We start from the raw sequence: 60948 nt of genomic DNA, 5'->3' as shown, positions 1-60948 counted from the left end.
CTTGCATCCCATGGACCCTTCTTCTATGGCCACATGTCTCTCTGGCTCTTTCCTTCCCCTTCTCTTCCACTGTTAAGGACTCATGTGCTTACTTATTCCTGAATGGAGACACCGTCATCATCCACATGAGCCCACTGTCCTAATCCATACAGGCTGCTGGAAGGAAATGCATTAGACCGGGTAGCTTATAAATAACAGAACTTTGTTTCTCACAGTCCTGGAGGCTGAGAAGTGCAAGATCAAGGTGCTGGCAGTTTTGGTGTCTGGTGAAGGCCTGCTTTCTCATAGAGGCTTCCTTCTTGCTGTGTCTTCACATGGTGAGAGGAACAAACAAGCTCCCTTGTGCCTTTAATAAGGGCGCTAATCTCAGTCATGAGGGCAGAATCTCCCGTAAGGCTTAACCTCCTAATACCATCACCTTGAGGGTTAGGATTTTAACACATGAACATTGACGGAACACAACGTTCATTCCAAAGCACCAGGGTAGTCTCCTCATGTCAAGGTCTTTACCTGAATCACATGCGTGATGTACCGTTTTCATGTAAGATTCTAGGAATCTGTGGACATCTTTGGGGGGCCATTATTTTACTGACCACATATTACATATATTTTAATGTTCTAGACTAGTATGAAAACAATGCCACTTCCATTGCTTTATATATGTATATATATACACATTGTTTAATGCTATAATTTAAAAAAAAGTTGTAGACACAAATATACCCATTTAAAAAAAAATTTTTTTTTGCTATTTTACTTCATACTGCCAACTCCCTTTTCCTGAAACTGCTTCAACTCTGGAATTCTTTTTTGCTATTAGTTTTATTTTATTGAAATATTCATGAATGAGCATACACTTGTATATGGGTTTAAAATTCACAGTAATGTTCTCATGAATTCATCTGTGAATAACATTTTATAGACAAAATGTCTGCACTAGGACAAGAGAAAGATGTATAATTTCCTTGTTCTAAGGTACCGCCATTCATTGTTATTATTTTAAAATACAAGTGTTGACTGATGTCAAAACACAAAATGGGGCCGGGAGTGGTGGCTCCTGCCTGTAATCCCAACACTTTGGGAGACTGAGGTGGGTGGATCACCTGAGGTCAGGAGTTTGAGACCAGCCTGGCCAATGTGGTAAAACCCCGTCTCTACTAAAAATACAAAAATTAGCTGGGCATGTGTTGCACGCCCATAATCTTAGCTACCCGGGAGACTGAGTCAGGAGAATCGCTGGAACCTGGGAGGCGGAGGCTGTAGTGAGCTGAGATCACACCAGTGCACTCCAGCCTGGGTGACAGAGAGAGACTCTGTTCTTCCCCCCACCCCAAAAAAAAAAACACAAAAAGGGATAATTGGCCGGGCTTGGTGGCTCACGCCTGTAATCCCAGCATTTTGGGAGGCCGAGGTGGATGGATCACCTGAGACCAAGAGTTCGAGACTAGCCTGACCAACATGGAGAAACCCCGTCTCTACTAAAAATGCAAAAATTAGCAGGGCATGGTGGCACATGCCTGTAATCCCAGCTACTCAGGAGGCTGAGGCAGGAGAATTGCTTGACTCTGGGAGGTGGAGGTTGCTGTGAACCAAGATCGCACCATTGCACTCCAGCCTGGGCAACAACAGCAAAACTCCGTCTCAAAAAAAAAAAAAAAAGATTTATAACTGGGCAGTAGAATTGAAAATCATTTTTAAAAATATCCAAAATACCTAAGGAACTTGTATAAATAAATAGGAAAAAAAAAAGAGAAAAACATCAAGAAGCCCACAAAAAAGCAGATTTGTAAATGGGCAATGGATTTGAATAGACATTTAGCCAAAGAAGACGTCCAGTTGGTGAAAAGGCATATGGAAAGGTGCTCAACATCACTGACTATCAGGAAAATGAAAATCAAAACCGCCACGAGTGGTTTAGATCACAGCGGCATGCATGAAAGTTTTCAGGCCTCCAGGTGTTTGGAGTGGCTGAGGAGAGTAGAGAGCTTTTGTCTGAGGTGGAAGAGTGGAGTCTCAACAAGAACCAGTGTATTCTGGACATGTGTGGGCCCTGGAGTGTGCATGGCTGGATGCCTTGTCTACCTGTGCCTCACAGAGTGACACCACTGTGGTGTGGTTGATCAGAGGGCCAGGTGGCTTTCAGAGGGAGTGGGAAGTGGTGGGGGTTGGTTTGTTTGCCCATGGATGATAGCAAAAGTGAGTTGGCTTCCCAAGAACTTTTACCAGTAGCCTGTTTTGCTACAATTCTAGACCCAGACTGGGGTCCCAAGGCATCGTAGCCCACAGCTTCTTAGCAAGTACATGTTCAGTTGGATCCCCCAGCTCAGCCTGGGTCGTCCCCACCTTCTGCCTCTTGGGCCATAGCTCAGCTCTACACACTGAGCCATCATCCTATGGTGAGCAAGACCCCATTCTTGGGCTTCAGTCTCTTTCCCTGCAGCAGGCAATCAAGGTGGTGGCTGGAAAGGGCCAAGGAGCCACATGTCACAGTGCCCTGCTGCCTGAACAAGGACCAGAGGCCTGTGGAACACATGGCTCTCAGATTTCTCCCATTTGATGACTCATCAGCTGCCCCCACATGGCTTTCTAGCTCACAGCAGATCTAGCCTTCTCTGAGCAGTGAAGATGGGATGTTTTATGGTCATTTTCCCTGGTGTGCAGAGCCCAAGTGGAGTTCTTCAGCACACCCTAGTCCATCCCCTCACTAACACCCCCACCTGTCCAGTCTTACCTGCCTTCATATCAAAAGCACACAGTAACCCAGAGGGCTTCAGCCCTGCCCTGCCTGACTTTCTAGGAAACCCCCCTCTCCACCCACCCTAATCAGACACTGTCTGAAGGTTCCCCCTCATCATTTTAAAAGGAAGAGAAATTTTTCTGACACAGAGGTTCTGGTGAAGTGTCCAGCTCCCACATCACAGGGTGATGGCAGTTTGGGCTGGACCAGGATCAGACAGTGCTGTCCTGGGGCTGGCCGTCTGATAAGGGGCTCCAGAAAGGGCAGTGGTGGACCCCTGGGAAGCTTTCTGCTCTCCTGATCACAGGTTTTTGGTGAGAGGACCTATTGGCCGCTAGGGTGTCTGCGTGTGTGTGTGTGTGTGTGTGTGTGTGTGTGATGTCTGTTTACTTGGATTGACTTATTTCAGCATGAAGCCCACTGTTTTGCTGAATGTATCTCACTGTTTCCTGAAACTCAGTACATTCAGCTGGCTTAAGGGTCCTGGGGCCTCGCTGTGTCATATTTGCACAAGCCTAGTGTCTGTGCAGACTGTACACTGGAGTTCAGTTGTAAGACCCTTTTGATCCCTTATTCTGTTCCTGTAATAGAAAACCCATTTCACTCAATGGAATAGAAACCCAGATCTAATGGAGAGATGTTCTAATCTGCCATACACTGGGGCAGTGGCCAGTGATTTGGACTTTGTGGCACAGATGGAAATTTCCAGGTTCTCTAGGTGGTAGGCAGAGGCCTCACTTTTTAAGAAACTCCCCCACTCCACCCCTGCCAATGAGGACATTGCTTAGAGATATTTCTATCAGTGTTGAGTAGAAGAGATCATTTCTTGATGTTAAATTTCAGGTAAGGATGCCAGCTTCTGCATATCAGGGTGGTGATGCTTGGGCTGACAGGTCTAGACAGCACTGTCTGAAAGGGGGCTTAAGGAAGTAGCTGTGAAAGGCCCCTGGGATGTTTTCTGCCCCCCTCTCTGCAAATCCCCTGGAGGGAGATCCTGTTAGTCACTACGGGATGTGTGTGTGTGTGTTCTTCACTTGTTGCTTGGGGGTGGGAAGAGACAACAAAAGCCTATAGAATCTATACTTTTCAGTTCATCTCCCATCCTAGTCCAATCATGGCCTACCATCCTTAGCTACCGATCGCAGAGGAGACTCTGCGCATTTGTGTTCATGCGGCCTTGGATGTTGGCAGATTCAGATTGGTGCCCCAGGCATCTGTGCCTGTAACTGCAGTTTCAGCGGGCTCAGGACCAGGCTAAAGGGCCTCCAAGCTGCCTCCAGTTTCCTGGTGCCTGCATGTGCAATATACTCCCCTGGCCTGGCTCTTTCCTGCCTCTTCTTGCCAGTTGGGTCAGAACTAACTTATTAACCAGTGTTTTCTGAGCTTTAATCGAACTGGCTCCAACCATTTGGAGACTTGAAAAGGGCTACATGATAGTTATAGATTTTTAAAGATATATTATTATTTTAGAGTAGTTTTGAGTGTACAGCAAAATGGAGTGCAGAGTCCAGAGATCTCATATGCCCTCAATTCCTGTACACTCTCAGGTCACTCCACCAACAACCTCCTACACCAGAGACACTTTGAAACATTAGAAAATATATTTGAGCATTCAGAAATGTATAAACTAGGCAGCCCCAGACTGCAAGCAGCTCAGAGGTCCAACAGAGAGGCTTAGGGAGGGTGGGGGAAGAATTTTATATGGTGAATGTGGAAGAAAAAGAAAATACTTGATTGGGTAAAGTGGAGCAGTGGCCTCATTTGGAACATTACAGTGGAAAGTTTCTAGTTAGATGTTAGTTGGTGGTTTCTGATTGGTTAAGCTTAAGTTTCCTTTTATTATTTACACTGAGTCAAGTTTTGGTTTATTTAAGGAGGAATTGAGTGCACTGCAGCCACCTCAGCCTCATGGCCACCTGTTTATTTGATTATTGTTAACAGAGAAGATCCTTTTAAAAAATCTGTTGTCCCACCTGGAGTGCAGTGACGTGATGATGGCTCGCTGCAGCCACAACCTTCCAGCTCAGGTGATCCTCCCACCTCAGTGCTCCCCACGCTGAGTAGCTGGGACTACAGGCATGTGCCACCACACCACCATGCTAGGCTAATGGTTTGTATTTGTTTGAGAGATGCAGTTTCCCTAAGTTGCTTAGGCTCCTTTCGAGCTCTTTGACTCAAATAATCTGCCTGCATTGGTCTCCCCAAGTGCTGGAATTACAGGCCATCTAAATCTTTTATCTCAGATTTGCCTTGTGACAAAAGGAGGGGTACTTTTTCTGACATGATGAGGCAGAGAAAGGTGAGGTGGGCGCATCCTGTGCATATTATTTTCTCAGGTGATGGGAATATGGTCGGCTCTTGCCTAATGGGATATATTTTCTCTTTGAATGATTTGGCAAGATATCAGATGAGAGAAGTTGAATAAATGTTAGAAGAACATGGAAAAAATAGGTTATACATGTTGGGTTTCTGAAGAAATGATGTCGTTGGAGAAACAAAACTTTTGTTGATTTCTGGAAACATTTAGGGCCAATTTTTTGTGTAAGTAATTTGAATTTATGATGATATCTCTGACCACTTTTTGATATTTTTTCTGGTTCAGCTGAGTGGTGTCATTGAGCAAACACAGAGTGGGGCTCATCGAGGGATGAGATTTTGCCAGAGAAAGGACGAGCAGCAAGTCAGGGAGCTTAAGGTAATTATGAGAACGTGACTATCTAAAATTGCTTAGGTAGAAGGAGACAGATTGGGTTTTTGTGTGTTTGGTATTTGGGGTAAGAGGGATGTGGGTGTGTATGTGAGATGTGTTGTTTATTCTCTCTCTCTCTCTCTCTTTTTTTTTTTTTTGAGAGGGAGTCTCGCTCTTTTGCCCAGGCTGGAGTGCTGTGGCACAGTCTTGGCTCACTGCAACCTCTGCCTCCCAGGTTCAAGGGATTCTCCTGCCTCAGCCTCCCGAGTAGCTGGGATTACAGGCACCTGCCAGCATGCCCGGCTAATTTTTGTGATTTTTTTTTTTAGTAGAGATGAGGTTTCACTATGTAGGCGAAGCTGGTCTCGAACTCCTGACCTCAGACGATCTGCCCGCCTCGGCCTCCCAAAGTGCTGGGATTTCAGGCATGATCCACCTCGCCTGGCCTGTTTATTCTCTTAAGAGAGAAAATGAGGGGATTTATGGACTGTAGTTCTGGACAAGGTGGAAAATTCTTAAAGTGGATGTATTGGGGCAAGTGCTCTGACAGGCTAGGATGGTGCAGTCAGTCCCTTCACCCAGAAATCCATAGAATGTTAGCAGTTGAGACTCAAACCTTGTGAAAAACAGGTGGTGGAAAGCAAATCCCTCGCAGCAACTGGCACCATAATCAAGACAGAATGTTTGCAGAATAAATGGAGTTACCTGCTTTCAGCCCCGGGTGGTAGCTGTTGTCTGCCCTGATGATATGTGATAATAATTTGTGATCCTGTTGTCTTAAAATGGGGTCACTCATCTCCAGTAGAATTAAGTCCACAGTGAAGTTGTCCTCCCATCCCCAAAGAGATAAACATATATGAATGAACTCACGTGATAACAACTACTGCTGCCTGGGATCATGAGAGACCTGAACCGAACTGATAGGAAGTGAAAAGTGGCTGAGATAATGAGAATAGACCCATCTGCAGAGGATCATAAAACCAGCAAAGACAAGGTCTTGTCTAAGATGCCTTCACAAGCTTTGTCTGTGAGAACTCTAAGGATTTCTCCAGACCTGTTGGCTGCTGCTGTGATCTCTGCCCAAGAGGAGCCTCTGACCAGCATCCAAAAGGCTTCTGGACCCACTGGACTCTTCTGGAGGTACATTGGTCTCCCGAGCCATGGCTGTGGTTTTTTACTCCCTGTATCACTGCCTGTGTGTAGAATGATAATTGCATAATTGATAGTGTGAAGACCTCTTGATAAATGGTAAATCTGAGCATATGTATTTGGCTGACATGTCATTGTGAAACCTCACAGCTTCAGTCAGTGTCAGTGCAGCTAGGGAGCATGTACCTAATGCCCATATCACTGGGCATAGTCTACAGGCACCTAATAACTCAGGTACCTTAACAGTCACTAATGAGTGTATCTCCAAGGACTAAACAATGGAAGACTGTAGAAGATGCCATTCATTAAGATATCTCAAGAAAAGGGAAGACTGTTATTCACTTCTCATGGGACAGGACTTTATAGGGCACCTGAAAAAACTCCCATGAAAAATCACTTTTACAAAATGTCAGGTTATGATATCCAAGATGAAACCAATGAGTCACAACATTCACATAATACACGGTACAACCCTGATCTCTTGACTGTCATCAAATGTTTCTTACCTCTAAACCAAAGTTTCATTTTATAATTTAATTTTTCTCATTGTTTTCTGTTCTCTTAGCTTAAGAAAAGATCATTACAAACTTTTTGTATGTTTTTCATGTATGCTTGCAAAGGGTTGTAAAACTTTATTGTGATTATTCTTGCTTTAAGCTGAAACTTCCCTAATCTTTCTTTAGAGATTGTGGCATAGCATGTTAGTTTCTTTTCCATATCCAATTGTTTTCTGTAATGAATACAGAAATACGGGCACTATTTTGTAACTTTAAATAGACATCATTTCAAGTCTACAAGAATTATCCAAAATGGTATTTAATGACATTTCTAGGTCTTCAGACACTATTAACGCAAATTGTAGCCTCTAGGTCCTGAAGATTTTAGTAGATACTGGTTACTGAAACTGAGCTTTCTTGAATTCTTTTTCCTTCCACTGTGGTTTCCCACATTTCAACATATCACCTATTTTTGTCCTCAAACGTTACTTAAATTTTTTGCACAGAATTAAATTAAATATGAATCATCCCTCCTCTGATTTTTGAAATGACCCTTTGCTTCCTATGATAATCATTCTTCTGGTCTGTTTTGTAGTTGTGTGTTAGAGTTTGTAAATATTCACACATCTTGCAACTGCATATAATTTTCTTATTATTTTTTCCTCTTCTTCTAAAGCTGCTGGTATTTCTTTTAACTTTTTGTGGGAAAAATTAAACCCATCTTTCACTTTGTTGATACACTTATTTATAATTGAACTCCTTGATTTTTGCTCGAATTGCTTTTCAAGTTACCCACTTTTAGGGAAGACATTATTTGGGTTTTGTTTAGTGTATCAGGCTTTTTTTTAGTTAGTTGTATCAAGAAGTGTAGACTTTTCTATACATAATATCCTTTTTCTCACAGTAGTTATTTAAAAAAAAAAAAAAAAAGTCTGTAGCCGAGTGCAGTGGCTCACGCCCGCAATCCCAGCACTCTGCGAGGCCGAGGTGGGCGGATCACGAGGTCAAGAGATCAAGACCATCCTGGCTAACACAAAGAAACCCCGTCTCTACTAAAAATACAAAAAATTAGCCGGACATGGTAAGGGGTGCCTGTAGTCCCAGCTACTCAGGAGGCTGAGGCAGGAGAATGGCGTCAACCCAGGAGGCAGAGGTTGCAGTGAGCTGAGATCGTGCCACTGCACTCCAGCATGGGCGACAGAGCAAGACTCCATCTCAAAAAAAAAAAAAAAAAAAAAAAGTCTGTTAAAATAAAGGTCATCAAAAGATCTTTTCCTAAACCTTTCCTTTACCAGAAATATCTCTAGAGTCACATGGTCCTTTCTCCCTTCTTGCTTTTGTAGGAGTCCAAAGCTAATCTGTCCCTGATCCAGATTGCACGCACCTATGCCTTTTGGGGCCCTTCTGCGTTCGTTCTTCCATCTCTTCTAACCTCAAAAATGTGTTTTCTCTGTTGGCTCTTTTCCTTTAACATAGAAATATACTCACACTTTTGTTGAATCTTGGAAAAAAAGGCTTCCTTTACCACATATCTCCCTTTAATACTACATCTCTCTTCTCAGCCAAATACTTGGGAAGAGAAGCCCTGAGTTTGTGTCATTGTTTTCTCACCTCCAGTTCACTACTTTACCCACTGCCTGACATCCAGCTCGCTCACACAAACACACAAGCCCAAGCCCAATCACTAAGTTGCCATAGCTGATTTGTAGCTTTCCTGTCCTCCTGGCAAAATGTGACTCTGCATTGGGATAACACATGTTGAGTACCTATTGAACAGGCACTGTGCTAGGTGCTGCTGTTATAGATATGAAAAGAAGGCATCATCTCCTTTCTAACAACTCACAGGAGCAGCCATTCCTGATTCATACACAGGTCTCGACTCCCAGTCCTCACTTTTGTAAGCTTCACTTAATGCCGTGTAAATCACCCTATTCTCCAGGTCTTCTTTCTTCCCAGTTCTCCTTACTATACACAACTCTCAAGGCAGTCACCTCCACACCCATGGCTTCAATTGCTTTCTCCATTCTCTGAGAACAATAGAATTTTAAATGCTTTTTTTCATGTATTAGCTTTATTTTATACAAGATGCCTCACTTGCTGTAACCATAGATTCAAAGTTGCTCCATGAAAGTAATAAATGAAAAATGGTGATATTCTTAGCATGTAAATTTTAGGAAATTTCCCCAGTTACTCTTAATGGCTTGATTTAGTATGTGTGTTATTTTTGAAAACATATGTTGGGATGTCACAAATGGACTTAGCCTACAGAGATTTATATTCAACTTTTCACCAGAGAGTTCCATTTTAATGTGACACTGAGAGTAAAAAACTATCTTTTCCTCCTTACCCATTTCTCTTCCTACATTCTCTGCCAGGAAGAAGGCACTGCTACATACCCAGTCTTCCCCAGCAGAGGCTGAGCAGCTCTGTTTTCCCTCTACTTCCCCTCTTCTTTCGGGTCTCATGACCAAGCACTTCCTATTCTGTCTCCCAAATGATCACAGACTTTTTCCTCCACTTTCGTCACTGCCACTGCCCTTAGCATTACTCTGCCTTTAGAGGAAGTCTCTTAATTGGTTTGGTTGCTTCCTTCAGTTCTTCCTTATTATACAGACCACTACACATACATCTGACAGAGACTTTTCACCTTTTTATGGTTCAATGACTGAAATTCCCAGAATAAAATTAAAACCACCCCAGTATCAAATTTGAGGTCAAATAGAGGTGGGTTTGTATCCCAGGTTCATATACTGTCCAGCAGTATGGTCTCAGAAAACTGACCTCCTTAAGCCTTTGTTTGTGTATCTGCCTACACTCATTGAGAGTTGGGACTATTTCACACATACAGTGCCTGGCATGTAGAAGGGACATAATCAATGTTGAAAGAAGGGGAGACATTTTAAAATCCACATCAAAAAAATGTTGTTCTTTTCGGGAGTGGTGGCTCACGCCTGCAATCTCAGCACTTTGGGAGGCCAAGGCAGGCGGATCACCTGAGGTCAGGAGTTCGAGTAGAGATGAAACCCCATCTCTACTAAAAATACAAACATTAGCTGAGCATGGGGGTGGGCTCCTGTAATCCCAGCTACTTGGGAGGCTTAGGCACTTGAATGAGAATCACTTGAACCCAGGACGTGGAGCTTGCAGTGAGCAACGATTGTGCCACTGCCTGGGCAACAGAGTGAGACTCTGTCTCAAAAAAAAAAAAAAAAATTCTTTTAAAAATATACTAATCTGGTTGGGCACGGTGGCTCATGCCTGTAGTCCTAGCACTTTGGGAGGCTGAGGCAGGTGCATCACCAGCCTGACCAACATGGAGAAACCCCTTCTCTACTAAAAATACGAAATTAGCCGGGCATGGTGGTGCATGCCTGCAATCCCAGCTACTTGGGAGGCTGAGGCAGGAGAATCACTTGAGCCCGGGAGGCAGAGGTTGCAGTGAGCCAAGATCGCGCCAGTGCACTCCAGCCTGGGCAACAAGAGTGAAACTCCGTCTCAAAAAGAAAAAAAAAATAGTGTTCAGCAAGGCTGAAGCATAAAATGTTAATAGCCAGAATCATGTATCAATTGTATTTCTATACATCTACAAGACACAATCTGAAAATGAAATTAGAGAAACAATTTCACTGGGCAACAAGAGCAAAACTTCGTCTCAAAATAATAATAATAATCTACAATGTCATTTCCCGTCCAAGCTTGACTTCTACCTTTACTTTCTGATATGGTTTTGCCATGTCCCCACCAAAATCTCATCATGAGTTATAATCCCCATAATCCTGATGTGTCGAGGGAGGGTCCTAGGGGGAGGTGATTGGATCATGGGGGCAGTTTTCCTCATGCTGTTCTTGTGATATTCAGTAAGTCCTCATGAGATCTTACAGGGTTTTGTTTTGTTTTGTTTTGTCTTGTTTTTTGGGATGGAGTCTTGCTCAGTTGTCCAGGCAGGAGTGCCATGGCACGATCTTGGCTCACTGCAGCATCTGCCTCCTGGGTTCCAGTGATTCTCCTGCCTCAGCCTCCTGAGTAGCTGGGATTATAGGCATGCACCACCACACCCAGCTAATTTTTGTATTTTTAGTAGAGACAGGATTTCACTACATTAGCTAGGCTGGTCGCAAACTCCTGACCTCAGTTGATCCACCTGCCTTGGCCTCCCAAAGTGCTAGGGTTACAAGTGTGAGCCACCGTGCCCAGCTGAGATCTGATGGTTTTATACATGTTTGACAGTTGCTCCTTCACATGTTCCCACTCTCTGTGCGGCCACCATGTAAGTCGGACCTGCCCTTCTGCCACGATTGTAAGTTTCCTGAAGGACTTCTCCTGCTGCCATGATTGTAAGTTTCTTGAGGCCTCCCCAGCCATGTGAAACTGAGTCAATTAAACCTCTTTCCTTTAAAAATTACCCAACCTCAGGTATTTCTTTATATCAGTGTGAAAACGGACTGCTATACTTTCTGATAATCATGCTTCAGGAATTGGGGAATTCAGACTACCTGGGATCAAACTATGGCCCCACCCTTAGCAGTCGTGTGACCTTAGGAAGGTTACTTACCTTCTCCGTCTCAACAACTTCTGTAAAATCTGTAACATCAGATTGTTTCTGAGGGTTAAATGAGCATAGCACAGTGGGGACACTGTCAGGCACACACTACTTGCCAGATGTCGAGTATTCATCTTTATTGAACTCATTGTATGGCTCTCGATTTTGTATGACAAAATCATGCTTAGTGCCTTGTTAGTAAAAGAAAGAAAATCTGAAAGTCCCTGCCATGGAAGGAAGAAATAGCGGGGAGAAAAGGGAGTTGGTAAGTTTCAGCATTTCAGAGCTTGGAGGGACAAGTTAGGTTTCTATTTTATGGAGAAGGAGGTGGAGGCAGGATGGGTCCTAAGGTGTCATTCAAGACACACAGCAATAACTCTTTATTGAGAGTAAGCTGGGGCCCCAGGGATTGCTGTGGTCAAGTTGCAGACAAAAATGACCACTCATTGGAAGACAGGAGAGGAGTGTTTAGTTACAAAAGCAGTCAACAATTCAGGTGTATCTATATTCAGTTAGCAAATAAAAGTTGTTCAACTTGGTTGCTAATGGGACCCACTCTACTGAGGCTTTGTATAGAACTCATAGAGGAAGATGGCTTCAAGTAACGAACTACCCTGTACTTTTCTTAGGACTAAAATCTCAGGAAGCTGGTGATGAATGAAAACCTTAGTCCCACTGGCACTGCACAAGGGACCAGGAGAGCAGCAGCATCATAAGCCACAGGGTGGGGCAGCCCAGGCAGGGGCATTCTGAGCTGTGGGGGAGGGGTGGCAGCCAGGATCGGGCATTGTGAGCTGTTGGGGAGGGCATTGTGAAGTGTGGGGTGGGGCATTGTGTGTCACATGCCTGGGCTCCCAACTGGGCCAGTGGGCTTCAGTCTGTAGGTGACTACAGAAGGAGGAGGAGCTCCGTCTGTTCTCTCTTCAGGCAGTTGTTGTGTCTCTCAGCGCTTGTTGGGTTCACAACCTATTAAATAAGCCGGCTGGTCTTCACCCTCCCAGACAAGTCAACTCAGGGGAGGTGGCAGGGTGTGGGCCTTGGCCCACAGCCCTAGCTGGGGCTGGGGCCAGGGCTGGTGCCCGGGGCTGGGCTGTGAGGTGGGCAGGCGAGGAGTGGGAAGACCATCTCTGCAAGTGCAGCACAGCCTTGGCCTAGGACAGCGGGAGTGCGTGGCCAAAGCTGTGAGCAGAGGCACAGGTGGTGGCAGACAGTAGAGGCGCCCCATGGGGAACATACTGACCTGTTGTGTGCACCCCAGCGTCAGCCTCGAGTTTGACCAGCAACAGGGGTCGGTGTGTCCCTCTGAATCTGAGATCTATGAGGCAGGAGCTGGGGACAGGATGGCAGGCAAGCCCATGGCTGCTGCTATACAGCCTGCTGAGGTGACTGTTGAAGTTGGTGAGGACCTTCACATGCACCACATCCGTGACTGGGAGACGCCTGAAGGTAAGGAGGTGATGGGTGCCATCTGCCCTCAGCTTGCCTCTGGCTGCTGCTGTCCCCTAGGTTCCCTTTGAGGCATCCCCCACTTGGAGCTCCTTTCTGCCTGTAGCCAGCTTTCCCAGGGGCTGGCCAGGAACAAAAGCTGGCTCCACCTTGCATTCCTACCCCATAGTCTTTCCCCATCGAATCCAGTCAGTTTCTTTTTGCCTCCTCTCCCAATCGCCCAGTTCTTGCTCTCTCATCTCATTCTCCCAGGCTGGCATGGGACCATTTATTTATGGCTCTTGTTGAATAAGCAGCAGTTGAATAAATGAGTTGATACATTTTTATAAATGATTACATCTTTTTTCTTTTCTCCCTCTATACGTACAGCTTTGGAGCTTAACCTTTCTGCCAATCCAGAGGCAAGCACAATATTCCAGAGGAACTCTCAAACAGATGGTGAGACAACAGTGTCTGTAGCTCTATTTATTATCCTGTGGGACTTTGTTTAGGCTTCTTTGGACTATTCTCTTCCTTTTCTCAATAAAAACTCAAATATCCCAACTTTTCAGTACCCATCTTATTTTTTCTTTGTATCTATCCAGATAGTACCTAAGTGAAGGAACCAGGTAAGTGCCTAATTGTTTCCTTTGTTAAAGTAGCTAAATCTCAGGACAGTTCATATTCAAATATTTGGGGATTTCTTATTTAAAATCAGAATGGAGTTTGCCATGAGAGAGGCTATATGGTATTCTTAATGGGCTGCTTTAAGTCACCTTGATAGAAGCTGCTTAGTTTCTTCTAACTGTAATTTGAACACAGAAGGAAAAAGAAAAAAGGAGAGTGCTTAAAATAATTGTGAAAGGTGTGAAATGTCACAGCCAGGGCTGCAGAAAAATGGTTGTGTGTGTGTTTGGGGTTTCTCAAAGGAGTTTACCTATGAGGCTCTGATTACTTTAAAATTCTTACTTTAATAGAAAATGTGTCTCCAGATTTATTCTGGTGACTTAACAGACTTTATTTACCTCCTTGTTCTAAAAGAGAGGTGGGGATTGGTTCATGGTCAAAACTTTCAAAAGACATGAAACGTCAATATAGACTTTTAATGTGCATATAAAGATTGCAGGTTAAAATGTCAGACCTTCCCTGTAAGAGTGTTTGTTGCCGTGGCTCCCCCTTTGTCCTTTCCCCTCCTGACAATAGCATCTTGTTCAAAGATAAGAAAGCTACAGTTTTGGCTGGGCTTGGTGGCTCACGCCTGTAATCCCAGCACTCTGGGAGGCCGTGCCAGGTGGATCACCTGAGGTCAGGAGTTCGAGACCAGCCTGGCCAACATGGTGAAAAGTTGTCTCTACTAAAAAAAAAAAAAAAAATACAAAAATTAGCTGGGTGTAGTGGCGCATGACTGTAGTTCCAGCTACTCACAAGGCTGAGGCAGGAGAATTGCTTGGACCTGGGAGGTGGAGGTTGCAGTGAGCAGAGATCACACCAATGCACTCCAGCCTGGGTGACAGAGTGAGACTCCGTCTCACAAAAAAAAAAGGAAAGAAAGTTGGAGTTTTTTAGTCTCTACACTGCTGGGAGAGGTGGGGGATGGGAGCTGGTAGAAAAGAGAAAACAATTAGTTGGTTTGCCTCTAAAATTTTGCAAAGAGATGAATCTAAGTAAAAGTAATTCTGGGTAATAATATGGTTCTTGAATAAAAACTGAAAATTTCAAAATAGAAAACATTGCATCATAAACATATTAAATCCAGTTGGCTTATTGGTTTCATTTAAATGCCAGAGAGTTCATTACTGTAGAGGAAATGTCTTATGGCTCTTCTATTTAAACTTTGGTTGGGCTCTTACTTTTTAAAGAGGTAGGATAATTAAGACTTATTATGAGTGTGACTTTGTAACTTGGAAGTACTATCCTCACTTTTCAAGATATTTAAGGATTGCTTTGGAATAAACAAATATATTATGTGAATTAATTGATTATACCTTTATACACAAAGCATGTAAGTACTTGTGTAAACTTATACTCTGCTTGATGTTAGGAAAGCCTGATTGATGTTACACACCAGTTAGTAGATGGGTAGTGTTGGATGAGAGCCCAAAAATGGCTGTTTATTGTCATTCTTTAGGATTCCAACACAGTTTATGTATGTCTCACTTGGCCCTTTCCAATACAAATAAGGCCTGTGTATGTTCTCCCTATGTATTGCTAATGAAGAAATGAAGACTTAGAGATATCACATGATGTTGGAGGACAGCTACTCAACAGAACTAAGGTTCTGTGTCCTCAGAATAACATGGAAGTGACAGATATGCTGAATTTACTTTTTACAAATTTTAAAAACTCTAGAATACATCTTATATTTTGCCTATAAAATAGACCTGTCTTTTAAAACTTACTGCCATCTTGATTTATTTTATGCAAAGTTGATTTTACACAACTCAAAGCCAACATTTACCTCTTCATTTTTTTTTTTTAAATAAAGGAGGGTGTCATTATGTTACTCATGCTGGCCTCAAATTCCTGACCTGGGTTCAAGTGATTTTCCCATCTCAGCCTCCTGAGTAGCTGGGACTACAAGCATGTGCCATCTTGCCTGGCTCTATCTTTTGTCTATACATTCATTTCAATGGATAAGAATAAAAGTAGAGATAGTGAAATAGCCTAAATGCAGCAGTCAAATAAACGAGTTGATAAATTTTTATCAATGATTACATCTTTTTTTCTTTTCTTCCTCTATGCATATAGCTTTGGAGTTTAACCCTTCTGCCAATCCAGAGGCAAGCACAATATTCCAGAGGAACTCTCAAACAGATGGTGAGACAACATTGTTTTTTCCACCAAGAGAAAGAATAAAAGCTCTTGTTTGATCAGGTTATAGAAAGTATTTAGAAAAACTCATAGTGGTTTAAATTTTTCACCTTTTCCCATGTTCACTTGTCTTATTTTAACATGTGATATACTTTCCTTTAGTTGTTATGATGTTAGTGAAAATGTGTAACCTTTTTGTTTATATATTTTGCCATCTTTTTATCAACACAATTAATTTGTCATGTGATGGAGAAGTCATGGATTTCTCTTTATAATTCTTGGATTTATCTTTATTTATAATTAATGGATTTAACTTTATTTATAATCCCTTTTCCCTTGCTCCAAAGAGTACATTTTAAAGATGAATGATAGAACTTAGGCTTCAGCTTGGTTTTCATTTAAACAAATTAAAAAACATAGTTGTTTATCATCAGGGATTGAATCTGTGATTTGGGCCTCCTCTTACACAGTCCTCTGACCATATTCATTTACCACATCCAAGTTTATGCTACTCAAAAGTTTTAGGTTATTAACCTTTTCATTTGATGTAATGTAAATTTAAACATGCCCTACTCCTGCTTATTTCCCTTAATGTTATGTTAAATCCTCATTTATTTGCCAAGAAGCCATACACAGCCAAGTTTTCCAGTTGACTTAAACCGCAAGAATACAAGTGAGGGTTCTATAATAATATACGAAGTAATGCAGCACAGTAAAACACGGGAGTTTGTAACCTTTGTTTTTATAGTTTGAGTAGATGTTGCCCATCTTAAGTCAGTTATTTCTTTTTTGAATTTGTCTTCATTTTTTACATTACTATAAAGAGATACCTAAGGCTGGGTAATTTATAACAAAAAGATGTTTAATTGGCTCAAAGATTTTCGGGCTGTACAAACATGGCTTCAACATCTGCTTCTGGTGAGGGCTTCAGCAAGCTTACAATCATGATAAAAGGCAAAGGGGAAGCAGGTGGTTCCACACGGTGAAAGAGGGAGGAGAGAGGGGAAGGGGGAAGGTACCACACTCTTTTTTTTTTTTTTTTGAAATGGAGTCACACTCTGTTGCCCAGGCTGGAGTGCAATGGCACAATCTTGGCTCACTACAACCTCCACCTCCCAGGTTCAAGCAATTCTCCTGCCTCAGCCTCCCAAGTAGTTGGACTGTAGGCGGGCACCATAACACCTGGCTAATTTCTGTATTTTTGGTAGAGACAGGGTTTCACCATGTTGGCCAGGCTGGTCTGAAACTCCTGACCTCAAGTGATCTGCCCACTTCAGCCTCCCAAACTGCTGGGATTACAGGCTTGAGCCACCCCACCCGGCCTGTACCACAGTCTTTTAAATTACCATAATGAGAATTTGCTTATTACCATGGGGATGGGACCAAGCCATTCATAAGGAATCCACCGCCATTACCCAAACACCTCCCACTAGGCCCTATCTCCAACATTAAGGGTCACATGTTAATATGAGACTTGGAGGGGCAACATATCCAAAACATATCAGAATTGTATTTCCCAGTTCCTTCCAGAGCCATGGGCTTCTCACACCTAGAGAGCATGGAAGCAGTAAAAGAAAAGCTATTCCATGTCCCTCACTCTTCAGTGGTAGGAACTTTTGCCTACAAGGCCCTTCCAGCATCAAAGGCAGAGGCAGTGTAGGAAACAAGGCATGGCCCAAGTCCCTCTTGGGGCTTTTATTATTCTGGGCTTTTTTTAGGGAAAAAAAGTGATTTTTTGTGCTGCAGACACCATGTCCAATTAGGTTTGTGTACTCATTTTAACATTAAAATTTAGTCCAGGCTCTGTGGCTTACGCCTGTAATCCCAGCTCTTTGGGAGGCTGAGGTGGGTGGATCACGAGGTTAGGAGATCAAGACCATCCTGGCTAACACAGTGTAACCCTGTCTCTACTAAAAATACAAAAAAAAATTAGCTAGGCTTGGTGGCACATGCCTGTAGTCCCAGCTAGTCAGGAGGCTAAGGCTGGAGAATCGCTTGAACCTGGGAGGCAGAGGTTGCAGTGAGCTGAGATCCTGCCACTGCACTCGAGCCTAGGTGACAGAGTGAGACTCCATCTCAAAAAAAAAAAAAAAAAAAAATTTAAGATAGGTTACTTTCCAGTTCTGTAAAGACCCTTTTTTAATTTTGTTTTGTTTTTAGTGACATATTAGTAGATAACCACTAAGTGTGGTTCAAGATGCTTACAGGGATTCTGTTGCATCTAGAGCTAGGTGTCTGGTCAGGAAGTAGTTCTTAGAGCTGTTAGCTCTTAGAGTCTGATAATTAAAGTAAACTACGTGTAAATGCAGACTAAGAGAATACTAATGGATCATGGCTCATATATGCAACAGTTAAACTTTTTATTAGCTAAATTTTTCATCTGGCCTAATTTTTTTGCCCTTTTCTTTTGTACATGAGGATTCTTTCATTTGTATGTAATAGAAACAAAAAGTAAACTAAATGAAAAACTAAGTTTTTAGATTTGACTTATGAAATTAATTGTGCCAGATAATTTAAATTATAAATTATTGAAAATTGTTTTTTAAATGGAATTTTGTCTCATTTTACATAGGATTAATCAGTAAGATGTTAACAACTACTTTTATTTATGGTATTTGTATCAGAAGTGACCAGTTTTTTTTCTTATTCTTAGTTGTAGAAATAAGAAGAAGCAACTGTACAAACCATGTAAGTAAACACTCAAATAGTTAAGAAATTGATAGTTTGACATGAAAGGATATCTCTCTTGATTTCTTTAAATTACAATGTGGACCTGGTGGTGGTAGCATGGACCTCTTTTTGTGGATTTTCTAAATCTCTTCTATTTTCCTAAGTATTAAATTTATCCAGAAAAGTCTTTAGCTTAGTGTGTCCACCTCTTAAAGATTTCTGACATTTAAATTAAATTTCAATAGTCTGGTTCAAAAGATCTGCCTTAAGGCTGGGCATGGTGGCTAACGTCTGTAATCACAGCACTTTAGGAGGCCGAGGCGGGCTGATCATCTGAGGTCAGGAGTTTGAGACAACCCTGACCAACATGGTGAAATTCTGTCTCTACTAAAAATACAAAATTAGCCGGGCGTGGTGGCACATGCCTGTAATCTCAGCGACTCAGGAGGCTGAGGCAGGAGAATCACTTGAACCCGGGAGGTGGAGGTTGCAGTGAGCCGAGATCACGCCATTGCACTCCAGCCTGGGCGACACAGCAAAACTCTGTCTCAAAAAAAAAAAAAAAAAAAAAAAGTGCCTTAAATATTTAATCTTATTTTTAATGAAAGAACAAAAATAGAATAGCTAAGTTAATTGCCAGCACTGTCTATTGACTTTCTATCACAGCAGGTAAAAGCATACCTTCCTCGCTACAGCATGATCTTATGTTTCTCCCTGTGTTCCTTCCAATTGTAGCACACTTTGTAATTAAATCAGTAATATTTACATGATTATGACTCTGCAAATATTATTCACTGCTAAGTCATATGGTGTTTTCACTGTGCCTCTGCGTTACATATCCTTCATCCTGTCTCTGAAACAGTTCTGAAATCTGAGCACTTCTGCAATTCTCCTGGATCTTCTCTTTTTTCCTAGCCTATATTAGTTTATCTATCCAAATATTGTAAGTAGCCTCTGGGTGCTCTGTTTGCTTTCACATCTATTATTTTTTAACATGAAGCTAATTTTCTGACTATATTCATTTGCCTATTTTCTAACAGCTGTTTTTCCCTCAAGTATTGTAGCATTTATCACATGCCTTTCAAAGATATTTTCCATCTGCGAAAACACATCTGTTCCTTTTTATGTGTGTGTGGGGGGCAACTTTCTTTGGCCTTTTGTCATCCTAGTTCAATATAGCGTGGGTTTCCCTAGATAGGCTCGATGTCTGCTTTTCTGGGCTAACTCCTTAAAGTCTTTTGGGATCTCATGTAACTGCTGTCTTGTGTGGGATCACCTGAGTCCTAGATTCTGTGTTTCCTTCTGTCCTGTTATCCTCTCTAGTTGTACTTGAACACATTTTCCTGGGTGGAGATGTTTAAAGAGCTGGCCAGTCTTAAAATCCCTCCTCTTTGATAGAGTACACCTCTAGGTTGAATCTAAATTTTATGGTTCTGAAGACGTTTTGCAGTTGTGCTCTCATTACAGTGTTGTTCTTGAATCTACTGCCAGTGTGTGATACATTACTTACAACCAGGTTTTAGATATCTGTGGAAGCTTTTTAAGATCTCTCTCTCTGAGGCTCTGAAATTTTATAACAGCTTGTCGGGGATCTTTTCATTTTATTGAGGCTAGTAAACCTGCAGACTATCTCTTCTTCAGAATTTTTTTTTATTTTCTCTGTTACTTTTTTACTGATAGTCTTGTTATTCAGATGCTAGGCTGCTTAGACCAGTACACCTGCATTGATTTTTAATTTTTCCCCTTCTATTTTTTTCAGTTTGTCTTTTTATTCTAGTTCTGGGATATTCTGTGACTTTATCCTCTACTATTTCTATTGAATTTTATATTTTTTGAGAGTGTTTTAAGATTTTTTTTTAAAGTTTTGCTCCTGATTTTGACTGGTCCTATCAATTCCTTTTTTCTATTGTTTTGATCTCTTTTCTTGGAGGCTTCCCTCCAATGTGTGGTGGTCCTTGGCCTGCTTTATTTGGAAACAGGATTTCTGTTAACTGATAGCACTCAGTGTGAGGCCTTAGAAGCCTCACTAGTTTTCATTTGGGGGACCTCAGTGTATTATCTGGGGATCTTTATTCAAGACATTTCAGTTTCTTCTGAGAAGGATCTCCCAATTTTCTTCCTGGAAAGTAAAAGCATGGCCACTTGCTTTCCAAAAGCAGAGTTAGCGAAGAAAGTTGGAGTTCCATTTTTGGTGTACAGTTTTATTTATATCTCAGGTTTAAGCCATGGTATCTCTGAGCCAGAGATTCTCAGGTTTGATATATCCAGAGAACACACATCTAAGTTTCTTGTCAGATGGAAGGACAGGTGGACTTGGGGCTCTAGTTTAGAGATTTTCAACTGACCTTGCTGGCTTTTTTTTTAAATTTTACCCTACTTCCCAAAGTGCCATTTGCCTGTTAAGTTCACAACCTGCCTTTAGTTCTGCGAGACAAACTGGCTCGCTTCTGTTCCAGTCACTTTCCGTAGGCACCAAAGTTGTGCTTCCGTGTTATTTACCACTACTTTATCTACTTTTTATGTCTCAGCATTGATTAAAAATTATCTCTGTCAACCTTCTCTGCTGGTCATGTGTGTAACCTTTATTTTATGACTAATGAGACTTCTGGAGGGAGAGGAAATAAATTTGTTGTCAATCTATTATATTTAATCCAAATTTAGGACCTATGTTTAAATCAAAGTCTAATTTGAGTATAATTAATGATATTAAGCCAGAGAATTTTTTAAATTAATGTATCTATAATAAGCATATTACACTTTTCTCCTAAGGCCTTGTTTAATATTTTCATTCAAACTTTATCCACTGCCATATACTTCCCATTACTTCACAACATAGATGGAGCTGTTTTCATGAATGCCCAAAGTGTTAGAAATATTTAAGTTAATTAAGATTTGTTCATTTTTAGCCTGGTCAACAGAGTGAGACCTCATGTCTACAAAAAGGTTAAATAACAAATTAGCCAGGCCTGGTGGCATGCGCCTTTCGTTTTACCTACTCGGGAGGCTGAGGCAGAGGATCGCTTGAGCTCAGGAGTTTGAGGCTGCAGTTAACTATAATTGCACCACTGCACTCCAGCCTGGGCAACAAAGGGAGACCCTGTCTCGGAAAAAGGAAAAAAGTTACTAATTCTTTAAAAACATATCTAAAATTTGTCCTGCCCAAAAGGAGAGTGAAAAATGTAAACTTTAGTCTTTGTTTTATTTTATTTATGTTTGCTGAGAAAAATGCTGTACTTTATTTATTTATTTATTATTTCCATAGGTTTTCAGGGGAACAGGTGGCATTTGGTGACATGACTAAGTTCTTTAGTGATGATTTGTGAGATTTTGGTGCACCCATCACCTGAGCAGTATCCACTGAACACAATTTGTAGTCTTTTATCCCTCACCCTCCTCTCAGCCTTTCCCCCAAGTCCCCAAAGTCCATTGTATCATTCTTATGGCTTTGCATCCTCATAGCTTAGCTCCCACGTGTGAAAGAGAACATGATATTTGGTTTTCCATGCTGAGTTACTTCACTTAGAATAATAGTTTTACTTCCATCCAGGTTGCTGGGAATGCCATGAATTTATTCCTTATTATGGCTGAGTGGTATTCCTCATGTATATATGTGTATGTATATCACAGTTTCTTTATCCACTCATTGATTGATGGGCATTTGGGCTGGTTCCATATTTTTGTAATTGTAATTTGTTCGAGTTCCTCATAGATTCTGGGTAATAGCCCTTTGTCAGATGTATAGACTGTGAAGATTTCCTCTCACTCTGTGGTTGTCTGTTTTCTCTGCTGATTGTTCCTTTTCCTGTGCAGAAGCTCTTTAGTTAAGTCTCACCTGTTTTGCTTTCCTGTTCTTGGTTGCATTTGCTTTCGTGTTCTTGGTCATGAAGTCTTTGCCTAAGCCAGTGTCTAGACGGGTTTTTCCAATGTTATCTTCTAGAACTTTTATGGTTTCAGATCATAGATTTATGTCCTTGATCCATCTTGAGTTGCTTTTTGTGTAAGGTGAGAGTTGAGGATCCAGTTTCATTCTCCCACATGTGGCTTGCCAATTATCCCAGCACCATTTGTTGAATAGGGTTTACTTTCTTCACTTTATGTTTTAGTTGGCTTTGTTGAAAATCAGTTGGCTATAGGTATTTGAGTTTATTTCTGGGTTCTCTATTCTGTTCCACTGGTGTATGTGCCTATTTTTATACCAGTACCGTGCTACTTTGGTGACTATGGCCTTATAGTATAGTTTGAAATCAGGTAATGTCATGCCTCCAGATTTGTTGTTTTTGCTTAGTTTTGTTTTGGCTATGCGGGTTCTTGTTTGGTCCATGTAAATTTTAGGATTGTTTTTTCTAGTTCTGCGAAGAGGGATGGTGGTATTTGGATGGGAGTTGCATTGAATTTGTAGATTGCTTTTGGCAGTATGGTCATTTTCACAATATTCATTCTACCCATTCATGAGCATGGGATGTCTTTCCATTTGTTTGTGTCCATGACTTCATTCAGCAATGTTTTGTAGTTCCCAACGGCATATCAAAAAGATAATCCGGCTAGGCACCGTGGCTCACACCTGTAATCCCAGCACTTTGGGAGGCTGAGGTGGGTGGATCATGAGGTCAGGAGTTCGAGACCAGCCTGGCCAACATGGTGAAACCCCATCTCTACTAAAAATACAAAAGTTAGCCGGGCGTGGTGGCACTCACCTGTAATCCCATCTACTCAGGTGGCTGAGGCAGGAGAATCGCTTGAACCTGGGAGGCGGAGGTTGCAGTGAGCCAAGATCACCCCACTGCATACTCCAGCCTGGGCAACAGAGTGAGACTCCATCTCAAAAAAAAAAAAAAAGATAATCCACCCTGATCAAATGGGTTTCATACCAGAGATGCAGGGATGGATTAATGTACACAAGTCAATAAATGTGATACACCACATAAACAGAATTAAAAACAAAAAAATCACATGATCATCTTAACAGATGCAGAAAAAGCATTTGACAAAATGCAGCATCCTTTTATGATTAAAACCCTCAGCAAAATCGGCATACAAAGGTCATAGCTCAATGTATTAAAAGCCATCTATGACAAACCCACAGCCAACATAATACTGAAAGGGGGAAAAGTTGAAAGCATTCCCCCGAGAACTGAAACAAGACAAGGATGCCCACTCTCACCACTTGTATTCAACATACTACTGGAAGGCCTAGCCAGAGCAATCACACAAGAGAAAGCAATAAAAGGCATCCAGATCAGTAAAGAGGAAGTCAAACTGTTGCTGTTTGATGATGATATGATCATATACCTAGGAAACCCTAAAGACTCCTCCAAAAAGCTCCTAGAACTGATAAATGAATTCAGCAAAGTTTCAGGAGACAAAATTAATGTACACAAATCAGTAGCTCTGTTATACCCCAGAAGCGTCCAAGCTTAGAATCAAACCAAGAACTCAACCCCTTTTCTGATAACTGCAAAACTAAACTAAACTAAAATAAAATACTTAGGAATAGACCTAACCAAGGAGGTGAAAGATGTCTACAAGGAAAACAACTTTAGTATTTTTAATGGGTTAAAATGAGAGGCAGCAGGCACAGCAGAAGAAGTCAGTGGGTGGGCATCCGCATCCAACGGGTACTGCACCTTTGATGGTAAGGCTTTGGTTTTGACTTACTAAATTACTAGGTATGATTATTTTCTAGTTTTTGTCATTAAACCTTAAAACTACTAAGTAACCCCTTCCATTTCTTGTTAAATATAGTAAAATTTCATACTCTGATTTACACTGTCTGACATTAGATTATTTGTTTCTATTTTGTGACTACCTTAAATAATACCTATAAACAGTAAACTGTTAGTAGTGTTTTTGCTGTAATTAAATATAGTAAGACTTATCTTCCAAATGATAACTGAATTGTCAAACACTTGTCGAAGTTTTGGATTTACTCAAAATTCTATGCTCAGCAGCTGGAGATAGGAAGAGTAAGGGCCCTCCCTTCCTCTTATGGAGAGGCATACTTTCTCATGAGGGGAATACTCTGCAGGAATTAGCATCCTGTAAGCAGTGGTGAATTCAACTAATTAGTGTACAAAAACACATTTTTTGGTGTGGCTGCCGACAAAGAGATCCAAGAGGGTAGATGGAGTTGAGCTTGCTGAAGCAAGGAAAGAGAAAAGCAGTATTCTAGGCAGAGAGCAGGGGTAGAGCAGGAAAATGGCTAGGTGCAGGTCAGATGATTTATAGAATGAAATTGATCAAGTTTTGAAATGAATGCAAAGTATTCTCTGAGAGTCTCATTTGAGTCATGTCTTGGCAGTCTTATTTAAACATGAAGTGAAAGTTAGATTGTTTAAGTTGTTATTTGTTTTCAGGGTGTGAGAGAATATTTAAGTGATACTCTTTTTATCCTCCACATAAGAAACTAGGACTAGAGAAACCTATGGCTTCCTCACTTGTTGGTGGCCTAGCAGCCCTGGCACACAGAGTCTCTGAATCCGAAACACTTCTTTTGTAACAATATCACCTGAAATAATACATGTAGGATTAGCAATTTAGTAAATGCATTAGTCTTGTATTCACTGCAATAAAATGCTCTTGTAGCAGGATTATTTAATACATTACATTTTATCCTAGTAAATAAATAATAGAAGGGCCGGGCACGGTGGCTCATGCCTGTAATCCCAGTACTTTGGGAGGCCGAGGCAGGCAGATCGCGAGGTGAGGAGATCGAGACCATCCTGGCTAACACGGTGAAACCTCATCTCTACTAAAAATATAAAAAATTAGCCGGGCGTGGTGGTGGGTGCCTGTAGTCCCAGCTACTCAGGAGGCTGAGTCAGGAGAATGTCGTGAACCCAGGAGGCGGAGCTTGCAGTGAGCCGAGATGGCGCCACTGCACTCCGGCCTGGGCGACAGAGCCAGACTCCGTCTCAAAAATAAATAAATTAATTAATTAAATAATAGAAATTCTCGGCTGCTTTATATAGCTGTAGAAAAAAAGAATGAAATCTTATTTTAAACTTTTCTTTTTTTTTTTTTTTTGAGACGGAGTCTCACTTTGTCTCCTGGGCTGGAGTGCAGTGGCGCGAACTTGGCTCACTGCAAGCTCCGCCTCCTGGGTTCACCCCATTCTCCTGTTTCAGCCTCCCGAGTAGCTGGGACTACAGGGTCCTGCTACCACGCCCGGCTAATTTTTTGTATTTTTAGTAGAGATGGGGTTTCAGCATGTTAGCCAGGATGGTCTCGATCTCCTGACCTCGTGATCCGCCCGCCTCCGCCTCCCAAAGTGCTGGGATTACAGGTGTGAGCCACCGCGCCGGGCGAAGCCGACTTTTCTCATTATTTTTAACGGTAATTCATAAAATCCTTGTTAGGTTTGATGACAGGTACCATATTAAGGGCAGCATTTCATAACCGGTATCTTAAACATCATCTCTGGAAGTTGAGAGCCTCCAATAGGTTTTCTATAGAGTGCACATGATACCACTCAGGCAGTTCATGGAGTGTAAGACATATCTTAGTGCTTTGTCATTTGACATTTTAACTGAGAAAAAAATACACTTTGATAAGTTTGACTTATACTTCTCTTCCCCTTCAGGTACCTACTGAGCGTTTCAGTCAACAATACAGCTCGTGTTTGACAATATTCCTTGATGACAGCACAGCCAAACAGCCTTATCTTACAATGACAATAATATCGTGAGTACAACTATACTGCTGAGGGACAGATTCCTTTATTCTAAAATTATTTCAGCCATTTGGTTGTCCCCTTCAGCAATCAGTTTAAGAAATTGGAGTCAACCATATATTGATATCCAGATTCTACATATTAAGTATCAGTTTCTCTTTTAATCTTCGACATCGTGGTGGAAGGAAAAATCAGTTAGCAAAGAAGCAATCCCAGAAACAGTGTATCTTTTTGATGCCTTTATGCCTTAAGACAATGTTGAACACAGTGAGAAGGATAGGTTCCCTTTATTGAATGTTTTTTGTGAAAACTTAGTTTTTCAATGCATTATAGGCCTAAATCAGTGTACACTACTTTGGACATTAGCCTTGGAAGAAGGAACAGCTTTTCTTCTTCTGGCATCACAGTGTATCTGCATTTGAATTTCTCCCATTGTGCATGAGCGCCTCATGGGCCACAAAGATGTGCTTTGAGAGCACCCTGAGATGAAGTTTATTTTAAAAGGAACAACAACCAACACCACCACCAGCTCCATAGGGGCTGTCCAGTGTACATTATTCTCATCTCCTTGGGTTATTGGTCTTGATTTTTAGAACACAGTTTGGAAAGTTCTAATTTAGAATATTAATGTCTTTATCTTTAATTTTACTTTTCATTCTGTAAACATCATTAGCTTATAAACAATTTTGTTTCAAATGCATTAGCCTTTTTAGCTAATTCAATTGTCAATAACTTTTACTTCAATTAAAAGTGGCAAGTTTACACTCATAATAATGTCACTTTCTTCCCTCCCTTTTAACAATAGTTGAGAGGAAATTGGAAATTGTGTTTTGAACAAAAACTGGACTCAAACTCTGTCTCAAGTCCTGAGCTTTGGGACCTATTGAGTAATCACTAAATGTCTGTAGTCAACCAAGTCTCTTAAATCTTTGAGCACACATACGCAAAAATTACTTTGACTAGAGTCCCTGGCTTCTTTTGAGTTCCAAAGATTTTGATATGTTAGCATACAATTCAAAAGCAGCTTTGAAGATTAATTTTGCTCAAACAAATTTTGTGCTTTTTTTCTCATTATTCTACTTTTTAGAAGTCTACTTTTGAAAGTAAAGTAAGCTTTAATTTGCCAACAGCAAGTTTGAGAAATGATCATTTTGTGTATTCACTATAAGTGAAATAAAGGTTTATTGAGCAAATTAATAGGGCAAATTGGCTTCAAGAAAATATTTTGAAAAATGTTTTATCATGGATCAGTAGTGCACTATTGTCAGTGGGACAGGTGGAACTCACTGAGATACTTATGCAAGGTTTTTTTTCAAAATACAGGTCTGCAAACACATGTATCTTCCCATCTCCACTTTCCCTCTATCTCTGGGCACGGAGAAGCCTTTTAGGAAAATAGGGATGGATGTGAGACATCTTTCTGTGAAGAAAAGCATCCCAGAAGATTCTGATTTTCACCCCAGCTCAATCATTCCAAACTTTGCTACACATTGAAATCACCTGGGAAACTTTTACCAACAACCTTGATGCCCAAAGCCATACCCAATACTAATTAAATTAAAATGTCTCATGTTGAAGATGAGGCAGATATTAAAGCTTCTCAGGTGATTTTAATGTGCAGCAAAGTTTGAGAGCCACTGCTTAATTTGAGTTTAGGACGAGAAACTGCTCCTATTTGGTGGGACCTTGGGCAAGTCAGTTTTAAGGTTTGTTTCCCTGATCTGTAAAATGAGTGTTGAATTAAATGTCACATAAGGTCATTGGTCCTTTCCAGCATGTAACTTTAAATTCTGTGATTTTAAAATTATTTCAGAGATGAAAACTACTTGAAGCACTATATACATATCCATCTTACATGCTAATGTTACAGGCTTTTTAAAAAGTGCTAATATTGTGTAGACCTATTACTAAAATTGAGATTTGCCTTCCCTCAGTTGTTTTGAGCCTCACTCTACAAAATTAGCTGGGCGTGGTGGCACATGCCTGTAATCCCAGCCACTTGGGAGGCTAAGGCAGGAGAATCTCTTGAACCCGGGAGGCAGAGGTTGTGGTGAGCCGAGATCACACCATTGCACTCCAGCCTGGGCAACAAGAGCGAAACTCCATCCACTCCCCCGCCAAAAAAAAAACAGTTACCTGGGCGTAGTGGCCCAAACTTGTAGTCCCAGTTTCTTGGGAGGCTGAGGCATGAGAATCGCTTGAACCTGGGTGGTGGAGGTTGTGGGGAGTCAAGATCCCACCACCGCAGTCCAGTCTGAGCAACAGAGACAGACTCTGGGTCAAAAAATAAATACATACATAAAATAAATCACATGGGATGAAAGGTTTTGTGGGTAGAAAAGCATGTAACAGGGAAATCTGTTATGATTTATATATTATAATCACCAAGAGAAACGCATCTTCTAACAGCATATTGCCTCGCATTTTGGTTCTCATATTTTTGTGAAAAATGAAGAAATGAAAACAAAGTGCCTTTATGGTACTGTTCTGAACTAGAAGATTTGAATTTCAGGGCCGCTAGGAGAGTTTCCTCTGCCCCGCTTTTAAAATATGTCTTCAGGTCTAACAAATGATAACATCTATTGTTCTGAATTTTTTTTCCTTCCACAGTGTGACCTTGGAGATACATCATCATATCACACAAAGGTGAGCTTTTTAGAAACCTGTCTTGTTATTCTAGTTAATTACTTTGCAAGATATCAAGCTCAGTGTTAGGTCACAGCTCTAGACATCATAAGCTGTATTGTGCCTACTAAAATATTGAAGCAAATTACTTGTATTTTCTTTGTTCCTTAAGACTCTCTTAATTCTTAAATGATTGAGAATCTCAAAGAGTATGTGTTTATATTGATTATATTGATATTTACTGTGGTAGAATTATACAATTGAAATTTTTTTCAAAATCTCTTTTTAGTTTAGATTTCACAGCCTTACCACTGTTGATATTATGGGTTAGATAGTGCTTTGTTGTGAGGACTGTCTTGTGCATTGCAGAGAGTTTAGCAGTATTCATGGCCTCTACCAACTAGATGTTGGTAGTAACCCATGACCCAGGTTGTAACAACACAAAATATTCCTTGAGAACAGTATTGTTAACAGAAATTTTTCATTGAAAAATAACTTTTCTACAACAAAAAGTTGAGTAAAAAATGTGTCATGTATTTATATTATTTAAAGTCTCTCATGTTGAGCTTAATAGGAGACAAATGGATTCTCTAGAGCTTTCTTTGCAATTTGCTTTAAAGAAGCAATAAGAGGCTGGGCACGGTGGCTCATGCCTGTAATTCCAGGACTTTGGGAGGCTGAGGCGGGCGGATCACAAGGTCAGGAGATCGAGACCATCCCAGCTAACACAGCGAAACCCCGTCTCTACTAAAAATACAAAAACTTAGCTGGGCGTGGTGGCACGTGCCTGTAGTCCCACCTATTCTGGAGGCTGAGGCAGGAGAACTGCTTGAACTTGGGAGGCAGAGGTTGCAGAGAGCTGAGATCGTGCCATTGCACTCCAGCCTGGGTGACAGAGCAAGACTCTGTCTAAACAAACAAAAAAAGCAATAAGCTGGTGGGGCACAGTGGTTCACACCTGTAATCCCAGCATTTTGGGAGGCCGAGGTGGGTGGATCACTTGAGGTCAGGAGTTTGATACCAGCCAGACCAACATGGTGAAACCCGCCTCTACTGAAAGTTCAAAAAATGGCTGGGCGTGGTGGTGCATGCCTGTAGTCCCAGTTACTTGGGAGGCTGAGGCAGGAGAATCGCTTGAACCTGGGAGGTGGAGGTTGCAGTGAGCCGAGATCTCGCCATTGCACCCCACGCAGCCTGGGTGACAGAGGGAGACTCTGTCTCAAAAAAAGAAAAAAAGAAGCAATAAGATGACCTAACCTCGTGCAAATATGTAGTTGGTAGAAGATATATTTTTAAAGTTTTCAGACAGCTGTGGGTATTAACACTAAATCAAAACTTCATAAATGGTGGTTTCTTAAATTAGTTACAGTGGCATTTTACATATTAATAAATTTATTCCATCAGTACTCATTGATCTTTCTTGCACAGTAAATGGATCTTTTGCTCCATACTTGCATTAGTTACTTGGAATATATTGGTTTATGTTTTATTGTGTCAAAAATCACTTTTAGTTTAACCACCAATCTTACTTTAACACTCCTTTAAGTATTGAAAAGCTGTCAAGCCTACAGTAGAAGGAACAAGTTTTTCAAAGTCCTCAGGAAAGCTTAAATTTTATCATTGGGAACAAATACATATTTTCCTTGAAGTGACAACCTCTCAGTTCATTTATTTTTGAGAATGATAGTTGAACTTGTTTTTTAGACTGAGTTTCAGTCTGTCACTTGGCTGGAGTGCATTAGCATGATCTCAGCTCAAGCAATCCTCTCACCTCAGGCTCCTGTGTAGCTGGGACCACAGATGTGTGGCACCACGCCAGGCTAATTTTCTTGTATGTTTGATAGAGACAGGGTTTCGTTATGTTGCCTAGGCTGGTCTCGAACTCCTGGAGGAGCTCAAGCCATCTGCCTGCTTTGGCCTCTCAAAGTGCTGGGATTTTACAGGCATGAGCCACTGCGCTGGCCCAGTTGTACTTTTAAATAAAAATGATGTTCTGTGAAAAAAGTGATTTTTCAGTTCACAATTAAATCACGAATTCTTTAAAAACAAAAAAAAGCACTTCTCGTTAACTTTCCACTTATTCAGAATATTAAAGAGACATGTCAAGATTTAACAACATTTATTTTTACTGCTTCATCAAAGACATTCTTAAGTAATTCAGGCTATGTTTTTTAACTGTAGGGGACAGCAAAGAATAGAATGACTACTAATGTAATTGGTACCACTGCCTTGATTTATGCTGAGAAACCAGCCATTGTAGCCACTTTTGCTTTTATACAATCATGGCAAGTGTCAACGAAAAAGCAGGCAATGACTTTGTATTACTTTTACAAATTTTTAAAATTTTTCATCAGCTTTCTTAGGTTTAATTAGTATGATTCAGAACAATGTTGGCCAGGCACAGTGGCTCAGGCCTGTAATCCCAGCACTTTGGAAGGCTGAGGCAAGCGGATCACCTGAGGTCAGGAGTTCAAGACCAGCTTGGCCAACATGGTGAAACCACATCTCTACTAAAAATACAAAAATTAGCCAGGAGTGGTGCTAGGCACCTGTAATCCCTGCTACTCGGGAGGCTGGGGTAGGAGAATCACTTGAACCTGGGAGGCGAAGGTTGCCGTGAGCCGAGATCGCACCATTGCACTCCAGCCTGGGCAACAAGAGTAAAACTTGGTCTCAAAAAAAAAAAAAAAAAAAGAACAGTTGTGACCTCTTAGGCCTTCTGGAAGGGGTCTTGGGGATCCTGAGAGGTCCACAGAGCATATTTGGAGAACCACTGGTTTATCACACAGGCACAATGCATTAGTTTTACGAAGTTTAAAGTTCATCAAAGACTGGCCTCTTAAAAAGGCAGATGACATTATTTCTGACGGCTCTGTTCTGTTCCATTGATCTATATCTCTGTTTTGGTACCAGTACCATGCTGTTTTGGTTACTGTAGCCTTGTAGTATAGTTTGAAGTCAGGTAGTGTGATGCCTCCAGCTTTGTTCTTTTGGCTTAGGATTGACTTGGCGATGCGGGCTCTTTTTTGGTTCCATATGAACTTTAAAGTAGTTTTTTCCAATTCTGTGAAGAAAGTCATTGGTAGCTTGATGGGGATGGCATTGAATCTGTAAATTACCTTGGGAAGGATGGCCATTTTCATGATATTGATTCTTCCTACCCATGAGCATGGAATGTTCTTCCATTTGTTTGTATCCTCTTTTATTTCCTTGAGCAGTGGTTTGTAGTTCTCCTTGAAGAGGTCTTTCACATCCCTTGTAAGTTGGATTCCTAGGTATTTTATTCTCTTTGAAGCAATTGTGAATGGGAGTTCACTCATGATTTGGCTCTCTGTTTGTCTGTTATTGATGTATAAGAATGCTTGTGATTTTTGCACATTGATTTTGTATCCTGAGACTTTGCTGAAGTTGCTTATCAGCTTAAGGAGCTTTTGGGCTGAGACAATGGGGTTTTCTAGATATACTATCATGTCATCTGCAAACAGGGACAATTTGACTTCCTCTTTTCCTAATTGAATACCCTTGATTTCCTTCTCCTGCCTAATTGCCCTGGCCAGAACTTCCAACACTATGTTGAATAGAAGTGGTGAGAGAGGGCATCCCTGTCTTGTGCCAGTTTTCAAAGGGAATGCTTCCAGTTTTTGCCCATTCAGTATGATATTGGCTGTGGGTTTGTCATAAATAGCTCTTATTATTTTGAGATACGTCCCATCAATTCCTAATTTATTGAGAGTTTTTAGCATGAAGGGTTGTTGAATTTTGTCAAAGGCCTTTTCTGCATCTATTGAGATAATCATGTGGTTTTTGTCTTTCGTTCTGTTTATATGCTGGATTACATTTATTGATTTGCGTATATTGAACCAGCCTTGCATCCCAGGGATGAAGCCCACTTGATCATGGTGGATAAGCTTTTTGATGTGCTGCTGGATTCTGTTTGCCAGTATTTTATTGAGGATTTTTGCATCAATGTTCATCAAGGATATTGGTCTAAAATTCTCTTTTTTTGTTGTGTCTCTGCCAGGCTTTGGTATCAGGATGATGCTGGCCTCATAAAATGAGTTAGGGAGGATTCCCTCTTTTTCTATTGATTAGAATAGTTTCAGAAGGAATGGTACTAGCTCCTCCTTGTACCTCTGGTAGAATTCGGCTGTGAATCCATCTGGTCCTGGACTTTTTTTGGTTGGTAAGCTATTGATTATTGCCACAATTTCAGCTCCTGTTATTGGTCTATTCAGAGATTCAACTTCTTCCTGGTTTAGTCTTGGGAGGGTGTATGTGTTGAGGAATTTATCCATTTCTTCTAGATTTTCTAGTTTATTTGCATAGAGGTGTTTGTAATATTCTCTGATGGTAGTTTGTATTTCTGTGGGATCGGTGGTGATATCCCCTTTATCATTTTTTATTGCATCTATTTGATTCTTCTCTCTTTTTTTTTCTTTATTAATCTTGCTAGTGGTCTATCAATTTTGTTGATCCTTTCGAAAAACCAGCTCCTGGATTCATTTATTTTTTGAAGGGTTTTTTGTGTCTCTATTTCCTTCAGTTCTGCTCTGATTTTAGTTATTTCTTGCCTTCTGCTAGCTTTTGAATGTGTTTGCTCTTGCTTTTCTAGTTCTTTTAATTGTGATGTTAGGGTGTCAATTTTGGATCTTTCCTGCTTTCTCTTGTGGGCATTTAGTGCTATAAATTTCCCTCTACACACTGCTTTGAATGCATCCCAGAGATTCTGGTATGTTGTGTCTTGGTTCTCGTTGGTTTCAAAGAACATCTTTATTTCTGCCTTCATTTCGTTATGTACCCAGTAGTCATTCAGGAGCAGGTTGTTCAGTTTCCACGTAGTTGAGCGGTTTTGAGTGAGATTCTTAATCCTGAGTTCTAGCTTGATTGCACTGTGATCTGAGAGACAGTTTGTTACAATTTCTGTTCTTTTACATTTATTGAGGAGAGCTTTACTTCCAAGTATATGGTCAATTTTGGAATAGGTGTGGTGTGGTGCTGAAAAAAATGTATATTCTGTTGATTTGGGGTGGAGAGTTCTGTAGATGTCTATTAGGTCCGCTTGGTGCAGAGCTGAGTTCAATTCCTGGGTATCCTTGTTGACTTTCTGTCTCGTTGATCTGTCTAATGTTGATAGTGGGGTGTTAAAGTCTCCCATTATTAATGTGTGGGAGTCTAAGTCTCTTTGTAGGTCACTCAGGACTTGCTTTATGAATCTGGGTGCTCCTGTATTGGGTGCATATATATTTAGGATAGTTAGCTCTTCTTGTTGAATTAATCCCTTTACCATTATGTAATGGCCTTCTTTGTCTCTTTTGATCTTTGTTGGTTTAAAGTCTGTTTTATCAGAGACTAGGATTGCAACCCCTGCCTTTTTTTGTTTTCCATTTGCTTGGTAGATCTTCCTCCATCCTTTTATTTTGAGCCTATGTGTGTCTCTGCACGTGAGATGGGTTTCCTGAATACAGCACACTGATGGGTCTTGAGTCTTTATCCAGTTTGCCAGTCTGTGTCTTTTAATTGGAGCATTTAGTCCATTTACATTTAAAGTTAATATTGTTATGTGTGAATTTGATCCTGTCATTATGATGTTAGCTGGATATTTTGCTCATTAGTTGATGCAGTCTCTTCCTAGTCTCGATGTTCTTACATTTCGGTATGATTTTGCAGTGGCTGGTACCGGTTGTGCCTTTCCATGTTTAGCGCTTCCTTCAGGAGCTCTTTTAGGGCAGGCCTGGTGGTGACAAAATCTCTCAGCATTTGCTTGTCTGTAAAGTATTTTATTTCTCCTTCACTTATGAAGCTTAGTTTGGCAGGATATGAAATTCTGGGTTGAAAATTCTTTTCTTTAAGAATGTTGAATATTGGCCCCCACTCTCTTCTGGCTTGTAGGGTTTCTGCCGAGAGATCCGCTGTTAGTCTGATGGGCTTCCCTTTGATGGTAACCCGACCTTTCTCTCTGGCTGCCCTTAATATTTTTTCCTTCATTTCAACTTTGGTGAATCTGACAATTATGTGTCTTGGAGTTGCTCTTCTCGAGGAGTATCTTTGTGGCGTTCTCTGTATTTCCTGAATCTGAATGTTGGCCTGCCTTGCTAGGTTGGGGAAGTTCTCCTGGATAATATCCTGCAGAGTGTTTTCCAACTTGTTTCCATTCTCCCCGTCACTTTCAGGTACACCAATCAGACGTAGATTTGGTCTTTTCACATAGTCCCACATTTCTTGGAGGCTATGCTCGTTTCTTTTTATTCTTTTTTCTCTAAACTTCCCTTCTCGCTTCATTTCATTCATCTCATCTTCCAGGGCTGATACCCTTTCTTCCATTTGATCGCCACATATCTACAAGTATCTGATCTTTGACAAACCTGACAAAAACAAGAAATGGGGAAAGGATTCCCTATTTAATAAATGGTGCTGGGAAAACTGGCTAGCCATATGTAGAAAGCTGAAACTGGATCCCTTCCTTACACCTTATACAAAAATCAATTCAAGATGGATTAAAGACTTAAATGTTAGACCTAAAACCATAAAAACCCTGGAAGAAAACCTAGGCATTACCATTCAGGACATAGGCATGGGCAAGGACTTCATGTCTAAAACACCAAAAGCAATGGCAACAAAAGCCAAAATTGACAAATGGGATCTAATTAAACTCAAGAGCTTCTGCACAGCAAAAGAAACTACCATCAGAGTGAACAGGCAACCTACAAAATGGGAGAAAATTTTCGCAACCTACTCATCTGACAAAGGGCTAATATCCAGAATCTACAATGAACTCCAACAAATTTACAAGAAAAAAACAAACAACCCCATCAAAAAGTGGGCGAAGGACATGAACAGACACTTCTCAAAAGAAGACATTTATGCAGCCAAAAAACACATGAAAAAATGCTCACCATCACTGGCCATCAGAGAAATGCAAATCAAAACCACAATGAGATACCATCTCACACCAGTTAGAATGGCAATCATTAAAAAGTCAGGAAACAACAGGTGCTGGAGAGGATGTGGAGAAATAGGAACACTTTTACACTGTTGGTGGGACTGTAAACTAGTTCAACCCTTGTGGAAGTCAGTGTGGCGATTCCTCAGGGATCTAGAACTAGAAATTCCATTCGACCCAGCCATCCCATTACTGGTTATATACCCAAAGGACTATAAATCATGCTGCTATAAAGACACATGCACACGTATGTTTATTGCAGCATTATTCACAATAGCAAAGACTTGGAACCAACCCAAATGTCCAACAATGATAGACTGGATTAAGAAAATGTGGCACATATACACCATGGAATACTATGCAGCCATAAAAAATGATGAGTTCACGTCCTTTGTAGGGACATGGATGAAATTGGAAATCATCATTCTCAGTAAACTATCGCAAGAACAAAAAACCAAACACCGCATATTCTCACTCATAGGTGGGAATTGAACAATGAGAACACATGGACACAGGAAGGGGAACATCACACTCTGGGGACTGTTGTGGGGTGGGGGGAGGGGGGAGGGATAGCATTGGGAGATATACCTAATGCTAGATGACGAGTTGGTGGGTGCAGCGCACCAGCATGGCACATGTATACATATGTAACTTACCTGCACATTGCGCACATGTACCATAAAACCTAAAGTATAATAATAATAATAATAATAATAAAAGAAAAAAAAAAAAAAAACACAGTACTTACTGAATTTAAAACACTAGGTAAACTCGTAAGTGCTTACAAATCTATGGATTTTATTGACTTTTTAAACTGCAAAAGTAATGCATGCTTGTAAAACATCGAATGTTAAATTTATACAGCAAAAAAGACGTCTCCCTTATAATCACCCGCCTCCCCTCCACACCCCCTCTGCCAGCCTGTGGTCACTCCTGGTAGCACTCTGGTGTGAATCCTCTCAGATCTTTTCCCACTTATTTAAAATGTGTGGGTTGAGGAGGGTGGCTTTTTTGGTTTTTGTTAATCAATATATAACAAGGTGACTGACAGAATATGTAATTTATATTTTGCCTTTCTTTTTTCCTGTTTTTAGCAAAAGAAACCCTGGAGTTTTCAAGCAAAAGCTTTCCATGACTCAGGTGGAGGCATGAGAATAAAATATATAGCCACAAAAAAAAAAAAAGGCAGATGAGTTTGTCATTCAAACAACAGAAAATACATAAATACATCATGAGAGTATACTACAGAGAACTAAAGAGAAAGGAAGCTAGGAAATCTGAATCACATTTAACATTTATTAAAGTTTACTACTACTGCTTTGTAGAACATTCTTGTGTTTCAATGTGTGGTTAGAAGAGTGAAAATATATTTGGTTTATTGCCATGGCCTGTTAGGGAGAGTCAATACTTATGGGTATTTCTGACTGGTTATCATATAAAAGACTTCACGGTACAGGCCATGATGTGCTGAGAAAGAAGAAGTCAGGAAACCCTCTGCAAGTCAGGATCCAGGAGAAGAATTCGTAAAAACTGCTTTGGTAAAGTAAACAGCAAAGCACACAGGAGGCGGTATTTTACTAAACAAATATTATACTAAGATATTAACAGTTTTTGAAGTAATGCACATTCTTATTTTATAGAGATGCAGATAGATCTTTGAGCATATTTGATGAACGGTTATACTCATTTACGGTAAGTGGCACTTTTATTGAGGTTGTATTTTCATCGTACACTTGTATCTGTTTCATGCTGAAGTCAAAGTCATCTTTTTTTAAATATTCCTCATTTCATGTTGCATTTAGTCATCTTAAGTGTTGTAAAAAGAATGTGCTGGAATAAGAACTGATCTGCAGCTCTGTTTAGTTAGTGAGCTAGTATGAGTAAATGTACTATCTAAACAACAGAAAATGTATCTTTTTTTTTTTGACGGACTCTCTTTCTGTAGCCCAGGCTGGAGTGCAATCGCGCGATCTTGGCTCACTGCAGGCTCTGCCTCCCAGGTCCCTGTTCAAGCAATTCTCCTGCCTCAGCCTCTCGAGTAGCTGGAATTACTGTAATTACAGGCATGTGCCACCATGCCCAGCTAATTTTTTTTTTTTTTCTAGTAAAGACAGGGTTTCACCATGTTGGCCAGGATGGTCTTGAACTCCTGACCTCGTGATCCACCCGCCTTGGCCTCCCGAAGTGCTGGGATTACAGGTGTGAGCCACCGTGCCTGGCCCAGAAAATGTATCTTTTCAAAAGGTAATTGTGATTGTCTATAGGACCCTGCAAGCCACTACCCAATTTTCGAAGCCATTCCTCCTCCTGTTCCACACAGGTTTCCACCGTGCACATTACCCAGACAAGAAATGGAGGTGGGAGTTTCAGTAACCATTCCTCCTCCATTCCATCGACTCCCAGCACCAGCCAGGAGGACCTTCAGATCAGTGTTCCTCCCACTGCCAACACACCCACGCCCGTTTGCAAGCAGTCCAAGCGCTGGTCCAACCTGTTTACATCTGAGAAAGGGAGTGACCCAGACAAAGAGAAGAAAGCCCCAGAGAGTCATTCTGACACCATCGGGAGCGGCAGAGCCATCCCCATTAAACAGGGCATGCTCTTAAAGCGAAGTGGGAAATGGCTGAAGACATGGAAAAAGAAATATGTCACCCTGTGTTCCAATGGCATGCTCACCTATTATTCAAGCTTAGGTGATTATATGAAGAATATTCATAAAAAAGAGATTGACCTTTGGACATCTACCATCAAAGTCCCAGGAAAGTGGCCACCCCTGGCCACATCGGCCTGCGCGCCCATCTCCAGCTCTAAAAGCAATGGCCTATTCAACAACATGAACAGTCTACGTATCTCAGCCAATTCAGACACCGAGCTGGGTGACTCCATATGCTTCAGCCCCAGTATCTCCAGCACCACCAGCCCCAAGCTCAACCTGCCCCCCTCTCCTCATGCCAGTAAAAAGAAACACCTAAAGAAGAAAAGTACCAACAACTTGAAAGACGATGACCTGTCCAGCACTGCTGAGGAACAAGGAGAAAACTTTATCATTGTGTCCGTCACTGGCCAAACATGGCACTTTGAAGCCATGACATATGAGGAGCGGGATGCCTGGGTCCAAGCCATCGAGAGCCAGATCCTGGCCAGCCTGCGGTCATGCGAGAGCAGTAAAAGCAAGTGCCGGCTGACCAGCCAGAGCGAGGCCATGGCCCTGCAGTCGATCCAAAACATGCGTGGGAACTTCCACTGTGTGGACTGTGAGACCCAGAATCCTAAGTGGGCCAGTTTGAACTTGGGAGTCCTCATGTGTATTGAATGCTCAGGAATCCACCGCAGTCTTGGCACCCGCCTTTCCCGAGTGCGATCTCTGGACCTGGATGACTGGCCAGTTGAGCTCATGAAGGTTATGTTATCTATTGGCAATGACCTAGCCAACAGCATCTGGGAAGGGAGCAGCCAGGGGCGGACGAAACCCTCAGTAGAGTCCACAAGGGAAGAGAAGGAACGGTGGATCCATTCCAAATATGAGCAGAAGCTCTTTCTGGCCCCACTACCCTGCACGGAGCTGTCCCTGGGCCAGCACCTGCTGCGGGCCACCACTGATGAGGACCTGCGGACAGTCATCCTGCTGCTGGCACATGGCTCCCGGGAAGAGGTGAATGAGACCTGTGGGGAGGGAGACGGCTGCACGGCGCTGCATCTGGCCTGCCGCAAGGGGAATGTGGTCCTGGCGCAGCTCCTGATCTGGTACGGGGTGGACATCATGGCCCGAGATGCCCACGGGAACACAGCGCTGGCCTATGCCCGGCAGGCCTCCAGCCAGGAGTGCATCGACGTGCTTCTGCAGTACGGCTGCCCCGACGGGTGTGTGTAGTATCTGTTTAATTTGACTGCAGTCTCCTTGGTGCAAAAACAAAATGGGGAAAATAAAGATAACTCAGAATTTCAAAAGGAAATCACAAATTCAGCTAATAATAGCATTTTCAGTACTTTTTGTAAACTAAGTAAATACACAAAATGTTGACTTTTCTGACCATAAGACATATTTTATGTCCTTTTGCCGAGGTGGATGTGTTAGTCTCAGGCCCTCCTGGGCCACATTGCCCAAGTCAGACAGGGTTCTGTATTACGTATTTATATAAGATGTGTGAAAATATATTTGAAAAAAAGTTCATAAATATGCATTGATTTTTTTACACATGGCACCTCTTTTTTTTTTTTCTTTTTCTTTTTTTTTTTTTTTGATGGTGTTTTGCTGTGTCGCCCTGGCTGGAGTACAGTGGCACGATATTGGCTCACTGCAAGCTCTGCCTCCTGGATTCACACCATTCTCCTGCCTCAGCCTCTCAAGTAACTGGGACTACAGGTGCCTGCCACCACACCCGGCTAATTTTTTGTGTTTTTAGTAGAGACGTGGTTTCACTATGTTAGCCAGGATGGTCTCCTGACCTCATGATCCACCTGCCTTGGCCTCCCAAAGTGCTGGGATTACAGGCATGAGCCACCATGCCCGGCCCATGGCACCTCTCTTAATTTATAAATTGAACTGGATGTGAACTAATAATGTCAGCTAGTTGAGATAAGAGGGTTACAGATCAGCTGGGTGCAGTGGCTTACACCTCTAATCCTAGCACTTTGGGAGGCCTAGGCGGGCTGATCACCAGGTCAGGAGATCGAGACCATCCTGGAAAACATGATGAAACCCCATCTCTACTAAAAAATACAAAAAATTAGCTGGGCGTGGCCGGGTGTGGTGGCTCACACCTGTAATCCCAGCACTTTGGAAGGCTGAGGCAGGTGGATCATGAGATCAGGAGATGAAGACCATCCTGGCTAACATGGTGAAACCCCGTCTCTACTAAAAATACAAAAAAAAAAAAAAAAATTAGCCAGGTGCAGTGGTGGGCACCTGTAGTCCCAGCTACTTGGGAGGCTGAGGCAGGAGAATGGCATGAACTCGGGAGACAAAGCTTGCAGTGAGCAGAGATTGTGCCACTGCACTCCAGCCTGGGCAACAGAGCAAGACTCAGTCTCAAAAAAAAGAAAAGAAAAAGAGGGTTACAGATCATTGCACATGGAAAATATTCCCAGCAGTAAACACTTCCATTAATGTGATCTACAGCTTTTAAAAAGAATAAGATGGTGGTACAATTTGCTTATTGAGAAAGGAAAAAAAAACAAAACAAAACACTGGAGTATATTAAAAAGGGAAAAGAAGGAATGTGATTTCTCATGATTGAAAGCTTGATTTAGATTGCATACAGCTTTTGCTACCCAAGACCAAGCGGCTCTGGCAAGACAAGGTGGTTTTCTGAATGCCAGACCAAGGTGCCTTATGAAGGCAGCTGCCGATGGTTCCAGATGTAGAGAGATAGGTGATGCAGGAGGGAAAGCTGGATTGGAAAAGGGAGAGTTTTGTAGACGGGCTACGCTCATTGTGCCTTTGAAAGAGCAGAGCCAGCAGCCTCTAGTCATCATTTGGATATACAGGACTAGAGCATGAATCTGATGTAGAGCTACAGAATGAAGAGCAACAGCAGCTGTTTAAATACCGAGAAAGTGTGTAGAATGAAACTGGACAAGCCAAGCATGGTGGTTTCATGCCTTTAGTCCTAGCTACTTCGAAGGCTGAGGTGGGGAATTACTTGAGCTCAGCAGTTTGAGTCCAGCCTGGGCCAGATGGTGAGACCCTGTATCTTAAGAAAAAATAAGACCAGGTACAGTATCTCATGCCTGTAATCCCAGCACTTTGGGAGGCCAAGTTGAGAGGATTGCTCGAGTGTAGGAGTTCAAGACCAGACTGGGCAATAAAGTGAGACCCATTTCTACCAAAAAAAAAAAAAAAAAATCAAGAAATTAGCTGGACACGGTGGCACATGCCTGTGGCCCCAGTTACATGGCATGGCAGGCTGAGGCAGGAAGATCACCTGAGCCCAGGAGGTGGAGGCTGCAGTGACCCGTATTCATGCCACTGCACTCCAGCCTAGGCAACAGAGTGAGACCCTGTCTCAAAAACAGATAAAGTGGACAGAAAATAGGTAGGTAAGGACTAATCATTTAAGGGACAAGCCCCCAGAAGAGTGGCTACTAGAGTGGGAGGAGAAAAAGCAGGAGAGGATAATAAAAGGAGAAAGAGTTGAAGATAGGCGAGGCTGTGGTCACAGTGCTGAATGCTGCCAAGCAGTGACTTGATTCGTGAACACTCACTGGATGCTGACTCTGTTGCTCTTCTAAGTGCTGGGATAGAGGAGAGGAGAGGTAGAGCACAGTTCTTGCTTTTATGAGCTTATGTTCTAGGAAGTTCAAACTTAAGTATTTTTTCAGGTAGTATGAAATAGCAGGAAGAGGAAGCAGGCTAAAGGGACACAGAGTGATTGGGGGCTATTTTAGGTAGAATGATAAGGAAGAGCCTGTCTAGAGAGCTATTTGAACAGTGACCTGACCGAAGGGACGACAGAAAGCAGTGCTGACATTACAGGCAGCAGGATGACTGCCAAGACAGACAGAAACGCATTTCACGTGTGTTTGAGGAATAAACAGCAAGGTGACCAGCATGGTGAGAGTGAAGAATGATGGAAACCTTGAATGAGAATAAAGCAATTCCATCTTGGTTGCTAATCTGCCATGTTCTGATTAATCCCAGTTCCAAGAATTCATCTACGATTTCTATTTTATCTTTTTTAAAAAATTATTTTTTATCTTTTATTTTTTGAGATGGAGTCTCACTCTGTCTCCCAGGTTGGACTGCAGTGGCACAATCTCAGCTCACTGCAAACTTCACCTCCTGGGTTCAAGCGATTCTCCTGCCTCAGCTTCCTGAGTAACTGGGATTACAGGCACCTGCCACCACGCCTGGCTAATTTTTGTATTTTTAGTAGAGTAGAGGTTTTACCATGTTGGCCAGGCTGGTCTCGAACTCCTAACCTCAGGTGATCCGCCCACCTTGGCCTCCCAAAGAGCTGGGATTATAGGCGTGAGCCACTGTGTCTGGCCATACACATCCCTACTGAAGCACTCATTACCCTTTCCCTATGCTATATAAGCCCTGGGTCGGGGAGGTGGGGGTAATGGCACAGGGATCCACCATCTTATCTTGGTGCCATCCCTGACTTGGCTTCTGTTCATAAACGCCTATTAAATGTTTCTTCCTGAGAAACTGGATTCGTCAGCCTCTTTCTTTGGTATCTTAGGTTCCTTGGCCTTTGCGGGTAGGTTTATATAGACCTGCTCAGCACAGAACAGGCAGTTTCTCAAAAAATTAAAAATAGAATTACCAAATCATCCAGCAATACCACTTCTGGGTATATAGCCAAAATAATTGAAAGCAAGGTCTCATAGAAATATTTGTACACTGATACTTATAGCAGTGGTATTCACACTCATCAAAAGATGGATGCAGCCTAATTGTCCATAGGCAGATGAATTGATAAAATGTGGTGTATACGTACAATAAAATATTCTTCAGCCTCAACAAGGAAGGGAATTCTAACACATGCTACAACAGCGATGAACATTGAGGACATTATGCTAAGTGAAATAAGCCAGTTAGAAAAAGACAAATACTGTGTTCTTTCACTTATGTGAAGCGTCTAGACTGAGTAAGCAAACTAATAGAAACAGAAAGTAGAACGGGGGTTGCCAGGGACATGGGGAAGGGAGAAAACGGGAAGTTGCTTAGTAGATGTAGAGTGTTGGTTTTGTCAGTTGAAAAAGTTCTGGAGATTGGTTGCATGGCAGTGTGAATATACTCTACGTTACCCAACCCAAGGGCTCTCCTTGACCCCTGTTCCAACTGTCAGTTAAAAGTGGTTAAGGTAGTAAATTTTATGTATATTTTACCACAATTCAAAATAGGATTACTATTATTATTTTTATTATAATTTTTTGAGATCCCTCACTCTGTTGCCCAGGCTGGAGTGCAATGGCGCCATCTCGGCTCACTGCAACCTCCGCCTTCTGGGTTCAAGCGATTCTCCTGCCTCAGCCTCCCAAGTAGCTGGAACTTACAGGCACATGCCACCATGCCCAGCTGATTTTTGTATGTTTAGTAGAGACAGGATTTCACCATGTTCGCCAGGCTGGTCTCAAACTCCTGACCTCAGGTGATCCACCTGCCTTGGCCTCCCAAAGTGCTGGGATTACAGGTGTGAGCCACCATGCCCAGCTGTCAAAATGGGTATTTTTTTTGTTTTTTTTTTTTTTTTTGAGATGGAGTTTTGCTTTTGTTGGCCAGGCTGGAGTGCAATGGCATGATCTCGGCTCACGGCAACCTCCAACTCCCATGTTCAAGCAATTCTACTGCCTCAACTTCCCGAGTAGCTGGGATTACAGGCATGCACCACCACGCCCAGCTAATTTTGTATTTTATTTTAGTAGAGATGGGGTTTCTCCATGTTGATCAGGCTGGTCTCCAACTCCTGACCTCAGGTGATCCACCCACCTCAGCCTCCCAAAGTGCTGGGATTACAGGCGTGAGCCATCACGCCTGGCCTTTTTTTTTTTTTTGTGATGGACTTTTGCTCTTGTTGCCCAGGCTGGAGTGCAATGGCACGATCTCCGCTCACTGCAGCCTCTCCTCCTGAGTTCAAGCGATTCTTCCTCAGCCTCCTGAGTAGCTGGGATTACAGGCATGCACCACCACGCCTGGCTAATTTTGTGTCTTTAGTAGGGATGGGGTTTCTCCATGTTGATCAGGCTGGTTTTGAACTCCTGACCTCAGGTGATCCACCCGCCTCGGCTTCCCAAAGTGCTAGGATTACAGGCGTGAGCCACTGCGCCTGGCCTGAAAAAAACATTTTAAAGTTTGAGAAAATACAAAATTTTCATAGTCTCCAAGTATCTCTCCTAAGATCTTTCCCCCTACGAGGGGGAAAGATAGTAACTTTACAATGGAGAAACCCAGCAGAAACCTGAACCAAATAAACAAGTTCAACATCATCAGTAAGAAGAACTATCAATGCCATAACTCTGATGGAATGCACTGGGAAGGATTCCACATCATTTTTGTGCTGTAATTGCCAAAAGTGCGTAACTTCAGTCCAATCATGGAAATACATCATACAAACCCAAATTGAGGAACATTTGGCAAATACTGATCAGTACTGGTTCAAAGTGTCGCGGTTATGAAAGATAAGGAAAGATTGAGGAACTGTTATTGCAGCCCTACAAAATGGCGAGAGACTAAGAAATAAGTAAATGCAGCGTGATCCTGGGTGGAATTTGGGAACAGAAAAAGGACATTAGTGGAAAAAGTGGTGAAACTCCAATAAGGTCTTTAGTTTAGCCAATATGTTCATTTTAAATTAGTTAAATTATTTAAATATATTTAAACATTATTTAAATGTATTTAATTAAATTAATAAAATTGGTTATTTTGTGAAATAATTTTAATATACTTAAATATGAGAATGTGGATTTCCTGGTTCTGTTCACCGTACTGTGGTTATGTAAGAGGTGAACGTTCAGGGAGGCTGGGGGAGGAATAAATGGAAATTATACTACTGAGTTGGAAGACAGAAACCTACCCCATCAGTCATGAAACCCTCACATTCATGGCAGTGTGTCGGAGGTTCCAGTATGAGTGGAATTTCCCAGATGTCAGGGCGACGTCCCTGTGGAGGGAGTGGGGCTCCCTGGGAATCTAGTGGAGAGCATTCAGGGCTCCCTTCCTCAGGAGCCTGCCCTTCCTGCACAGAAGCATCTGCCTCACCTCTGTACCACTGCCCCTCTGCCTCTCAGAACCCACTCGGCTTCAGGAAGTTTCTACTGCCAGCCTCCTTTCCCGATACAGCCTCCAGGGACTCAGCCCTGCCTTCCCAAGTGTTCCCGCCTCTCTTGGGAAGGGGTGCTCTCAGATCCCGCACCCTTGGACTTCCCCGGGCACCACCTGCTTCTTCATTCTTCACTTCTCCAGCTCTGCGTTCTCACTCTGAGGGTCCTCTCCTGCTGGGAGTGTGTGTTGCTGGCAACAGTGAAGATTCCCCCCTGGGTGGCCCCCCATGCCCTGTTCTGCACCTCCCTGGCTTCCTGCGTTGGTTCTGCTGGTGTCACTTGCTTTTGAGTTTACGTGGCTTCCCAGCTTCCTAATTTCTCTGAAGTTGAGTTTGATGTGTGTGTTGATGATGGGCTTTTTCTTCCTCCTTCTCCTCCTCCTCCTCCTCAGTCTTGTTGTTGCTGCATATAGTTTCCAGAAGGAGAAAAGGGACACTATAAAATTAAGCTGCTGCAGGCCGGGCACAGTGGCTCATGCCTGTAATCCCAGCCCTTTGGGAGGCCAAGGCAGGCGGATCACCTGAGGTCAGGAGTTCAAGACCAGCCTGGTCAACATGGTGAAACCCCATCTCTACAAAAAATACAAAAATTAGCAAGGCGTGGTGGCATGTGCCAGTAATCCCAGCTACTTGGGAGGCTGAGGCAGGAGGATCTTTTGAACCCGGGAGGCAGAAGTTGCAGTGAGCCGAGATCATGCTACTGCACTTCAGCCTGGGTAACAAGAGTGAAACTCCATCTCAAAATAATAATAATACTACTAATAATAAAGCTGCTGCCATGTTTCTGTCAGACCCAGAAATCCCGCAGAGTGAGCTGGAATTCTCTGTTTCTCGTTTCCCCTCCATACCCACTGGCTCCTCTCTGCCCGCTCCCTCTTGGACTGAATCTCCAGGGTGCCTCACTGTCTGGCCCTAGTGGAATTCAGACAGTGGGGGATGTCATAGGAGGTGGGAGAGAGAGAGGAGAGGTGGTTATTCGCTCAGATTCTTCCTTGCTGGTTTGGCAGTGGCCACATCTTTCTAGTGATGGCTGCAGCTCCTGATGATCCTCCTCTGCAGCCACAGCTCTCTTTGGGATCTGTGGACACCTTTCCTGTCCCTCTAGACCCAGGGAGATAACAGCTCCCACTCTTGCTGGTCCAGGGCATTCCTCATCTCTTATTGGTTCCCTTAACTCGGTCCACACTTCTGTGAACAGCCCCTTTCCTCAAGTACCCATTCGAATATGTCCTCTGGCTTCCACCAGGAGCCTGACTGATACCCACAGGTGGGTGAATGCTGGCGTGCTGCTGGGCCCCTCTTCCTCTGGTGACTGGCCAGCCAAGTCTCCAGGAGTCTCGTTAGGTGGGCAGGCGGTGGGCACAGCACAAACTGTGAGCTCAAATCCACAGAACAAAAGTGGGAGAAGACACTGGCAGGATGGAGTGCCACAAATCTCTTGGCATTCGTGACATCTGTCCTTTAAATCACGCAAGGCTTCATCATGCTTCAGACATGAGACAGCATAAGTATGTAAGTATTTCAAATAAACAAATTGTTTTTCAGAATTGGTAATTGCTAAGTTTGCAAATTGCTATTGGAAACATTGGCTCTCCTTGACTCAATGATTCAGCCAGCAAGTCCCTTGCCAAACTAGTTTGTTGGGCAAATTCCACCTTGAGAATTTATCTGCTCCTGTCAAAGCCAGATTCTCCCTGCCTGAGGGGAGGCTGGACTTGACCTTCTGACTCAGAATATGCTGACTTGGGTCCCTAGGTCCAAGGGCGGCCCTCTTGGGCCCATTGTGGGCTGGACCTCTTCCATGATGGGGTGGTGGAGGGCAGGCCCCACCTGATTCACCCTTGACCTCATCCAGGCAGGTGAAGTTCCGTGCAGGAGTCACCTGAGCCCAGTCCCTCAGACCAGGATCCATCATGGTTAGGAGGATTTTGGGCTATCTCAGGCTCTTTGGCTAGAAAGTGGTCCCACTCTTAGGGGTCTGCCCCAGAGGTGGGGCACAGAGGGCCTGCTGGGGCCCATGGGCTGGGCTGGGTGGACGGGGATCTGGTCACAGCAGCAGCTGGAAGGCCAAGTGGGAGGGCTGTAGGGCCTGGGGCCCATGTCTGGTCCTGGGCCTCCCTAGGCCTCTTGCCTTCTCCCCAGCAGGTATTTGGGATCTGTGTCTGGACCCAGAAGGCCATGGTGTGTTGTCATTGGAATCACAGTGCTCACACCAAGGCAGTGCATTAAAGCAGGGCAGGGTCTCATGGGCAGGGGACCATGTGGAGGGGGTGGGGGGAAGGGCAGTTGTCCCCAGAGGCTGTGGTGGGCCTGGCTCTGGGCTGGGCAGTGGGCCAGGGTCCTGCTGTGTGGCTGAGCTCTGACAACAGGCTGTCTGGGTCTGGTGAGCTCCTGAAAGCGGGGACTGGTGGAGAGTACCCCAGGGTGGGAGCTCATGAGGAGGGGGTCTGTGGGGTCTGGAAGCCATTCTAGAGCAGGCAGATGACACTTGTCAGGGGAACAGGAAAAGAAAGGACCCTTGTGCGAGTGGGGGACACACAGCCTCAGAAGAAACAAAGAAGGGGCTTTGACAGGTCCAGGGAGAATCCCTGAGGTTTCCTAGAACAATTCCCACCAGCCATGTCCCAGGTGTCCCCCCACTCCCCAACCCTCTGCAGTGCCAGCCCAATGCCCTGGGCAAAACATCCTGGACTCTGACTGTTACAAAAGGAGGACAGGGTCATCTGGACCCGCCTGAGCTCCAGGCCCCCCACTTTCACAGCCCCTTCTGGGTCCAGAAGTTCATATGTATATAAATGAAAAATGTGCAAGAATCATATTATTGTATTCTTTTTCATAAAGAGGGCCCCTCTAAATTGTTTAAGCCCCGATTCACCCCTGCCCAAAGGAGATAGCAATGGCATGTGTGGGGCCGTGGTTCTGAGACCCAGAGGTCCTGCTGCCCACGATACCTACTGTCCACCCTAGGGGAACTGGCCATAGCCCTGGAGCCCCCAAACACCATGCAGGAATGCAAGAGGGTCTCAGCTCCCGAGTCCCAGGCTGGGAGGGCCCACAGTCCAGTAAACTAATCAGGCCCCAATACACCCAGGAGAGCAGCTCCAGGAGCCTGCACTGGGGAGAGAGCTTCAGACCACTGCCCCAGGCCTGCACCCCAGAATTAGGAGCATGGGAAGACCTCTCCTTGGCTCCTGGCCAGCGGAAGTCACATTCCCCAGTCCTCTGGCTCCAAGGCAGCCTCATGTCCCAGTCACTCCTTGGCCCACCCTACCGGTTGGTCAGAGCTCACTGCCAAAGGGCACCTCAGTGATGAGTGGAGGGAACAGGTGTTTACCAGGAGCTTGCATGCTTTGTCTCAGGGACGATTAGGGACACAGCCGGGAAGACACGCTATCCCCAGTTCACAGATGAGGAAACGGAGGCTCAGGTTGGGCTGGTGACTAAGGGAAGCAGCATGTAGCAGGTGGCTTGAGGCATGTCTGTCCATCATGAGTAACTAGGGAGCAGCCCTGCCACTCCTCATGTGATGCGCCAGGAGCCAGGGAAGCTGCTTTCTAGGGGATTCTAGCTGGGGCCAGAAGCATCTCCCTGAGTGGTGGTGGAGGCCTCTGTCTACTCCTCCAGAACTGCCAGGGGATAGGAAGGCACCGCTGACCTCACAGACACTCTTGAGTGAGTGAGCATCAGCTGAGCGATGCCAGGTGACTACACTTCTGCCCAGTGCTGTGCCCCCTTCTGCCTTGGGCAAGGCACCACCCTGAATGCCCCACCTATCCCATGGAGGCCGCAAATTGCTCTGCAGAGCCAGGGTCTCCAGGAACGGGGAGGGCAGTCACCCTTACTCCACTTGTGTTCGTGACCCAAAGGACTGCCCAGGTCTCCAGGCCCATAGAACCCCCAAACCTCTTACTGGGCCACACTGGGGACCTTGAGCAGCAGGCTTGGAATCCTAGGCCTTGTCTCCAGGTACATATCAGTACCCAGGCTTGGGAAGCTTTGGTCTCAGGGGGGCTGGCACTCAGGCCCTCTGCCTCAAGGAAGAGGCATGTCCAGATCTCTCCTGTCCAGCCTCAGCCCTGCTCCCTGCCTCTGTCCTTCACAGAGTCCCTAGTACAGGGTTACAGAAGTCTCATGCTGTCAGGGGACGCTGCCACCCCAGTGCCAGGGTGGTTCCGCCCAGCCCCTTCCTGCTGCCGCCCTCGCTGACTCACCTGTCCAGCCTCCTACTGGGCTGGGGCAAGGACTTGTTGCCCCAGAGCCTAGACGGGCACCAGAGGCAGCTATAAAAGCGTGTTGAGCCAGTCCTCAGCATCCTAGTTGGCCACCGTCTGCTGCCACACGATGCTGGGAGGCCTGGGAAAGCTGGCTGCCGAGGGCCTGGCCCACCGCACCGAGAAGGCCACCGAGGGAGCCAGTGAGGACCTGGGGCTCCTTTCTACCTGGGCTGGGGGGATCTGGGGCAGACTGGGTCTGTTGGAGGAGGATCTTAGTAGGCAGGTGAGGACCTGGGGGGAGGCCTTGGCCCCTAAGGAACCCTGGTCTCCTGCTCTACCAAGTTAGCACGGAGTTGAGGGTTGCAGAGCTGGGGAGGTCTCCTGGGGGCAGGGCATGAGTCCTGGTGCTGGGTGAACACTGGCAGCTTGGACCCTTCCCTTTGGAAATCTGGGGAGCCTTTCTTGTCAAAACAGCCTATTCTGAATAACCTATGCAGGAAAAGGAAGATGGATTTTTATTTTTACCATAACTTTAAAGTTTCAAAGATTTCTTAACAAGTCACCAAGTCTGTTCAAAGTCAAAAAGGGCATTTTCAATTTCTTCCAAGTCCCCTAAAGCATGTTTATTTTTATTTGTATTTGTATTTGAAATGGAGTCTTGCTCTGTCACCCAGGCTGGAGTGTAGTGGTATGATCTCGGCTCACTGTAACCTCTGCCTCCTCAGTTCAAGTGATTCTTGTGTCTCAGCCTCCTGAGTGGCTGGGATTACAGGCACCCACCACCATGCCTGACTAATTTTTGTATTTTTAGCAGAGACGGGGTTTCACCGTGTTGGCCAGGCTGGTCTCAAACTCCTGACCTCAAGTGATCCGTTCCTCTTGGCCTCCCAAAGTGCTGGGATTACAGGTGTGAACCACCGCACCTGATCCCGAAGTGTATTTTGTATTCAGAGGTCAGCAGCTGTGCGTGGGGAGGCCCAGCCAGGCCCCACTCATGGGTCATCATGTGAAAAACAGTCTTGCCTGAGTTTGTGTCCTCTTTCTAAATGGCAGCAGATGCGTATTTTGTTTTTGACTCTGTGGTTGGTGTGGACTACCTGCTTCAACCTTTCACTAGCCTCTGAGTTTTGTATGATTCCTGTTGGGAGAAAAGCTGAGTGTTGGGAGAGAAGCTGAGGCAGGGCTTGCTAGATTTGCTGGCTCCTTGCTTCTAGCACTCCCATTATCTCAAGTAGCCATATGTTTCTCATTCACTGGATACACCGTTTCCTTTCAACCCCCACATCCTCACCACCTGTTTCTTTGTTAGATCACCAATAAATAGCATAGGCTCCCAGAGCTCAGGGCCTTTGCAGCCTCCACACTCGCTATGGCGCCCTGGTCCCACTTTCTCTCTCAAACTGTCTCTTTCTCATTCCTTTGACTCCGCTGGACTTGCCGCCCCCACGACCTGGTGTTGGGTCTCATCACCCCAACAGATGCCCATTCTAAAGATGAGGGAACCAAGAGGTGGACGGTAGAGTTAGAATAAGAACCATTTCTTCTGACTCCGAAATCTTTCAGTTCTAGCACACTACCACTCAAACTTTAAAAAACTCTGAAGTAGGTAGAGAATTCCCTCTTGTTGGAGGAATTGCTTTGAGAGACCTGGTTTTACTGGATGAGGCTTTGGAAACCAACCTGAGGCAAGCGCTAGCACATCCTGAGAGGGGTGTGACCTGGCACACAGGCCCAGCCTGGGCTTCACGTCTCAGCTGGCAAGACAGGCCTGCTCATTGCCATTCCAGGCCGGGCAGGGCCAAGGGGCTTCAGGGACCCATGCCCTCATGGGGCTCACTGAGCTCGTCTCCCAGCAGCCAGGGCCCTGGCATCTCCGAATGAAGCCTGCTGTGGGGGAAGGTCCTTCTCATGAGCCAGTCTGTCCTGGCTGGGGGTGGCATCCCAGAGCCCCACCTAGGATGTCCAGGGACATATAGGTCTGTTGTGAGGATAAGCCTGCTCTGAGCCCTCACACTGGACTGGGAGGGCAGCGGTTCTGCTCTGAGCCCTCACCCTTGGCTTGTCTCCTCTGTTCAGTTCATGCCGTGGAGGAAGTGGTGAAGGAGGTGGTGGGACATGCCAAGGAGACTGGAGAGAAAGGTACAGCCGGCTGAGGTCGGGCAGGGAAGGAGGGAGGGCGGAAGGGAAGCTAGGTGTTGGGCCAGCCTGTTCTTTGACTAACCAGGTCAAACTCTGCCCCTAATGTTACAGCCTTTCAGAGCCTCTCGGCTGGGGCAGTTATCTATGCTCATCAGAGGCCACAGACTATACTGCTTTAGGGCACTGTCTAGATGGTTCTCTCCATGGAATGATAAGAAGACAAAGTCACACAAGACTATGTGACAGCACACTGGGACAAAACATTTAACATGGCAGGGCGCGGTGGCTCACGCCTGTAATCCCAGCGCTTTGGGAGGCCGAGGAGGGCGGATCACAAGGTCAGGAGATCGAGACCATCCTGGCTAACGCGGTGAAACCCCATCTCTACTAAAAATACATAAAAATTAGCCGGGCGTGGTGGTGGGTGCCTATAGTCCCAGCTACTTGGGAGGTTGAGGCAGGACAACGGCGTGTACCTGGGAGGCAGAGCTTGCAGTGAGCCTAGATCATGCCACTGCACTCCAGCCTGGGCTACAGAGCAAGACTCGGTCTCAAAAAAAAAAAAAAATTGCTGGGTGCGGTGGCTCACGCCTATAATCCCAGCAGTTTGGGAGGCTGAGGCGGGCGGATCACGAGGTCAGGAGATCCAGACCAGACCATGGTGAAACCCCATCTCTACTAAAAATTAAAAAAATTAGCTGGGCACAGTGGCGGGCGCCTGTAGTCCCAGCTACTCAGGAGGCTGAGGCAGGAGAATGGCGTGAACCCGCAAGGCGGAGCTTGCAGTGAGCCGAGATCACGCCACTGCACTCCAGCCTGGGTGACAGTGTGATACTCTGTCTCAAAAAAAAAAAAAAAAATTTAACATGTAAAATTCTATGTTAAATGTTAAATTGATGTGTGTGAGCTATGAGTAGAACTATGTACAAAGCATGTGTATATCTCATTCCTTTTCAACAAAATAGATTCCGGGTAGATGAAGGACTTAAATTAACATAAATGAATTTATTAACTTACTAGGAGATAGCCATCTTAGCTCAGGCTGCTATTATAAAATACCATAGGCCAGGCGCAGTGGCTCACACCTGTAATCCTAGCCCTTCAGGAGGCCAAGGCGGGTGGGCCACCTGAGGTCAGGAGTTCGAGACCAGCCTGACCAATATGGTGAAACCCCATTGCTACTAAAAATACAAAAATCAGCTTGCGTGGTGGCACATGCCTGTAATCCCAACTACTCAGGAGTCTGAGGCAGGAGACTCCCTTGAACCTGGGAGGCGGAGGTTGCAGCGAGCTGAGATTGTACCACTGCACTCCAGCCTGGGTGACAGAGCAAGACTCTGTCTCAAAAACAAAAACAAACCATAAACTGGGCGACTTAGAAACAACAGAAATTTATTTCTCACACTCCTAGAGGATGGGAAGTCCAAGATCAAGGCACTGGCAGATTTGGCATCTGGTGAGGGTGTCTTTCTGGTTCATGGATGGGCCTAGCTCTGTCCTCACATGGTGCAGGGAGCTAGCTCTCTGTGGTCTCTTTTATGTGGATGCTAATTTCAACTTCTCAAAGGCCCCACCTCTTAATATCATTACATTAAGGCTGAGGATTTCAACATATGAGTTTTGAGGGGGAAGACATCATAAACATTTAGACATAGTAATAACATAAGAGACTTTGACCTAATCTTGGAGAGGGGAGAATCTTTAGAACTACAACAAAAAAACCAGCAGCCGTAAAGGAAATATTAAGTCTGACAATCCAAAACTGAAATTTTCTATAGCCAAAAAAAAAAAAACTATAAACCAAGCCAAAAGAAAAATTACAAACTGATGAAAAATATTTGTCATAAAAATGATAATCCAATATAATAACCCAATATAAAAATGGCCAAAAGACATAAGCAGGCATTTTCCAGAAAAAAAGGATAAGCAGGCAATGTACCCATGAGTAGATGCTCAGTCTCACTCACAGTTGAAGAAATGCAAGTTGTTGGGGAAATTAAAACCAAATTCAAATTCATTCTGCAGTAATCCTGCTGCCCTTTGTCCCATCGGGCCACTCCAGAGACTAATCCATGAAGATGGCCACATCCCACAGGCCACTCAAGGGGACACAAGTTCAGCGGGTGGATCACTAAGACATTCTTCCTCTTTCTTTCCAACAGCCATTGCTGAAGCCATAAAGAAAGCCCAAGAGTCAGGGGACAAAAAGATGAAGGAAATCACTGAGACAGTGACCAACACAGTCACAAATGCCATCACCCATGCAGCAGAGAGTCTGGACAAACTTGGACAGTGAGTGCACCTGCTACCACGGCCCTTCCCCAGTCTCAATAAAAAGCCATGACATGTGTACATTGAGCCCTGGATTTATTCCCATTTGGATGGAAACACTAGGCAAAGTATTTTCTTGTTGATATAACATATTCTACATATTTATGGAGTACATTTAAATATTTATTATATGCACAGAATGGTGATCAATCAGGGTGTTTGGGGTGTCCATCACCTTGAATATTTGGTATTACTATGTGTTGGGTACATTTCAAGTCCCCTCTTCTAGCTACTTTGTTTTTCGGTTTTTGTTTTTGTTTTTGTTTTGAGACAGAGTCTTGCTCTGTCGCCCAGTCTGGAGGGCAATGGTGTGATCTCGGCTCACTGCAACCTCTGCCTCCCAGGTTCAAGCAATTCTCCTGCCTCAGCCTCCCAAGTAGCTTGGACTACAAGCGCAGGCCACCACGTCTGGCTAATTTTTATTTTTTTTTTATTATTTTTTTAGTTTTTAGTAGAGATTGGGTTTCACCATGTTAGCCAGGCTGCTCTCGAACTCCTGACCTCAAGTGATCTGCCTGCCTGGGCCTCCCAAAATGCTGGGATTATAGGCATGGGATACTGTACCTAGCCTTCTAGCTACTTTGAAATATACAATACATTGCTGCTAACTATAGTCACCCTAGGTGAAGTATTTTTCAACAGAAACACTTTGCATGTCCCCCATGTCTCCTCTGCTGAGGTGGACACTGGTACTGGGGCCCCTGCTGCTGGTTGGATAGGTCCCCATGATGAATCAGATGTTTCTCTGTCATGCTAAGTAAGATCTTTCATGTCAGGAAGGGGCTCTTCTGGAAGAATAGTTAGTATCTGTGCAACATTTCCGAAAAAACTGTTTCCCCAGAAACTATATTTAACTTTCGGGTGCCTCAGTGCTTCAAGACACGCTAAGGGAGGACCCTCATTTGTCTTGCATGTTTTTGAGATTTTTCTTGAGATGTTCTTGCAGGACTCAGGGCAGATAACAGATCAGCTTGATGAAGAATTTAGCAAGGAAGGCCCCCACTGAGCTGCTTCCTGTTCTCGCAGAGATCAGATAAGCATTTCTGCTGGACAGTTACAGAATCTGGTCAAGGAGAGACTGAGTCACTGCTCAGTCATCCTAGAAGCTGCTGTTGATTTTTTTTTTTTTTTTAAGACGGAGTTTCACTCTGTTGTCCAGGCAGGAGTGCAGTGGCATAGTCTTGGCTCACTGCAACCTCTGCCTCCTGGGTTCAAACAATTCTCCTGCCTCAGCCTCCTGAGTAGCTGGGACTACAGGTGCCCGCCACCACTCCCAGCTAATTTTTTGTATTTTTAGTAGAGACGGGGTTTCACCATGTTAGCCAGGATGATCTCGATCTCCTGACCTCATGATCCACCTGTCTTGGCCTCCCAAAGTGCTAGGATTACAGGCATGAGCAACCGTGCCCAGCCCAGAGTATTCAGTGACTGATGTCAGGTTTCAATGTTGATAGTGGGTAGTAGTGGGCAAGAATGCCTGGCCCTCTCTCTTTCTTCTCATGAGCAAGTCAGTATCATAGAGGTTAAACATATCTTTAAGTAGCATTTAACTTAAAATTTTTTTAATTAAAAAAAAGAGAAGTAATTTGTAAAAATATTGCATCCCCTATTTCTCTTGCTGGAAGCTATTTATTCTTAGCAGAAATGAGAAGAAAAGGTGTTTTGCTTAAAAAATAAGTGAGTTGCTCACCGTACTTCTGGATCTCATCTAGAACTGGCCTCACAGTTTGTGAACAGCCCAGGTATAGCCAATGTCTTAGCTTTGGAACGTTTGCCACTTTCCAGCTACAGCTGGACCTTGTATCCTGGTTTGGTTCCTGATGACTTTCAAATTCTCCTGACCCAAATGCAAGCTCAGAAATACGAGCACATTGTTGGTGGCAGTACAGACTGAAACACCCTCTTTGGATGGCAGTTCCTCTCACAGGACTTTATTCTCCAGGTATGCACAGGCACACACAGGTGCCCAAAGGATAAACACACAGATCTATTGTAGCATATTTGTATTACTGATAGATTAGAAACATCCTAAAATGTTAACCAAATCACTTGGATGAAAAGTTTTGCTCTGCTTATTAGGTTTGGCATACAATATGGAGGTGACATCTATTACTTCCAGTATGTATTATAGATACTTTAGCTCGAAAAATGAGACCTGTACCTAGATGGGCACCAAAAGGGACTGGTTAACAAATATTGCATATACAGGGGTATGGGGCGGCTCCGGGGCCAGGGATGGTGGTGGCCAGGGTTGTGGCGGCTCCAGGACGAGCGGGTGGATCCCGAGAAGCGCTGTGAAATGGGCTGGCTCCCGAGCCAGCCGGGAGGATGCTTACTACAGCTGCTCAGAAGCACCACTGGAAGCTCAGATGTGGGCGCCCCAGCCAGAAGCCTAGAGGGGTACAGGGAAGCTACCGAGAAGCCCCTCCTGATGCCCCAGGGAGCAAGCCGACTCCTTCCAGGCTCCAGGAACACCACAAAGCAATATGAAACCTGTTCATGACAGGAGTCAGGAATGCCTTCCACCAAAGAAACGAGACCTCCCCACGACTAGCTGCTCCACTAACCACACACCCTCCAGTGATGCCTCTGAATGGTCCCTAGGGGTTGTGGTGGCCGGGCAGAGCTAGGCAGGAGCCAGAGTCAGCCTGGGGGGTGATGGAGCTGTGGCCATCACCGGTCTGACAGTGGACCAGTATGGCATGCTGTATAAGGTGGCTGTGCCGCCTGCCACCTTCTCACCAACTGGCCTCCCATCTGTGTGAATATGAGCCCCTTGCCCCCGGGGGAAAAATATTATTGCGTATGCAGTTGATTAAATGGCATACTCCATGGCTATTAGGAATGATGAAAATGGGCTGGGTGCGGTGGCTCACGCCTGTAATCCCAGCACTTTGGTAGGCCGAGGTAGGCAGATGACCTGAGGTCGGGAATTTGAGACCAGCCTGATCAACATGGAGCTGTGTTTACTGAGTGGGGCTTTTGCAGGCTGGAGCTAAGAATTTCCAATATGCGTAACAGCCACAGCCCAAATATCTGACAGTGGGTTGTGTAATTCCCCAGAGCAGGCCTGGGCAGTGTCTGGGTGGGGCCTGGGAGCCACAGGAGACGCCCAAAGCCAGGCAGAGCCTGGGGGCGAGGGGGCGGCAGGCAGGTGTGGCGCTGGGTGCGGTCCAGGGCGGGCTTGCACCCCCACACCCAAGTGAGCAGCTTGCTCACTCCTCAGCTGCAGGAGACAGACGTGTGGAGTCCCAGCAGAGGCCAACCTGTGTCTCTTCATCTCCCTGGGAAAGGTGCCCCCGAGGTGAATGAGATGGCCTGGTGGAAAGCCTGGGTAAGTGGGAGCTGGCAGGAGATTTGGGTTCCTGCATGGTGTTGGGTGCTGGTCACCAGGGAGTCCTGAGAAATGTAAAGTCACCCTTGGCTGGGAGTGGCTCAGTCTACATTTGGCTGCCTCCTGGGCCAAGCATGGAGGGTGGGGAGGGGCCGAGAAGAAACAGTCCCAGGCCTAGAGTGCCCACAGCAGGGATGTGACCTGGGCCGGGAGACAGGCCGATGAAGAAATCTAGAAATGCAAGGGGGAAGCTGAGGTTTGAGAGGAGTCCAGGGGAGGGACCCTTGCACGGGTGGGGCCACTCAAAGGATTGGGTATCATGGTTGAGCCTTGTGTGTCAATGTGTATGGGGTGCACACACGTGTGCATTTGGGGAGAATCAGGCATACTGCTCCTGGCAGAGGGAACTGTGTGCAGAGGGTCAGGGGGCGGGGAGCTTGGCTTTGAGGGAAGCTGCTCAGCACAGCTCGAGGGTCGGATGCTGCTCAGCACAGCTCGAGGATCCTGGTTCCGGAGGAGATGGACCTGGGGAAGCAGGCAGGGCCAGGTCCTGAAAGGCCTTGCCTGGCAGGCTGAGGAGTTCAGGCTTTACCTTAAGAGCAGTGGGAAGGCACTGAAGGGCTTTAAGCGGGAGAGTAACCTGAACCTGTTGTTGGGGACCCATCAATGCCTTCACCTCAGGGATCAATGATGTTCATTTGTCAAGACTGGAGAGGGAAGAGGGGAAGCAGGAAGGCCTGGCCTGCTAGAGCCTGGAGGAACCTGGGGCTCAGGGCAGCCCATCCCCAGCAGAACCGATGGGTTCTCAGGAGCTTTCCGTCTATGCTTGAGCCTGAGGCCATCGCTGTGCTAAGGAGTTGAATATCCAGAAGGGGACAGAGGTGACATCTCCCAGCTGCCAGCTCTGCATGCCCTTTTCCTTTCCTCCCAGGCAGCCTCAGGATGTCAGGGCTGCACTTTCTGTTTTGCAGATGAGGAAATGAAGGCTCAGAGACACTGAGTGACTTGCTAGGGTCCAATGGCCAGCAGGCTCCAGTCAGAGAGCAGTTGGGTCTCTCTGCCCAGCCCCAGGCTGTCTGTGAGCTTTTGTGGGATACCCAGGCTTGTCCAGCTTCAGGGAATCTCTGGATCATAGATGTCGCAACCCAAGCAAGGGTCCTCAGGGTCAGACATGCTAGGTTCTGGACAGGTGGGACACAGAGGAAGCCAGGCTGAGGTGGGGCAGCTGTCCTGGCCCCCAGGGAAGCAGCCATCTTCCAGGACAAGGGGCCATCGCGGCCTGCAGCTTCAACCAGGCTGCTGGGAACCTGCCTTTGAGGAGGTGGACATGGCAGGGAGAGCCCAGTGCTGGGTGGTTTCCAAAGTCAGTTGCTGGCCAAGGCAATCTGACACTGGGCCTTGCACCCAGTGCAGCAGGACAAAGGGCTCTCCATGTAGGGACCTGCCAAATTGACAGGATCACTGTGACACTCACTGAGTCCCTACTGTGTGGCCGGACCCTTCTCTAAGCACCTCACATTCAATATCTCCCTTGAACCTCACAAGAAGTCTATGAAGTAGACACCAGTATCCTTATCCACAGTTGAGGAAACTGAGGCACAAGTAGGCTAGGCAGGTGCCCGAACTCACTAGTAAGTGTCAGAGTCTAGGTGAGAATCTGAACAGCCTGACTCCAGGGCCAAAACCATACCCTGGTCATCCATGCCCCATGTGAGAGCTGGCCCATGTGAGAGCTGGCCCATGTGAGAGCTGGCTCGGGGTAGCAAGTTCACAGGTAGACCCCACCTGCAACAGCTGAGCTGCTAGCGAGGACCCAGTGTCCTCTGGGCACAAAGCTGGGCCAGGAATGGGATGGGAGGGGATGAGGGAGCCACTGGAGAGAGATCTGTCTGCAGGCAGGGCCCATCTGCACCTCTCTTTTTGGTGTTGCCTTTTCCTCTGTGTCTCTCATAGAGACAAACCCATCTCCCAGGCCTCTGGGCAGCCACATAGCAGAGAAAGGCCAAGGCGTGGCAGCTCCCCTGTGCCTGTCACAGAACAAGTCATATTAATAGATGTAGTCACAGGCTGGTCTGAGTCACCTTTTCAGTGAAAATGTGCCTGTCTGGACTAGCACGGCCCTGGGCAAGACCCTGCAGGAGCCTGAGGCTGACCCTTCCTTCTCAGCAGGTCTGGAGCTCCAGGACTCCACACTGATAGCCAGGGCTCCGATTCCCAGAACACTTATTTTCTAAAACCTTAGAGTGGGAAGTGAGACAGAGGCTTCTCAATGCAGCAAAATCAGAACCAGCCCGGGAGCTGCTTACAAATGCTGCACCTGAGCCCTACCGCACCCCTGCAGGACTGCATACTCCTCAGGGATGCGGTTACACAGCCTGGCCACTCGCTGGTGCACCACAGCCCCCGAGTGCTGGAGCAGAGGGAAGCCGGCAGGCACTGAGAGCTGAGATGCCTCCCACATTCCCAGACGACCTGCGTTCCTGTGGGTGAAGCTTCCTTCAGTGGAATGTTCCAGGAACACTCATTGTCTGGGAAAGGTTGAGTCATCATTAGGGCAGGGGAGGTAGAAAGAGCTCAGCTTCTGAGTCAGGCTGGGGAGTCCCAGCAGCATCGCTTACTAGCTGTGTAAGGAAGTCCAGCTCCCTTTCTGTAAAGTGAGGCATCAGTACTTACCTAGCACAACTGTTGAGGAAGCCATGACATAAGCAATGCATCTAAAGCACCTGGCCCAGGTCTGGCACACACAAGGGGCTCAAAGTGCTAACAAGAGTAATAGCAGAGTGTTACTCCACAAGCAAGGGATATCGTCTGTGTACACCGATGAGCAATATCCGGGACCACACTGGCTGTCTCTGGATGGAATTTCCATAGGAATTATTTCTAACAATTTCTGCTGTGAAACATGGTGCTAAGAAATGACTCAGGAAGATCTGTCACCAGACATTTGAAATTAAAACAAAGGGTTCAGAAAGGTGCCTTACCTCTTACTCAAAGGAAAGATACTTACAGATATACCATCCATGGGAATCTCTGTATTTTCAGAATCTAACCCAGGGCTTGGATGGATGGATGGATGGATGGATGAATGGGCGGGTGCATAGATGGATGGGTGGGTGGATGGATGGATGGATGTGGTAGTCAAATGGATAAGTGGGTAGGTGGGAAAGTAGATGGGCAGATGATGGAGGTGATGGAAGTAATAAGTGAACAGGTAAATGGAAGACAGGACTGGATGGGACTAAACTCTTTTTCATCCTGGAGGATCTCTGAGTCTCCCTCTAATTCAATACCTATCTCCAATATCCCTCCACTCTCTACCATTCCTCCACCCAAAACATATTTATGTCCGTGTTAATCATCTGAGAAATTCTGCAGGGCACAAGTTTAAAGAGCCCTCAGGCAAGCCCTGAA

General features: G+C 44.4%; 3 protein-coding genes across 7 annotated transcripts in view; all 3 read left to right on the top strand.

Annotated features, from left to right (window-relative positions):
- Positions 1 to 220: 220 nt before the first annotated feature.
- AGAP9 (ArfGAP with GTPase domain, ankyrin repeat and PH domain 9) lies at positions 221 to 42401 on the top strand. Of its 4 annotated transcripts, XM_054522249.2 has the most exons (11): positions 221 to 317; positions 5340 to 5432; positions 11300 to 11406; positions 12871 to 13058; positions 13428 to 13496; positions 15786 to 15854; positions 18502 to 18536; positions 26098 to 26198; positions 28798 to 28833; positions 37393 to 37444; positions 38073 to 42401. In XM_054522249.2, the coding sequence occupies exons 4-11, from the start codon at positions 12953 to 12955 to the stop codon at positions 39621 to 39623; spliced, it is 2019 nt and encodes a 672-aa protein (XP_054378224.2). In that variant the 5' UTR covers positions 221 to 317; positions 5340 to 5432; positions 11300 to 11406; positions 12871 to 12952; the 3' UTR covers positions 39624 to 42401. The 4 variants fall into 4 exon arrangements, with proteins under 4 accessions (XP_054378224.2, XP_063583372.1, XP_054378223.2 ...); XM_063727302.1 differs by lacking the exons at positions 221 to 317; positions 5340 to 5432 and adding an exon at positions 5754 to 6566 and having other exon boundaries at positions 11300 to 11369; XM_054522248.2 differs by lacking the exons at positions 221 to 317; positions 5340 to 5432 and adding an exon at positions 5754 to 6566 and having other exon boundaries at positions 11300 to 12336.
- A 7195-nt stretch (positions 42402 to 49596) lies between these two features.
- LOC100434177 (protein FAM25A) lies at positions 49597 to 54221 on the top strand. Its single transcript, XM_002820695.4, has 3 exons — positions 49597 to 49933; positions 51810 to 51872; positions 54035 to 54221. The coding sequence occupies exons 1-3, from the start codon at positions 49861 to 49863 to the stop codon at positions 54166 to 54168; spliced, it is 270 nt and encodes an 89-aa protein (XP_002820741.2). The 5' UTR covers positions 49597 to 49860; the 3' UTR covers positions 54169 to 54221.
- A 2911-nt stretch (positions 54222 to 57132) lies between these two features.
- LOC100433557 (annexin A8) overlaps positions 57133 to 60948 on the top strand; it is a 16407-nt gene continuing 12591 nt past the window's right edge. The window contains exon 1 of one of the 2 annotated variants that reach the window (XM_002820694.4): positions 57133 to 57537. In XM_002820694.4, the coding sequence (XP_002820740.1) occupies positions 57517 to 57537 (21 nt within the window). In that variant the 5' untranslated portion in view covers positions 57133 to 57516. The remainder of the gene's footprint in view (positions 57538 to 60948) is intronic. The other variant, XR_655885.3, reaches the window with a different exon arrangement.

This window comes from Pongo abelii, chromosome 8 (assembly GCF_028885655.2).
Source record: "Pongo abelii isolate AG06213 chromosome 8, NHGRI_mPonAbe1-v2.0_pri, whole genome shotgun sequence".
Lineage (NCBI taxonomy): Eukaryota > Metazoa > Chordata > Mammalia > Primates > Hominidae > Pongo > Pongo abelii.
The sequence above is the reverse complement of the archived record's forward strand: the minus strand, read 5'-3'. Positions and strand labels throughout refer to the sequence as shown.

Bases quoted from the DNA above. Each gene is read 5' to 3' on its own strand.
- AGAP9 (XM_054522247.2), top strand. From the start codon at position 12,836: ATGGGGAACATACTGACCTGTTGTGTGCACCCCAGCGTCAGCCTCGAG. The intron at 13,059-13,427 runs GTAAGGAGGTGA...CTATACGTACAG, and splicing joins TGACTGGGAGACGCCTGAAG to CTTTGGAGCTTAACCTTTCT. The intron at 37,445-38,072 runs GTAAGTGGCACT...TGTTCCACACAG, and splicing joins AACGGTTATACTCATTTACG to GTTTCCACCGTGCACATTAC.
- LOC100434177 (XM_002820695.4), top strand. From the start codon at position 49,861: ATGCTGGGAGGCCTGGGAAAGCTGGCTGCCGAGGGCCTGGCCCACCGC. The intron at 49,934-51,809 runs GTGAGGACCTGG...TCCTCTGTTCAG, and splicing joins GAAGGCCACCGAGGGAGCCA to TTCATGCCGTGGAGGAAGTG. The intron at 51,873-54,034 runs GTACAGCCGGCT...TCTTTCCAACAG, and splicing joins CAAGGAGACTGGAGAGAAAG to CCATTGCTGAAGCCATAAAG.